The 68,420-nt window shown below is 59.1% G+C and overlaps 4 non-coding genes across 4 annotated transcripts; all 4 read right to left on the bottom strand.

The window, feature by feature from the left end:
- Positions 1 to 12,786: 12,786 nt before the first annotated feature.
- TRNAI-UAU (transfer RNA isoleucine (anticodon UAU)) lies at positions 12,787 to 12,880 on the bottom strand. The gene is made up of 2 exons: positions 12,843 to 12,880; positions 12,787 to 12,822 (listed from the first exon to the last, which is right to left on the bottom strand). It is a non-coding gene; the product is annotated as a tRNA-Ile (tRNA).
- A 16,144-nt stretch (positions 12,881 to 29,024) lies between these two features.
- Positions 29,025 to 29,117, bottom strand: TRNAY-AUA (transfer RNA tyrosine (anticodon AUA)). Its single transcript is given in 2 exon segments — positions 29,025 to 29,060; positions 29,080 to 29,117. It is a non-coding gene; the product is annotated as a tRNA-Tyr (tRNA).
- A 16,144-nt stretch (positions 29,118 to 45,261) lies between these two features.
- Positions 45,262 to 45,354, bottom strand: TRNAY-AUA (transfer RNA tyrosine (anticodon AUA)). Its single transcript is given in 2 exon segments — positions 45,262 to 45,297; positions 45,317 to 45,354. It is a non-coding gene; the product is annotated as a tRNA-Tyr (tRNA).
- A 16,141-nt stretch (positions 45,355 to 61,495) lies between these two features.
- Positions 61,496 to 61,589, bottom strand: TRNAI-UAU (transfer RNA isoleucine (anticodon UAU)). Its single transcript has 2 exons — positions 61,552 to 61,589; positions 61,496 to 61,531 (listed from the first exon to the last, which is right to left on the bottom strand). It is a non-coding gene; the product is annotated as a tRNA-Ile (tRNA).
- Positions 61,590 to 68,420: the final 6,831 nt, after the last annotated feature.

The raw sequence follows: 68,420 nt of genomic DNA, 5'->3' as shown, positions 1-68,420 counted from the left end.
AAATCAGGGGACGCCATACCCAGCCCCATGGCTCCCAAGATGGGCTTCCTCACACCTCGGACAGGTGCTGCCACTCCAGTTTTCCAGGCCGGGGCTGGGCCTGGCGCGCACTTACTCTTTGCGCAGCCGCGGCAGCCTCTCTGGCTTCCTCTTCTTCTCCTCAGCTCGGGGCAGGAAGGCAGCAGCGCTCTCCTCTTTCCCAAGCCACGGCACTGGTGAGTGTGGCTGAACCTCGGGCAGCGTTTCCTGATGCCGCCAAGCCTGCATTGGGGCCAGAGGACAAATTTGAGGCTGCTTCTGACCTCCCTCAGGCGCTCTCACCTCTCAGCCCTGGAGAAGCCAGCAACTGCGGGGCCTGTGCGTCCTCCCGCACACTTGCTCTGCTCTGGCCTCAGAAACCCCCATGCCAAGCACTGCCGCAGGCAGGGACCCTGGCCGGGATTCACCACCGTTGCTTGCTGGCTCCATTCTCTCTTGCTGACATCGCTCGTGACAGGGTGAATGAGGGCAAGGAATGACCGTTTTTCAGCGCTGCAACCGTGAAATCAAACGCTCCCGTGGGGTTCCACCAGTCAGACCCCAGCACGGAACCACTGAACGGGGTCGGTTGGAGGGGACCTCTGGAGAACTCTCGTCCAAGGCCCCGCTCCAAGCGGGGCCAGTTAGAGCAGGCTGCCCGGGCTGTGTCCACCTGAGGGTTGAATAACTCCAAGGGTAGAAGTCCCACAGCCTCTCTGGGCCCTGTTCCAAACTTTGACCACCCTCATGGTGGAAACACGCCTCCCAACAGCTAGCCGGAATCTGCCTTTTTGCAACTCTACGTCTTGTGCCTCTCACCCTGTCACTGTGCGCCTCTGAGAAGAGCTGGCTAAGTTACCTCTAGCCTTTCCCCCGGGTAGCTGCAGACAGCAAGGAGATGGACCCTTGAGCCTTCTCTTCTATGGGCTGAACAAACACAGTCCTCTCCACCTCTCCCTTGGACACCAGGTTCTCCAGCCCGCTGACCAGCTTGGGAGCCTCCGCTGGATTTGCTCCAGCATTCCAGAGCCTCTCTTGCATGGTCGAGCCCCACCCTGGACCTAGGGCTGGCTCCAGGTGAGGTCTCCCAAGGGCTGAAGAGAGAGGACTCGTGGCGTCCTTCACTCGGCTGGCTACACTCTTGCAAACACAGCCCCGCCTGTGGTTGGCCTTCTTCCCCGCAAGTTCAAGGGAGGGGGCGACCCAGCCATGCCCCCACCACAGCACATTGCTGCTCCTCCCCTTTGGCTTTTTGCAGCAGCTTCTCCCTGCCAGGCATGGGCAGGCAAGCTTGAAAGACCATGGCCACCTGGCCTGCTCTTTGGGGGGCAGCAGTACCACTCGGACTTGGAGACCTCCACGGCTCCGCTCCTCGGCTTACCTGTTCTGCCCTGTTTGGCTGCCTGCAAACAGGAATTGCAGTCCGAGGTCTGGCTTGACGAGGTTCTTGCTGCTTGCTGTCCTCGTCCACCTCAGAGGAGCTCTCCCAAACTGTTTGCAGCAGGCTGAAAACACACAAGCCGGGTGAGGTTATCGGAGTCCCGGATGAGACCATTCTCCATCTTGTGCTCACAAGCAGCGGCGTGCCAGCCTCTGCAGCACAAGACAGTGCTGCTGGAGCATTTGGTGTATTTGAGCCCTTGTGATCCCGTCAAGAGTGAGGGCCCTACAGGCCCTAAGGAAAGCTCTGGATGCCCAGGTGTGGGCCCTCTCTGGATGGCACGAGGAGAAAACCAGTGCCATTTGCCACGCCCGGAGCCTGCAGAGCCCGCTAGCCGCCTCCTGCTAGGGGCACTAAAGGCCGTGAGGTGGTCAGAAAGACTCTGTTTTGGGGTGAAATGGGAAAAGGGGAGGCTTCTAGTGAATTGAATCCAACCTAAAAACCAGGGAAAACGGACACCGCTCTCTGTTGGTGGGGGAGGATGGTCTGACTTTCACGTTCCTCTGGGAAGTGCTCTCATCTACGCTGCAACCAAATGAGGTCCCTTGAAATGTCTAGCAAAGCAGAACAGCTTTGCTGCAACTTCTCAGCTGCTGCAACACCTCTTGCATCGACATCGGTCGTTGTGACACGAGTTGACAACCTTTCAGAGTTCATACCGACGGCGTGTGCGACGGAAACAACTCCTTCCCAGAATGCCAAAAGCACACGGTCACCGGCATGCTTTGCTCCAAGAGCCTCACCTGGCAGCTGGCTTGTTTGCCCGGGTTTTCCATTCTTTCCCTCCCTTTGAGCTGGCCCCAGATAGCGTGGGCGGAGAAAGCCTTTCTCGAGAAAGGAGGCGCTCAGCAGGAGGACTCCCTGGAAGTAGGAAGGGCGGAGACTCTTCAGCAAGCATCTCTGTGAGCGTTTGAACAAGAAGGACAGGCAGCTGTGCTCCAGCTTTGGATCAAAGAGCCCGATTGCCTCGGAGCTCTGCTCCCGAGCAGGTCTTAGGCCCTTGCTGACACAGAATCCTGTCCAGCTCTTCACTTCTGCAGGGCACCCTTCTGCCCTGGAGTACTGTGGCTGTTCTCCTGCTTTCTCTAGCCCATAGGCTTAAAAAGCGGGGCTTGGCTGGGAGGTGCTGGTGACCTCATGGTACCCTCTCCTTTGGGGCGGCTGCGGGCTGGAGGGCATAGTTCCACACGAGAAGGGGAACAGATTCCTGCACATCTATAAGGCGCTCACATGCACAGACGTGCTCTTCTGGCGCATCCAGCCCAAAGACATGCTTAGGGAGATGCACAGCACAAGGCCTGCAATTACCAGCCTCCACAAGGAAGCCACGTTTTGGCACAGCTTCGCAGCCTGTCGCCACTCATCTCCACGTGGTCTTCCTCCCCACTTTCCAGCGCGCTGCTTCCCTGGGAAAGGTAGACCCCCTCCGCCACTGGCAGCTCAAGGCAGGATTTTGATCCCGCGCAGAGCGCGGAGGGATCTTCCTAAATTCCTAAATGCTGCTGCACAGACAGACTCCTGCAACTAAGGAGCAGCTTGCAAGACACACCAGGGCATGGAGTCCCAGGGCCAAGTGCCCCTCAGCAGTGGCAGCTGCTGCAGTTGGTGCTGCAGGACTGCCCAGAGAGCCCCTTCCAGGAGGAGTCCCCTGAGATCTGCCATGATGAGTAAACAGAGGCACAAGAGAAGCAGCCTACTCCGCCGGGCATCGCCTTTTCAGCTTGGCTCCAGCCCCGTGCTGCGGAGGCCAAAAGGAAAACAAACACACCTCTCTCACCAGTCAGCTGTGACATTACCTTTTCCCTCAGTCTGCTTGTTACGCGCTCTGTCCTTTGCCTCCCGGCCTTTGGCGGCCTTCCGAGACCCTCTGGAGGAAGAGGCTGGTCTCACAGGCGACATCTCAGTCTCCGTCCTGGAAACAAGAAAGGCACCAGAGAGAAGCTTGACACCAGAGGCTCGCAGAAACCTGCGACAGGCTTGCCGTCAATCTAGGAAGACCAAGTCATGCAAAGACTTGTTGGCCGCCCTTCAGATGTCACACTGACAGAGTGTACGGAAGAAGCAACCCCTTCGAAGAACTCCAAGAGCACAAGGGCACCCTCAGCCCTTTTCTCCAAGAGCCTCACCTGGCCGACGACTTGCTTCCTTTGCTCTTCCGCCCCTTCTGCTTTTTACGGCCGGCGCCAGATAACGCGGGTGGCACAGGCCTTTCTTGAGAGAGGAGGCACGCAACGGGAGCACTCCCTGGAAGTAGGAAAGGAGAAGGCTCTTCAGCAAGCGTCTTTGTGAGCACTTGGGACAGGCAGATGTGCTCCAGCATCGGATCAAACAGGCTGATCCCCTTGGAGCCACGCTCTCCAAGAGGTCTTGCTCCCTAGGATGTCCTTGGCACACGCCAGCAGCCTGTTGACAGTCATCTCCAGGCAATCTTTCTCCCCACATTCACGTGCCCGGGATCCGTCAGAGAGGTAGACCCCCCCTCCCTTCCCCTCCAGCATAGACACCTCGCCGCCAAACGTCCTAAAGTGAAAGAGGAGCTTGCGCTATCCACCAGGGCGCAGCACCCCGGGGCAAAACTGCCCTTCAGCGGCACCAGCTGCATTTGTTGCTGTTGGGCCACCCTGAGACCTCCTGCCATCCAGAGTCACTTGAGATTTGCTGCGAGGGGTAAATAGAGGCACAAAGAGGCAGTCTACTCTCCCAGGCACTGCATCTTGACCAGGGCTCCAACCACCTACTGCTGAGGACAAAGGGAACACACGCATGAACACACGCACGCATGCACACTCCCTTCTCTCTCACAAGTCAGCTGTGACATGACCTGTTCTGTCCATCTGCCCTTCTTCTTCAGTGCACTTCAGGGATCCCTGGGAGGGAGATTCCGCCTCTTGTTTTTCAGCCGGAAGCGTCAAATCAAATCTGGAAAGGAGAAGACGCCAGGCTGCAGAAAAGGCACCACGCTCCCTTTGCCGCTCGCATTCACAGTCCGTTGCCAGAGAGCTTTGAGAAGGCCTGCCAAGGCCATAGCTTTCCAAAGCAGAGTACGCAACATCCTTGAGAACTCTCATTCTGAGGAACCGGAGAGGCACAGGCCAGACCTCCGCGGCGTGTGCGCACACGAGAGGCCCCACCAGTCTGGGCCAGGGCTTCCCTATCCTAACGCGGAGAAAGTGTACTCCAGGCCTTCTTGCTGCCCCTGGAGACCATCTCGCCTCCCCTCCTCCTATTCACCAAGCAGGAGCTGAGACCTACTCCACAAACGTACTGTGGTAACATGAAGACACTGCCGGGACCCATGCGAAAAGCCACACTTCCTCTTCCTGAAACCACCAGGGGTCTCGTCCCTGGGGCCTGAAACAGAGACAGAGGTACGTGAGAGCGTTCCGGCGACATGACTGCCTTGCTCCTAAAGGCAGCAAATCTTTCTTGTGCTCAGGGCAGATGCTGCCACGGGGACACCCTGAAACAAAGTTTTCTCTCCAAATGCTAGCCCTCAACTAGGAAAGCAGAAGATGCACAGCTCAGAGCTGAGACTGAGGGACCTCACTGCCAGGTGTTTTGCAAGGGCAAGAGTCAAGACAGTCAACGAGGACGCGCCTTCTCTGTTAGTGGAGAAGTCAGGCACAGGAGAAGGCATTCGATTAGCCAGGGTCTCTGCGGGCCGGGTTTTGCCGGTTGGCTTGCTATGAGCCTTCCTGGAAAGAGAACACCTGGCTCGGACCTGGTGTTAGCCTCACAGGCTCTCCAAGGATTTGGGTGGTTGCATCCATAGCATGGAAGAGGAGCGAGAGAGACCCAGCCCTTGCTTTGCCTTTGCCCAGTGGGTAAGAACCGGGAGTGCCACACGAGAGAGCTGGGGAAGGGCATTGGGCTGGGATGAGGAGACAGGCTGGGACAGGGTGACCATCCCAAGCAGAGCGTGAATGCAGGCCTGGGGCAGAAAAGAGCCGTTCATGGCAGTGGGACGCCAGGGACACTGGGAAGGGCTGGTCAGTGCAGACGGCCCAGCACTCAACCATGGCTTTCTGCGAGGGGAAGCGCCACAGATACCTGCCTGCGTCGTAGACTCTTTCCCCAGAAACTGCCTACTTTTGAGCCCGTAAAAGCCTCGCCATTATCATTTCTAGCACAGAGAGTGGGATGCTGGGCCAGCCAGAGCCTTGGCCTAACGCGGGGCAGCTCGTCCTACGTTCGCCTCTGTCGCCCAGACCACTGCGTACGAGAGACGGACGCTAGAGAGAGTTGGCGTGGCTGGAGACCGTGGCTGCCCCGCTGGCCGGGAAGGTCCTGGCAGGCCAACAGAGATCAGTTCAGTCGTCCTTTGACAGGTGTCCAGAAGAAGTAGGCGTAGCACGGGGAAGTGCTCGACTTACCCCGAGCAGAGCTGCTAGCAGCTTTCCAGTGCCATCCACGGTGAGGAGGAAGTCATCGTAAAATCTCATGGTCACTTCCTGGTCTCGTACGGAGAGAATGCCAATGGCCTTGAAGACAAAGTCCACGGCCTGTCTTTTTGAGATGGCCCGAAAGAACGCCATCACGGTCTCCTGTATGCAGCACTGCACCGTTGTAAAAGGCATGTGGGCACACACGGATAGATCCTCGTACCTCAGAGGGACGATTCTTACGTCACCTAGACAGCAGCAAAGGAGGAACAAAGTCACCTCTGCAGCAGGGCAGCGGGCTCCAATCACAAGGTGACAACACTTTCTGGCAAGACAGCGCTGCCTCAGAGCAGGCTCTTGAATCCTCTGCTACAGCGCCTAGGAGCGGTTTATGGAGTCCCTTCCGGGAAGAGTCAGAGCAGCCTGCAAACTGAGGTGCTCAGGGGGCAGCAGTGATTTTGCCAGTGCAGGAATAAAAAAGGGAAACTAACCATTTGGTAGGACCACGTTACCGGAGGGCAGGACAAGTAGGGCAGACGGGTGCAGGTCCCATGAGAAAGTGCGTGGTGCCAGGCCATTGTGACTGTGCCCGCAGCCAGTGCCCTCTGGCTAAGCCTATGCCATGTCAGTAGACGCAAGGAAGAAGCAAAGTGCAAGGACGGCACAGCAGCCCACAGGGTTCTTCTACCCCCCCCGCACCCCCACCCCGACCCCCACCCCCACCCCCACCGCCTCGTAGTCAGCAAATGTCTCCGCTTTTGGGGCCAGCGTCCTATCCCTCCCACGCACCCGGCTGAAGGCATATTACCAGGAAAGGACACCCAGGGAGCCTTTCTGAGCAGTTGCTCCTGGCTGGCCTCTGCAGCTTGAACAAGCTGAAGTTGTTCTCAGGCCAGCTGGAGGCATTCAGTCATGTCTTCAGAGCAGTTTGCATGCGCCTCAAGCTCGGCGCAAGGGCAGGCAAAGGTTTTAACGTGTCTTCTTACCAGGAACATCTTCTTGAGCGCACCTGGCCTGGTATTCCTTGGCAACAACCTCCGATATACGGAACATGGGTCTCCGAACAATCGAAAGCTCACCGTTCACGGAGCACTCGTAGTGTTTAAGGACATAGAATATCCCCACTCCTAATACCTTGACACCCTGAGAGCAGCAGCGGGAGAGAAGGAACAAGCATAAGCAGCCTGGAGACGAAAAACGGACCGAGGGCTTGCCCGAGCGTGGGGATGCTGCCCTGGGCCCTGCCCACCCCTAGCATGCAAAGGGCAAGATGGGGCACTAGGGAAAGCACACACTCCAGACCTTTCTTCCCTCTTGCTCCTCTGCTCGCCCCCCAAATCTCTTTGGGAAAGCAACAGCAGAGCCAACATTCCTCCCCTACCTACAGTCGGAGGGGTTTCCAACGGCAGGGACCAACCCTGGAACAGGGGCCAGGCTTTGGTTTTTCCATGCTGGCACTGGAGAAGGGAGAAGGCCCAGAAAGTGCCCAGCACTCTCTTCTGCTTTATCGGGACTTCCGTTGTTACCGCCGGTGCCAGAGAAGCTGCTCTGTGGCACATTTGTCCAGGACAGTGTCCTGCGGGGGTGCTCTTTCTCTTTTCAGGGGAGGGAAGCAACGGCACGCCGTGGCACAGGGGTGTCAGGACAAGGCAAACCGTCAGCGTTTCAGGAGGGGAGGACCGAGCCACAAGACCCACCTTGTTCTCTGCCAAGTGCTCTAGAATGTATTCAGAGACGCTGTCCCAAATGGTAACAATCTCTGGAAAGCAAGGGAAAAATCCAAGTCAGCAAGCGCACAACCATTCAGCACCCTGCTCACCAAGGAGGTGACCGGTGCAGGTGAGACGAAACATACCGCCACCCCAATTCCGAACACGCAAGGCGCTCCACGTGGCGGGAGCTGCAGAGCTGAGCTGCGAGGACACCTCTGCCCACTTCTAAGCGAGGCTCCTGTCCTTTCAGGTGGGCATGCCTGAAAGGCATACCCGCCCGCTAGGGAAACGGGGACTAGCTTTCCACGCCAGTGAGAGGACGGTGCCGTGCCCACAGGAGTCGCCCAGGCTCAGGGCAGCCCCAGGTGTCTCCCCTGCAGGAGTCCCGGCTGCCAAACTCACCGCTGGGCCACCAAGGGACGTGCAGACTGGTCTCTCGTGGCACCCACTAGCCCTGTCCAGCCCTGCCCCACAGAGCCCAGCCTTTCCATAGCTCTTCTCCTAGCTGATATGCTCTACAGCAGTCAGGAAATACCTCCTGCAAGCCTTACCGTAGCGGCTGAGATTCCTGAGCGTTGGGAACACGTCTGGCCACAGGTTCTCCATCTTTGCGCCCCCTCACGCTCAATGAGGCCCTGTAGCAGGAGGGGGAGGAGGAAACTTCTCCTCCTCCTCCTTTGCACTTCCCCAGGCAGGCTCCAGCAGTGTTGCGTGGCCTGCCTTCGCCCTCTCGTTGCGCTGCAAAGCAGCTCCTCCAGAGAAGAGCGGTGGCGAGAGCAGCACCCGAAAGCTGGGCTTGCCCAGGCCTCGCAGGGAAGTGCAGGGAGGGGCCCCGTGGCGGGAGGGGAGCTGTGGCTGTGATGCGGCATGTCCCACTGTGACCCCAGCCCGCGTCACCAAGAGGCTGCCAGGCCTCCCGCGACACCCTCCCCCAGACCCTGCCAGGCTTTGCCCACCTCAGCCAAGGGCAGCTGCGCTGGCTGTTTTGGGGTGCTGCCCCCACCCCACGCCGTGGCGCAGCGAGAGCCATGGCGGGGGCGGGGAGGGGGAGCTCACCAGTGTGGTGGCCCCAGATGGGGACGCTGCGCTGCCATTGCTGGCCGCAGGGGCTGTGCTGAGCTCTGCCCTGAAGGAAGGAAGGAAGGGATAAAGGAAGGAAGGAATAAAGAGGAGCCTCGGCAAAGCAAGGGCTGGTGCTGGTTAGGTATACCACAGCCTCTCTGGGTTCTGGAGTCTGGAGTCTGCCTGGGCTCTGGAGTCTGGCTCCGTCTTCTTTACTCCCCCCATCGCGTATTTAGACACACCGACAAGAGCCCCTCTGGGCCTTTGCGTCTCCCGCCTAAACAATCCCAGCTCTCTCAGCCTCTGCTCGTGTGACGGATGCTTCAATCCCTCAAGCCTCTCGGAGGCCTTTTGCTGGACTCGCTCCGGCATGGCCATGTCTTTCTTGTACTGGGCCCAGCGCTTGTGGTACAGGTCTCTCGCTGGCACCTGCTGGACGGCTGCTTGACCTTCCCTCATCACGACTCTAGGTGGAACTAGAGCTCCAAGCGCCCTGTGCTCAGGAATGGCTGACAGAGCTCGCTGGAGCCTGTTAGAGCTTGCGAGAGGTCACAGCCTCCTTTGGCTCAAACTGCTGCACCTGTGTGCTGCCTCGGTGAGCTGTGCTCTCAGCAACGGCTACTTCCTTTCCCCCCGGGCACTGTCCAAGAGTCCGCCAGGACCGTCTCCAAACCGTGCCAAAGGCCGTGCGAATGCAAAATCGGGTCTGGGAGCGTTAAGCGCCACCCCTTGTGCACCAACATCTCGCTGCACTGAGGAACACCTGTGCCATGGCTGAGTGTGGGGGGCAGGTGGGCTTGTTTCCAGGGCTTCTTTCAAAGTGACCGGAGTTGTCCAGGACGTAACAGAACCAAGGGCTGGCTCAGGCTGTGACTATCAGCAGGGCCTAAGCACTGGTTGTTATTGCGAGTCCCCTGTGGCGTAGCAGCAGGACGCGACACCTGGGTGCTGTCAGGGCCCTGAGGGCCTCAGTGGCCCTGACCAGCAATGCTCCACACACCCTGCCCATGGGCCCAGGAGCCCATTTCAGCTCCTCCCTGGGCCTTCTGGCCCCGTCTGCACCAGGAAGCATGGGAAGGGTCTCTCATTGGCATGTGCAGAGCAAAGCTTCACTGCAGAGTCGCCTGCTCCTGCCTCTGTGGGACTGGGTAGTGCAGGGATCTTAGGACTGAAAGACAAGGCAGCTCCTGCGGCAGGTGAGTCACGTCCCGCAGACCCAGAGACCTTTTCTCTGTCACCCAGCGCCTCCCAGGAGCCCTAAGGAAAGGGTATTCTGCAAGGGGATTTGGCAGAAGACAGGGCTGCCCTGGAGCTGGCTGCACAGGCAAGCCCAGGATGGCTGTTGTTGCAACAGAGGAAACGCCCTGTTCCTCGTGCCTGCTCAGAGCTCCTGTGCGTCTGATAGGGTCCCCTTCCTTCCACGCTGCCCCCCAGGTGAAAGGCCTCGCTTGCTGTGGCAATAGGGTTAGCCCTAACCCTAAGCCTTTCCCTGGCTGGGAATCGAACCCAGGCCGCGGCAGTGAGAGTGCCGAATCCTGACCACTAGACCACCAGGGAGGAGAGGCCCAGCCTGCCTGTGCACCCACCGGTGGGCACCAGCCCTGCCCTGCAGGGGACCAACCCCTCCAACCACAGCCCCCCACAGCCGGTCAGGAAGACAAATTGCCGTGGCAGCCCGAGCCTTCCCAGGCAACTCTGCAGGCATTCCTCCTTCTTTCTGAGAACGAGGCCCTCAACCAGAGCCTCTGGGCAGCAGGCACCCTGCAGCGGGAAGGCCCAGGGAGTGCAAGGTGGCGGTCGGCGGGGAGGCTGGTCACTGCTGGACACAGGTTTGCACCTGGAAAGTCCCTGAGCAGAAAATCACAGCTGGGCACAAATCACAGCAGCCTGAGACAACAAAGCCCGACAGCACGGGCTTCAAACCCACCTCTCCAAGAAACCGGAGCCAAAATCCAGCTCCTTGCACCACTCACCTATACCCACCAGACTGCAACACTCCTGTCCTGGTGCATGGGTTGGGCTGGGGGAAGTCTGGATTGCCTCTCGCCAGGGGACCGATGCCCCTTCCGGCTGTCCTTGCAGCACAGTGCGAAACGTGAGCACGCTCTTGCTGCAGGTGGCAGCCAGCAGTGGGAGCGGGCTGCTTTCCGAGGGCAGGCAAGCAGGCTGCGAGGGACATAGCAAGGCCAGTGAGGCAGGGACCTCCCTGGCAGGGCACAGGCCCTCAGCACCCGAGCAAGAAGGGAGAGCTGGTTGAGTGTCAGGAACGAGGGCCAGGCACAGAGCAGTGGTTGCCAGCCAAGTCCAAAGTGCTGAGACGGGTCTGAGGCCAAGCTCTGGAGCCCGGTCAGCCAGGGAAGGGCAGGGTCAGCGAGGTGCATGGCGGCCAGGGCCGGGCATGGCTGCAACGTAGCTCAGGCGAGGAGCAGCTCCCTTCTGCTGAGCCACCTCCGCCACCCAGCGCAGCACTCCTGCAGCTGCAACCTCTCGCCAGGACCTCTCCCAGCAGCAGGAGCAGAGCAAGTGGGGAAAGGACCGTCGCTCTTTGTGGAGGTGCGCCCACAGGCTCACACTGCACCCCAGGGTGCGTGGTGGAGGGGACACTTGAGCAGAAAGAGCCAGGGCTGGGCACGGAGCAGTTCGTATCCCCTGTGCTATGCACCTGCCTTCCCCCCTACACCACCCTCTGTCCAGCTGGCTACGCGGGGCCGCTCTTTGCAGAGTTGTCCTTTCCTCATCGCCAGCCCCTGGACATGCCCCGTAACTGCCTTCAGTCCAGTTCTTTGCCATCCCCAAGAACTGAGACTTCTGAAAAGGTGAATCTAGAGCGTGAGTTTGCCTCCCCTCTCCCAGGGAGGCACATGAGGGCTTGCGCTGTTCGGGTGCTGCTCTGCAAGGACACAGACTCGCATTTTCTGACTTCTCCCTGCTAGCCTGCCGTCACCTGACAGCTCTGGCTGCTCCGCAGGAGGGCAGAAGGCAGGAGGGCAGGAGGCAGGAGGGACAAATGGCCCGAGGAGGAAAGGCAATCACATGGGCAGCTGTGATCGTATAGTGGTTAGTACTCTGCGTTGTGGCCGAATCCGAGTCACAGCAATGGTTTTGCAAAGCCCGCCGGGTGAAAAGGAGAGTTGGAAAAGACACGGGAGGCACCCGCAAGGGTAGGCCAAGGGGTTTGTTTCCAAAGATGCCATGGCCTAGGAAGCTCTTCTGTGCTCTCTGTTCCAAACATTCAGTGGGCTCGTGCCTAAAATGATTTCCTGGTTTCTAGTGATCGTGCAGTGTCTTCTGCTGGGGGGCTGCCGTGACAGCTACCCCTGCTTCTGGGAAAGCAGTCAAGCTTCTCCGTTCTCCAGGCCAAGCTTGAGAACTGAGAGACTCTGCCTGGAAAGTGCCCAGCTTTTCACCTTTCCTTTCCCTTGCCCTTGCTCTCCGTGTTGCAGTCAGGGCACTCTCAGCTCCACACACAAACTGCCCTGCAGCCCCAGCCCACCCGCAACTGCCATCCCACGCCATAGAGACCCCCAACACAAGTAGCTCTTCCCTGGGAGAAAGAAGTCGCTTTTTTTTTTTCTTCAGGGGGAGCGTGTGACTTTTCTGAGGTTATGCCACCATGCTGGAAGTCTTAAGTCCTGTTCCGGCCAAGCTGTAAGCTGGCTGTGGGAAAGAAACCCTCCCTGGAAAGGCAGAGCTGCCTTTCTCCCTTGCCTGCTGCAGAGTGAGAGGCGCTGTGAGGCAGCAGCTTTTGCCTGCAGCTCCACCGCAGTGCTCGCGTGTAGAGAGCCAGGAGTGCTTCCTCCTGGCCTGGCTGCAGGGGGAAAGGCTGGCTAGGAAGGCTCTGCCACAGTGAGGCTGGGCAGCTGGTGCTGGGAGAGTGTCCGCCTGGAGGGCAAATGCTGAAGAGCAAAGGAAAATGTTAGCATCTGCGCCCTGAGTGGGGTCTGGATCCTCTGCGGAAGAGAAGGGAGGAGAGCCCAGCTCTGCCTCCGGGGCCCCAAACTGAGTGCTATGCGGGCAGAGCCCAGGTCAAGCCTGGAACGGCCCCGAGCGCTTCTGGTGTTCCAAGGTGTCTGTATTGGCAGGTCCCGGGATGTCTGGCTTGAGACAGATGTCGCTGCTAGAAAGCTGCACCGCCCAAGGGAAGAGGAGGCAGTGCATGATCAAAAGCCCATGCTCCAGGTGAGGCTTGAACTCACACCCTCAGCATCCCTCCGCTTAGCACTGCTGTATAAGTACTGCGCGCTGGCCCATTGCGCCACTGGAGCACGCTTGGAGAGGCGGACTGGAGCCCACGAGCAACCATTGTTGCCTGCGATCACCATGGCTCTTCAGCATTAACCGGGCACCTCAAGTGCTTTCCTCTTTGTCTCGTCCAGCAAGGAGCAGCCATTGCGTGCCAGGCTTGCAACATTCACCAGGGCACGGAGTGCCAGGGCAAAGTGCCCCTCGGCAGGGTTTAGCTGGCTAGAGGCAGGAAAAGGGAGGCCACAGGCGACCCAGGGCTGGGACAGTGAGGTCGCTGCTGTGGCAGCCCTGTGAGGCCATTGAGTGCATCAGAAAGCCCCTGTAGTGAAGACAGCCGGGGGAGGGGGCGAGGGGAGGCAGAAGAAGGACACCCGACTGCCACAGGGACCGTGAGTAAGGGCAGACCCAGAGCAGCCAAAGCCATGCTGGGCCAATGGGAGTGGAGGCTGGAGAGGGGCTAAGGCAGCCAAGAAGGACACGGAGAGCAGCAGCAGGGAACACTGGTCCCAAACCACATCTCGTGGGGGAGCCAACGGGCTTCTGGCTTTGCGCTCTGCTCCCGAGGGCATCTGGGCTCTGGCCTAACCCCTGCCTGGCTGTCAGAGTCCAGTAGTCTCTGCAGCAGCATCTTGTAGCTATTCCACACAGGGAGGGTCAAGAGGGACCTCACGGAGCTCTCAGAGCGAGACGAGACAGAAGGGTCACCGCACCAGAAAAGCCAGCGGGCAGTCCCCCAAAGCAGCAGAACGTCGCCCTTCCAACTCCCCACTGAAAACCAGTTCTTCTCTTTTAAACTGACAAGCACTTTTCTGGAAATCAGGGTCAGCACCACTTCATGAGTTGCATGGCCAGGGAAAGCTGCCAACTAAGCGCACAGGCAGGGCAAAACAGTACTGGCTGAGTACTCAGCTTCTGGACCTCCTTGGCAATTTGTTGGTCCCTGCAGCAGCAAGGCGGTCCAAAGCCTTTGCCTCTTTACTACGCCGAATGTCTGCCAGTGAAGCAGGTGCTTAGTAAGAGGCAGCACTTGCAGGGAGAGTGCAGTGTTTGGAGCATCAGGCGTTACTGGGACAAGGAAGACGACCGAAGAAGAGGCTTCTCCCAGCAACAGACCGAAAGGACACGGCCATCACCCGCTCCTCTGGGAGGATCCACAAAGCCCCTTCCTGTGTTTGATGAAGGGCAGGGAGATGCTGTGTTCCCGGGTCAGAGGAGGTGCATGGACAGGCTTCAAGGAGCCCAGGATTTGAAAAAGGCTGACAGGGCAGTCAAGCAGCTGTGAGCTGCCTGTAGTTTACAAGAAGCTACTAGGTGCTGCTTTGAAAACCTAATTCAAGAAAGCGCTAAAAAAAACCAACCGCAGCCATGCGGCAAGAGAGGAGGAAGGTCTAAATGAGGCACGTCCACCTCCAGGCAGCAGGCAGGAGGTGGGTGGTGGGGACACTGTGCGCCCACCAGGACATGAGCACAGCCCTGGGGGGGCCGCCACAAGGAGCAGCCAAGGGCCGACGGAGGCCCAGGGACAAACATGGCCCATCCCAGGTTTGCCTGGCTGGAGAGCACTGCAGCTGCAGAGAAAAGCCAGGCATCTGCACTCCCAGGTTGCCGCACCGCTCTACCCCACAGCAGCTCCTCCTCTGCCCTTAGCCTTTCCCCATACAATCCGGAGAAGGGCTCCAGCTCCTATAGCACCCCTGGGGCTGTGGGCCCATCAGGTGTACGTGTGTCCTGGCCACCATGCTGTGTGAGGGGTGTGTCCGCTGTGCAGTGTCTCTGTGCGTGTGGAGAGCGTGAGCATGTGTGCGGATGCGTGTGCAGTGTCAGGGATGTGTTGGGCTGGTGCATGTGCACTCTGGCGGTGCAGTCCTGGCTGTGCGTGAGGGTCTTGGGGAGTGAGAGGTGTGAGCTCTGAGCGTGTCCTAGGGAGGGTAATGAAGGAAGAAAGGGGCGCGTGTGTGTGCGCGCGCGCTGTCCTTAGAATGAGTGAGGCAGTGGTTTGCTTGCACACCCGCTCTGTGGCACGCGTGTCTCTATGCTGCGGTCTGTGTACGGGCGTTATTCTGTTACGGCGCTACAAAAACTGTGGAGGAGCACATGGGGGGTTTAACAGCTCTTCTGTTCATCTGTCCTGCAGCACTGTCCTTTGTGAGGCACAGGCTGGTTACTCCAGCCGTGAACAAGTACACGCCACTTTTTTTTTCCTTTGGCCCTTGTAGGTGGATTTCAACATCCCCTTTGCTAAGAGCTCCATGGCCGCAATGGAGACAACGCTGACAGCAGCCGAGGGAGCTCCCACGCTGACAGGCCTCCACTTGGCCCTGGAGCTGCAGTGCCTTGGGATTGGTCGCTCTTCAGGCCCAGGCAGGCTTCCGCAGCTAGCAAGATGGCTCAGGACCACGCTTCCAGACTTTCCAGCAATGTTCACACGTCTTCTGCGCAGCCAGCAAGTCCTGGTATCTCTCCCTTTGATCCCGCAGAGCCATCTGCTGCCCAGTGCTAGGGCATTAAAAAGGAACCGTTTGGTTTTAGGCACAGGGAGAAGGGCACGGAAACGCTGCAGGCCTAGGGCAGGGCGGTTCTTCTGGGGTCTGCTTCTGCTGGCATCTCTATGCTTTCTGGAACGGGACAGGGGCCCTAGTGTCCAAGGCAAGGACATGACAAGGTGCCACGTGCCGGTAATCAGCCTGCGGAGGAGTCAGGCGGGGATGGGACTTTGCACCAAGCCGGCCTCGATCCCCACAGGGCAAGGTGTCCGGGTGTGGAGCCTTGGGGAGACAAGGATGGAGCGTGCGGTTTGAAAAGGGAGAGCCAAAACGCTGGAGGAATCCTTTCATCGTCGGCAGCCACAACTTTCTGGTCCCACAGGGAAAGCCCACCGCTGAGTGCCCAACCCCTGCCCCTGGGCTGGAAGGGTGCCTGCTCCCAGGCCACAGCCTGCAAAGCCTGTTGCTCTCCCACGAGGGGTGCCAGGGAAAGACCGGACCCCCTTCCCCTCCCCTCCCCTTGGGTGCTCCTGGATGTGGAGGGAAGGCCAGTGCAGGGGAAGGGGAAACAGCACCCCCAGCTGGAGAAATTTACCAGAGGAAGTGCTTCTCTTGGGAATTCCGCTGCCGATTCAGCTCTACCCTCTGCTTCCACTCTTCCCGACGCACTTGGTAAGTCTCCAAGAGTTGCAGGGTGTGGCTTGCTCGTACAGAAAGCTGCCTGCAAGAGCAGGGAAAGTTCCCTCTCCCCTTCTGGCTGAGGCCCTCCTGCCTCTCCCCTCGACCAGCCCCTGCACGCACGCTCCCGCTGGTGGTACCCACAGCCTTCAAGTGGCAATGCAGCTTGGGGCTGCCTGGCACCAGGGTCCAGCCCAGGTCATTGCCATGCCAGGAGAAATCAGGGGACGCCATACCCAGCCCCATGGCTCCCAAGATGGGCTTCCTCACACCTCGGACAGGTGCTGCCACTCCAGTTTTCCAGGCCGGGGCTGGGCCTGGCGCGCACTTACTCTTTGCGCAGCCGCGGCAGCCTCTCTGGCTTCCTCTTCTTCTCCTCAGCTCGGGGCAGGAAGGCAGCAGCGCTCTCCTCTTTCCCAAGCCACGGCACTGGTGAGTGTGGCTGAACCTCGGGCAGCGTTTCCTGATGCCGCCAAGCCTGCATTGGGGCCAGAGGACAAATTTGAGGCTGCTTCTGACCTCCCTCAGGCGCTCTCACCTCTCAGCCCTGGAGAAGCCAGCAACTGCGGGGCCTGTGCGTCCTCCCGCACACTTGCTCTGCTCTGGCCTCAGAAACCCCCATGCCAAGCACTGCCGCAGGCAGGGACCCTGGCCGGGATTCACCACCGTTGCTTGCTGGCTCCATTCTCTCTTGCTGACATCGCTCGTGACAGGGTGAATGAGGGCAAGGAATGACCGTTTTTCAGCGCTGCAACCGTGAAATCAAACGCTCCCGTGGGGTTCCACCAGTCAGACCCCAGCACGGAACCACTGAACGGGGTCGGTTGGAGGGGACCTCTGGAGAACTCTCGTCCAAGGCCCCGCTCCAAGCGGGGCCAGTTAGAGCAGGCTGCCCGGGCTGTGTCCACCTGAGGGTTGAATAACTCCAAGGGTAGAAGTCCCACAGCCTCTCTGGGCCCTGTTCCAAACTTTGACCACCCTCATGGTGGAAACACGCCTCCCAACAGCTAGCCGGAATCTGCCTTTTTGCAACTCTACGTCTTGTGCCTCTCACCCTGTCACTGTGCGCCTCTGAGAAGAGCTGGCTAAGTTACCTCTAGCCTTTCCCCCGGGTAGCTGCAGACAGCAAGGAGATGGACCCTTGAGCCTTCTCTTCTATGGGCTGAACAAACACAGTCCTCTCCACCTCTCCCTTGGACACCAGGTTCTCCAGCCCGCTGACCAGCTTGGGAGCCTCCGCTGGATTTGCTCCAGCATTCCAGAGCCTCTCTTGCATGGTCGAGCCCCACCCTGGACCTAGGGCTGGCTCCAGGTGAGGTCTCCCAAGGGCTGAAGAGAGAGGACTCGTGGCGTCCTTCACTCGGCTGGCTACACTCTTGCAAACACAGCCCCGCCTGTGGTTGGCCTTCTTCCCCGCAAGTTCAAGGGAGGGGGCGACCCAGCCATGCCCCCACCACAGCACATTGCTGCTCCTCCCCTTTGGCTTTTTGCAGCAGCTTCTCCCTGCCAGGCATGGGCAGGCAAGCTTGAAAGACCATGGCCACCTGGCCTGCTCTTTGGGGGGCAGCAGTACCACTCGGACTTGGAGACCTCCACGGCTCCGCTCCTCGGCTTACCTGTTCTGCCCTGTTTGGCTGCCTGCAAACAGGAATTGCAGTCCGAGGTCTGGCTTGACGAGGTTCTTGCTGCTTGCTGTCCTCGTCCACCTCAGAGGAGCTCTCCCGAACTGTTTGCAGCAGGCTGAAAACACACAAGCCGGGTGAGGTTATCGGAGTCCCGGATGAGACCGTTCTCCATCTTGTGCTCACAAGCAGCGGCGTGCCAGCCTCTGCAGCACAAGACAGTGCTGCTGGAGCATTTGGTGTATTTGAGCCCTTGTGATCCCGTCAAGAGTGAGGGCCCTACAGGCCCTAAGGAAAGCTCTGGATGCCCAGGTGTGGGCCCTCTCTGGATGGCACGAGGAGAAAACCAGTGCCATTTGCCACGCCCGGAGCCTGCAGAGCCCGCTAGCCGCCTCCTGCTAGGGGCACTAAAGGCCGTGAGGTGGTCAGAAAGACTCTGTTTTGGGGTGAAATGGGAAAAGGGGAGGCTTCTAGTGAATTGAATCCAACCTAAAAACCAGGGAAAACGGACACCGCTCTCTGTTGGTGGGGGAGGATGGTCTGACTTTCACGTTCCTCTGGGAAGTGCTCTCATCTACGCTGCAACCAAATGAGGTCCCTTGAAATGTCTAGCAAAGCAGAACAGCTTTGCTGCAACTTCTCAGCTGCTGCAACACCTCTTGCATCGACATCGGTCGTTGTGACACGAGTTGACAACCTTTCAGAGTTCATACCGACGGCGTGTGCGACGGAAACAACTCCTTCCCAGAATGCCAAAAGCACACGGTCACCGGCATGCTTTGCTCCAAGAGCCTCACCTGGCAGCTGGCTTGTTTGCCCGGGTTTTCCATTCTTTCCCTCCCTTTGAGCTGGCCCCAGATAGCGTGGGCGGAGAAAGCCTTTCTCGAGAAAGGAGGCGCTCAGCAGGAGGACTCCCTGGAAGTAGGAAGGGCGGAGACTCTTCAGCAAGCATCTCTGTGAGCGTTTGAACAAGAAGGACAGGCAGCTGTGCTCCAGCTTTGGATCAAAGAGCCCGATTGCCTCGGAGCTCTGCTCCCGAGCAGGTCTTAGGCCCTTGCTGACACAGAATCCTGTCCAGCTCTTCACTTCTGCAGGGCACCCTTCTGCCCTGGAGTACTGTGGCTGTTCTCCTGCTTTCTCTAGCCCATAGGCTTAAAAAGCGGGGCTTGGCTGGGAGGTGCTGGTGACCTCATGGTACCCTCTCCTTTGGGGCGGCTGCGGGCTGGAGGGCATAGTTCCACACGAGAAGGGGAACAGATTCCTGCACATCTCTAAGGCGCTCACATGCACAGACGTGCTCTTCTGGCGCATCCAGCCCAAAGACATGCTTAGGGAGATGCACAGCACAAGGCCTGCAATTACCAGCCTCCACAAGGAAGCCACGTTTTGGCACAGCTTCGCAGCCTGTCGCCACTCATCTCCACGTGGTCTTCCTCCCCACTTTCCAGCGCGCTGCTTCCCTGGGAAAGGTAGACCCCCTCCGCCACTGGCAGCTCAAGGCAGGATTTTGATCCCGCGCAGAGCGCGGAGGGATCTTCCTAAATTCCTAAATGCTGCTGCACAGACAGACTCCTGCAACTAAGGAGCAGCTTGCAAGACACACCAGGGCATGGAGTCCCAGGGCCAAGTGCCCCTCAGCAGTGGCAGCTGCTGCAGTTGGTGCTGCAGGACTGCCCAGAGAGCCCCTTCCAGGAGGAGTCCCCTGAGATCTGCCATGATGAGTAAACAGAGGCACAAGAGAAGCAGCCTACTCCGCCGGGCATCGCCTTTTCAGCTTGGCTCCAGCCCCGTGCTGCGGAGGCCAAAAGGAAAACAAACACACCTCTCTCACCAGTCAGCTGTGACATTACCTTTTCCCTCAGTCTGCTTGTTACGCGCTCTGTCCTTTGCCTCCCGGCCTTTGGCGGCCTTCCGAGACCCTCTGGAGGAAGAGGCTGGTCTCACAGGCGACATCTCAGTCTCCGTCCTGGAAACAAGAAAGGCACCAGAGAGAAGCTTGACACCAGAGGCTCGCAGAAACCTGCGACAGGCTTGCCGTCAATCTAGGAAGACCAAGTCATGCAAAGACTTGTTGGCCGCCCTTCAGATGTCACACTGACAGAGTGTACGGAAGAAGCAACCCCTTCGAAGAACTCCAAGAGCACAAGGGCACCCTCAGCCCTTTTCTCCAAGAGCCTCACCTGGCCGACGACTTGCTTCCTTTGCTCTTCCGCCCCTTCTGCTTTTTACGGCCGGCGCCAGATAACGCGGGTGGCACAGGCCTTTCTTGAGAGAGGAGGCACGCAACGGGAGCACTCCCTGGAAGTAGGAAAGGAGAAGGCTCTTCAGCAAGCGTCTTTGTGAGCACTTGGGACAGGCAGATGTGCTCCAGCATCGGATCAAACAGGCTGATCCCCTTGGAGCCACGCTCTCCAAGAGGTCTTGCTCCCTAGGATGTCCTTGGCACACGCCAGCAGCCTGTTGACAGTCATCTCCAGGCAATCTTTCTCCCCACATTCACGTGCCCGGGATCCGTCAGAGAGGTAGACCCCCCCTCCCTTCCCCTCCAGCATAGACACCTCGCCGCCAAACGTCCTAAAGTGAAAGAGGAGCTTGCGCTATCCACCAGGGCGCAGCACCCCGGGGCAAAACTGCCCTTCAGCGGCACCAGCTGCATTTGTTGCTGTTGGGCCACCCTGAGACCTCCTGCCATCCAGAGTCACTTGAGATTTGCTGCGAGGGGTAAATAGAGGCACAAAGAGGCAGTCTACTCTCCCAGGCACCGCATCTTGACCAGGGCTCCAACCACCTACTGCTGAGGACAAAGGGAACACACGCATGAACACACGCACGCATGCACACTCCCTTCTCTCTCACAAGTCAGCTGTGACATGACCTGTTCTGTCCATCTGCCCTTCTTCTTCAGTGCACTTCAGGGATCCCTGGGAGGGAGATTCCGCCTCTTGTTTTTCAGCCGGAAGCGTCAAATCAAATCTGGAAAGGAGAAGACGCCAGGCTGCAGAAAAGGCACCACGCTCCCTTTGCCGCTCGCATTCACAGTCCGTTGCCAGAGAGCTTTGAGAAGGCCTGCCAAGGCCATAGCTTTCCAAAGCAGAGTACGCAACATCCTTGAGAACTCTCATTCTGAGGAACCGGAGAGGCACAGGCCAGACCTCTGCGGCGTGTGCGCACACGAGAGGCCCCACCAGTCTGGGCCAGGGCTTCCCTATCCTAACGCGGAGAAAGTGTACTCCAGGCCTCCTTGCTGCCCCTGGAGACCATCTCGCCTCCCCTCCTCCTATTCACCAAGCAGGAGCTGAGACCTACTCCACAAACGTACTGTGGTAACATGAAGACACTGCCGGGACCCATGCGAAAAGCCACACTTCCTCTTCCTGAAACCACCAGGGGTCTCGTCCCTGGGGCCTGAAACAGAGACAGAGGTACGTGAGAGCGTTCCGGCGACATGACTGCCTTGCTCCTAAAGGCAGCAAATCTTTCTTGTGCTCAGGGCAGATGCTGCCACGGGGACACCCTGAAACAAAGTTTTCTCTCCAAATGCTAGCCCTCAACTAGGAAAGCAGAAGATGCACAGCTCAGAGCTGAGACTGAGGGACCTCACTGCCAGGTGTTTTGCAAGGGCAAGAGTCAAGACAGTCAACGAGGACGCGCCTTCTCTGTTAGTGGAGAAGTCAGGCACAGGAGAAGGCATTCGATTAGCCAGGGTCTCTGCGGGCCGGGTTTTGCCGGTTGGCTTGCTATGAGCCTTCCTGGAAAGAGAACACCTGGCTCGGACCTGGTGTTAGCCTCACAGGCTCTCCAAGGATTTGGGTGGTTGCATCCATAGCATGGAAGAGGAGCGAGAGAGACCCAGCCCTTGCTTTGCCTTTGCCCAGTGGGTAAGAACCGGGAGTGCCACACGAGAGAGCTGGGGAAGGGCATTGGGCTGGGATGAGGAGACAGGCTGGGACAGGGTGACCATCCCAAGCAGAGCGTGAATGCAGGCCTGGGGCAGAAAAGAGCCGTTCATGGCAGTGGGACGCCAGGGACACTGGGAAGGGCTGGTCAGTGCAGACGGCCCAGCACTCAACCATGGCTTTCTGCGAGGGGAAGCGCCACAGATACCTGCCTGCGTCGTAGACTCTTTCCCCAGAAACTGCCTACTTTTGAGCCCGTAAAAGCCTCGCCATTATCATTTCTAGCACAGAGAGTGGGATGCTGGGCCAGCCAGAGCCTTGGCCTAACGCGGGGCAGCTCGTCCTACGTTCGCCTCTGTCGCCCAGACCACTGCGTACGAGAGACGGACGCTAGAGAGAGTTGGCGTGGCTGGAGACCGTGGCTGCCCCGCTGGCCGGGAAGGTCCTGGCAGGCCAACAGAGATCAGTTCAGTCGTCCTTTGACAGGTGTCCAGAAGAAGTAGGCGTAGCACGGGGAAGTGCTCGACTTACCCCGAGCAGAGCTGCTAGCAGCTTTCCAGTGCCATCCACGGTGAGGAGGAAGTCATCGTAAAATCTCATGGTCACTTCCTGGTCTCGTACGGAGAGAATGCCAATGGCCTTGAAGACAAAATCCACGGCCTGTCTTTTTGAGATGGCCCGAAAGAACGCCATCACGGTCTCCTGTATGCAGCACTGCACCGTTGTAAAAGGCATGTGGGCACACACGGATAGATCCTCGTACCTCAGAGGGACGATTCTTACGTCACCTAGACAGCAGCAAAGGAGGAACAAAGTCACCTCTGCAGCAGGGCAGCGGGCTCCAATCACAAGGTGACAACACTTTCTGGCAAGACAGCGCTGCCTCAGAGCAGGCTCTTGAATCCTCTGCTACAGCGCCTAGGAGCGGTTTATGGAGTCCCTTCCGGGAAGAGTCAGAGCAGCCTGCAAACTGAGGTGCTCAGGGGGCAGCAGTGATTTTGCCAGTGCAGGAATAAAAAAGGGAAACTAACCATTTGGTAGGACCACGTTACCGGAGGGCAGGACAAGTAGGGCAGACGGGTGCAGGTCCCATGAGAAAGTGCGTGGTGCCAGGCCATTGTGACTGTGCCCGCAGCCAGTGCCCTCTGGCTAAGCCTATGCCATGTCAGTAGACGCAAGGAAGAAGCAAAGTGCAAGGACGGCACAGCAGCCCACAGGGTTCTTCTACCCCCCCCGCACCCCCACCCCGACCCCCACCCCCACCCCCACCGCCTCGTAGTCAGCAAATGTCTCCGCTTTTGGGGCCAGCGTCCTATCCCTCCCACGCACCCGGCTGAAGGCATATTACCAGGAAAGGACACCCAGGGAGCCTTTCTGAGCAGTTGCTCCTGGCTGGCCTCTGCAGCTTGAACAAGCTGAAGTTGTTCTCAGGCCAGCTGGAGGCATTCAGTCATGTCTTCAGAGCAGTTTGCATGCGCCTCAAGCTCGGCGCAAGGGCAGGCAAAGGTTTTAACGTGTCTTCTTACCAGGAACATCTTCTTGAGCGCACCTGGCCTGGTATTCCTTGGCAACAACCTCCGATATACGGAACATGGGTCTCCGAACAATCGAAAGCTCACCGTTCACGGAGCACTCGTAGTGTTTAAGGACATAGAATATCCCCACTCCTAATACCTTGACACCCTGAGAGCAGCAGCGGGAGAGAAGGAACAAGCATAAGCAGCCTGGAGACGAAAAACGGACCGAGGGCTTGCCCGAGCGTGGGGATGCTGCCCTGGGCCCTGCCCACCCCTAGCATGCAAAGGGCAAGATGGGGCACTAGGGAAAGCACACACTCCAGACCTTTCTTTCCTCTTGCTCCTCTGCTCGCCCCCCAAATCTCTTTGGGAAAGCAACAGCAGAGCCAACATTCCTCCCCTACCTACAGTCGGAGGGGTTTCCAACGGCAGGGACCAACCCTGGAACAGGGGCCAGGCTTTGGTTTTTCCATGCTGGCACTGGAGAAGGGAGAAGGCCCAGAAAGTGCCCAGCACTCTCTTCTGCTTTATCGGGACTTCCGTTGTTACCGCCGGTGCCAGAGAAGCTGCTCTGTGGCACATTTGTCCAGGACAGTGTCCTGCGGGGGTGCTCTTTCTCTTTTCAGGGGAGGGAAGCAACGGCACGCCGTGGCACAGGGGTGTCAGGACAAGGCAAACCGTCAGCGTTTCAGGAGGGGAGGACCGAGCCACAAGACCCACCTTGTTCTCTGCCAAGTGCTCTAGAATGTATTCAGAGACGCTGTCCCAAATGGTAACAATCTCTGGAAAGCAAGGGAAAAATCCAAGTCAGCAAGCGCACAACCATTCAGCACCCTGCTCACCAAGGAGGTGACCGGTGCAGGTGAGACGAAACATACCGCCACCCCAATTCCGAACACGCAAGGCGCTCCACGTGGCGGGAGCTGCAGAGCTGAGCTGCGAGGACACCTCTGCCCACTTCTAAGCGAGGCTCCTGTCCTTTCAGGTGGGCATGCCTGAAAGGCATACCCGCCCGCTAGGGAAACGGGGACTAGCTTTCCACGCCAGTGAGAGGACGGTGCCGTGCCCACAGGAGTCGCCCAGGCTCAGGGCAGCCCCAGGTGTCTCCCCTGCAGGAGTCCCGGCTGCCAAACTCACCGCTGGGCCACCAAGGGACGTGCAGACTGGTCTCTCGTGGCACCCACTAGCCCTGTCCAGCCCTGCCCCACAGAGCCCAGCCTTTCCATAGCTCTTCTCCTAGCTGATATGCTCTACAGCAGTCAGGAAATACCTCCTGCAAGCCTTACCGTAGCGGCTGAGATTCCTGAGCGTTGGGAACACGTCTGGCCACAGGTTCTCCATCTTTGCGCCCCCTCACGCTCAATGAGGCCCTGTAGCAGGAGGGGGAGGAGGAAACTTCTCCTCCTCCTCCTTTGCACTTCCCCAGGCAGGCTCCAGCAGTGTTGCGTGGCCTGCCTTCGCCCTCTCGTTGCGCTGCAAAGCAGCTCCTCCAGAGAAGAGCGGTGGCGAGAGCAGCACCCGAAAGCTGGGCTTGCCCAGGCCTCGCAGGGAAGTGCAGGGAGGGGCCCCGTGGCGGGAGGGGAGCTGTGGCTGTGATGCGGCATGTCCCACTGTGACCCCAGCCCGCGTCACCAAGAGGCTGCCAGGCCTCCCGCGACACCCTCCCCCAGACCCTGCCAGGCTTTGCCCACCTCAGCCAAGGGCAGCTGCGCTGGCTGTTTTGGGGTGCTGCCCCCACCCCACGCCGTGGCGCAGCGAGAGCCATGGCGGGGGCGGGGAGGGGGAGCTCACCAGTGTGGTGGCCCCAGATGGGGACGCTGCGCTGCCATTGCTGGCCGCAGGGGCTGTGCTGAGCTCTGCCCTGAAGGAAGGAAGGAAGGGATAAAGGAAGGAAGGAATAAAGAGGAGCCTCGGCAAAGCAAGGGCTGGTGCTGGTTAGGTATACCACAGCCTCTCTGGGTTCTGGAGTCTGGAGTCTGCCTGGGCTCTGGAGTCTGGCTCCGTCTTCTTTACTCCCCCCATCGCGTATTTAGACACACCGACAAGAGCCCCTCTGGGCCTTTGCGTCTCCCGCCTAAACAATCCCAGCTCTCTCAGCCTCTGCTCGTGTGACGGATGCTTCAATCCCTCAAGCCTCTCGGAGGCCTTTTGCTGGACTCGCTCCGGCATGGCCATGTCTTTCTTGTACTGGGCCCAGCGCTTGTGGTACAGGTCTCTCGCTGGCACCTGCTGGACGGCTGCTTGACCTTCCCTCATCACGACTCTAGGTGGAACTAGAGCTCCAAGCGCCCTGTGCTCAGGAATGGCTGACAGAGCTCGCTGGAGCCTGTTAGAGCTTGCGAGAGGTCACAGCCTCCTTTGGCTCAAACTGCTGCACCTGTGTGCTGCCTCGGTGAGCTGTGCTCTCAGCAACGGCTACTTCCTTTCCCCCCGGGCACTGTCCAAGAGTCCGCCAGGACCGTCTCCAAACCGTGCCAAAGGCCGTGCGAATGCAAAATCGGGTCTGGGAGCGTTAAGCGCCACCCCTTGTGCACCAACATCTCGCTGCACTGAGGAACACCTGTGCCATGGCTGAGTGTGGGGGGCAGGTGGGCTTGTTTCCAGGGCTTCTTTCAAAGTGACCGGAGTTGTCCAGGACGTAACAGAACCAAGGGCTGGCTCAGGCTGTGACTATCAGCAGGGCCTAAGCACTGGTTGTTATTGCAAGTCCCCTGTGGCGTAGCAGCAGGACGCGACACCTGGGTGCTGTCAGGGCCCTGAGGGCCTCAGTGGCCCTGACCAGCAATGCTCCACACACCCTGCCCATGGGCCCAGGAGCCCATTTCAGCTCCTCCCTGGGCCTTCTGGCCCCGTCTGCACCAGGAAGCATGGGAAGGGTCTCTCATTGGCATGTGCAGAGCAAAGCTTCACTGCAGAGTCGCCTGCTCCTGCCTCTGTGGGACTGGGTAGTGCAGGGATCTTAGGACTGAAAGACAAGGCAGCTCCTGCGGCAGGTGAGTCACGTCCCGCAGACCCAGAGACCTTTTCTCTGTCACCCAGCGCCTCCCAGGAGCCCTAAGGAAAGGGTATTCTGCAAGGGGATTTGGCAGAAGACAGGGCTGCCCTGGAGCTGGCTGCACAGGCAAGCCCAGGATGGCTGTTGTTGCAACAGAGGAAACGCCCTGTTCCTCGTGCCTGCTCAGAGCTCCTGTGCGTCTGATAGGGTCCCCTTCCTTCCACGCTGCCCCCCAGGTGAAAGGCCTCGCTTGCTGTGGCAATAGGGTTAGCCCTAACCCTAAGCCTTTCCCTGGCTGGGAATCGAACCCAGGCCGCGGCAGTGAGAGTGCCGAATCCTGACCACTAGACCACCAGGGAGGAGAGGCCCAGCCTGCCTGTGCACCCACCGGTGGGCACCAGCCCTGCCCTGCAGGGGACCAACCCCTCCAACCACAGCCCTCCACAGCCGGTCAGGAAGACAAATTGCCGTGGCAGCCCGAGCCTTCCCAGGCAACTCTGCAGGCATTCCTCCTTCTTTCTGAGAACGAGGCCCTCAACCAGAGCCTCTGGGCAGCAGGCACCCTGCAGCGGGAAGGCCCAGGGAGTGCAAGGTGGCGGTCGGCGGGGAGGCTGGTCACTGCTGGACACAGGTTTGCACCTGGAAAGTCCCTGAGCAGAAAATCACAGCTGGGCACAAATCACAGCAGCCTGAGACAACAAAGCCCGACAGCACGGGCTTCAAACCCACCTCTCCAAGAAACCGGAGCCAAAATCCAGCTCCTTGCACCACTCACCTATACCCACCAGACTGCAACACTCCTGTCCTGGTGCATGGGTTGGGCTGGGGGAAGTCTGGATTGCCTCTCGCCAGGGGACCGATGCCCCTTCCGGCTGTCCTTGCAGCACAGTGCGAAACGTGAGCACGCTCTTGCTGCAGGTGGCAGCCAGCAGTGGGAGCGGGCTGCTTTCCGAGGGCAGGCAAGCAGGCTGCGAGGGACATAGCAAGGCCAGTGAGGCAGGGACCTCCCTGGCAGGGCACAGGCCCTCAGCACCCGAGCAAGAAGGGAGAGCTGGTTGAGTGTCAGGAACGAGGGCCAGGCACAGAGCAGTGGTTGCCAGCCAAGTCCAAAGTGCTGAGACGGGTCTGAGGCCAAGCTCTGGAGCCCGGTCAGCCAGGGAAGGGCAGGGTCAGCGAGGTGCATGGCGGCCAGGGCCGGGCATGGCTGCAACGTAGCTCAGGCGAGGAGCAGCTCCCTTCTGCTGAGCCACCTCCGCCACCCAGCGCAGCACTCCTGCAGCTGCAACCTCTCGCCAGGACCTCTCCCAGCAGCAGGAGCAGAGCAAGTGGGGAAAGGACCGTCGCTCTTTGTGGAGGTGCGCCCACAGGCTCACACTGCACCCCAGGGTGCGTGGTGGAGGGGACACTTGAGCAGAAAGAGCCAGGGCTGGGCACGGAGCAGTTCGTATCCCCTGTGCTATGCACCTGCCTTCCCCCCTACACCACCCTCTGTCCAGCTGGCTACGCGGGGCCGCTCTTTGCAGAGTTGTCCTTTCCTCATCGCCAGCCCCTGGACATGCCCCGTAACTGCCTTCAGTCCAGTTCTTTGCCATCCCCAAGAACTGAGACTTCTGAAAAGGTGAATCTAGAGCGTGAGTTTGCCTCCCCTCTCCCAGGGAGGCACATGAGGGCTTGCGCTGTTCGGGTGCTGCTCTGCAAGGACACAGACTCGCATTTTCTGACTTCTCCCTGCTAGCCTGCCGTCACCTGACAGCTCTGGCTGCTCCGCAGGAGGGCAGAAGGCAGGAGGGCAGGAGGCAGGAGGGACAAATGGCCCGAGGAGGAAAGGCAATCACATGGGCAGCTGTGATCGTATAGTGGTTAGTACTCTGCGTTGTGGCCGAATCCGAGTCACAGCAATGGTTTTGCAAAGCCTGCCGGGTGAAAAGGAGAGTTGGAAAAGACACGGGAGGCACCCGCAAGGGTAGGCCAAGGGGTTTGTTTCCAAAGATGCCATGGCCTAGGAAGCTCTTCTGTGCTCTCTGTTCCAAACATTCAGTGGGCTCGTGCCTAAAATGATTTCCTGGTTTCTAGTGATCGTGCAGTGTCTTCTGCTGGGGGGCTGCCGTGACAGCTACCCCTGCTTCTGGGAAAGCAGTCAAGCTTCTCCGTTCTCCAGGCCAAGCTTGAGAACTGAGAGACTCTGCCTGGAAAGTGCCCAGCTTTTCACCTTTCCTTTCCCTTGCCCTTGCTCTCCGTGTTGCAGTCAGGGCACTCTCAGCTCCACACACAAACTGCCCTGCAGCCCCAGCCCACCCGCAACTGCCATCCCACGCCATAGAGACCCCCAACACAAGTAGCTCTTCCCTGGGAGAAAGAAGTCGCTTTTTTTTTTTCTTCAGGGGGAGCGTGTGACTTTTCTGAGGTTATGCCACCATGCTGGAAGTCTTAAGTCCTGTTCCGGCCAAGCTGTAAGCTGGCTGTGGGAAAGAAACCCTCCCTGGAAAGGCAGAGCTGCCTTTCTCCCTTGCCTGCTGCAGAGTGAGAGGCGCTGTGAGGCAGCAGCTTTTGCCTGCAGCTCCACCGCAGTGCTCGCGTGTAGAGAGCCAGGAGTGCTTCCTCCTGGCCTGGCTGCAGGGGGAAAGGCTGGCTAGGAAGGCTCTGCCACAGTGAGGCTGGGCAGCTGGTGCTGGGAGAGTGTCCGCCTGGAGGGCAAATGCTGAAGAGCAAAGGAAAATGTTAGCATCTGCGCCCTGAGTGGGGTCTGGATCCTCTGCGGAAGAGAAGGGAGGAGAGCCCAGCTCTGCCTCCGGGGCCCCAAACCGAGTGCTATGCGGGCAGAGCCCAGGTCAAGCCTGGAACGGCCCCGAGCGCTTCTGGTGTTCCAAGGTGTCTGTATTGGCAGGTCCCGGGATGTCTGGCTTGAGACAGATGTCGCTGCTAGAAAGCTGCACCGCCCAAGGGAAGAGGAGGCAGTGCATGATCAAAAGCCCATGCTCCAGGTGAGGCTTGAACTCACACCCTCAGCATCCCTCCGCTTAGCACTGCTGTATAGTACTGCGCGCTGGCCCATTGCGCCACTGGAGCACACTTGGAGAGGCGGACTGGAGCCCACGAGCAACCATTGTTGCCTGCGATCACCATGGCTCTTCAGCATTAACCGGGCACCTCAAGTGCTTTCCTCTTTGTCTCGTCCAGCAAGGAGCAGCCATTGCGTGCCAGGCTTGCAACATTCACCAGGGCACGGAGTGCCAGGGCAAAGTGCCCCTCGGCAGGGTTTAGCTGGCTAGAGGCAGGAAAAGGGAGGCCACAGGCGACCCAGGGCTGGGACAGTGAGGTCGCTGCTGTGGCAGCCCTGTGAGGCCATTGAGTGCATCAGAAAGCCCCTGTAGTGAAGACAGCCGGGGGAGGGGGCGAGGGGAGGCAGAAGAAGGACACCCGACTGCCACAGGGACCGTGAGTAAGGGCAGACCCAGAGCAGCCAAAGCCATGCTGGGCCAATGGGAGTGGAGGCTGGAGAGGGGCTAAGGCAGCCAAGAAGGACACGGAGAGCAGCAGCAGGGAACACTGGTCCCAAACCACATCTCGTGGGGGAGCCAACGGGCTTCTGGCTTTGCGCTCTGCTCCCGAGGGCATCTGGGCTCTGGCCTAACCCCTGCCTGGCTGTCAGAGTCCAGTAGTCTCTGCAGCAGCATCTTGTAGCTATTCCACACAGGGAGGGTCAAGAGGGACCTCGCGGAGCTCTCAGAGCGAGACGAGACAGAAGGGTCACCGCACCAGAAAAGCCAGCGGGCAGTCCCCCAAAGCAGCAGAACGTCGCCCTTCCAACTCCCCACTGAAAACCAGTTCTTCTCTTTTAAACTGACAAGCACTTTTCTGGAAATCAGGGTCAGCACCACTTCATGAGTTGCATGGCCAGGGAAAGCTGCCAACTAAGCGCACAGGCAGGGCAAAACAGTACTGGCTGAGTACTCAGCTTCTGGACCTCCTTGGCAATTTGTTGGTCCCTGCAGCAGCAAGGCGGTCCAAAGCCTTTGCCTCTTTACTACGCCGAATGTCTGCCAGTGAAGCAGGTGCTTAGTAAGAGGCAGCACTTGCAGGGAGAGTGCAGTGTTTGGAGCATCAGGCGTTACTGGGACAAGGAAGACGACCGAAGAAGAGGCTTCTCCCAGCAACAGACCGAAAGGACACGGCCATCACCCGCTCCTCTGGGAGGATCCACAAAGCCCCTTCCTGTGTTTGATGAAGGGCAGGGAGATGCTGTGTTCCCGGGTCAGAGGAGGCGCATGGACAGGCTTCAAGGAGCCCAGGATTTGAAAAAGGCTGACAGGGCAGTCAAGCAGCTGTGAGCTGCCTGTAGTTTACAAGAAGCTACTAGGTGCTGCTTTGAAAACCTAATTCAAGAAAGCGCTAAAAAAACCAACCGCAGCCATGCGGCAAGAGAGGAGGAAGGTCTAAATGAGGCACGTCCACCTCCAGGCAGCAGGCAGGAGGTGGGTGGTGGGGACACCGTGCGCCCACCAGGACATGAGCACAGCCCTGGGGGGGCCGCCACAAGGAGCAGCCAAGGGCCGACGGAGGCCCAGGGACAAACATGGCCCATCCCAGGTTTGCCTGGCTGGAGAGCACTGCAGCTGCAGAGAAAAGCCAGGCATCTGCACTCCCAGGTTGCCGCACCGCTCTACCCCACAGCAGCTCCTCCTCTGCCCTTAGCCTTTCCCCATACAATCCGGAGAAGGGCTCCAGCTCCTATAGCACCCCTGGGGCTGTGGGCCCATCAGGTGTACGTGTGTCCTGGCCACCATGCTGTGTGAGGGGTGTGTCCGCTGTGCAGTGTCTCTGTGCGTGTGGAGAGCGTGAGCATGTGTGCGGATGCGTGTGCAGTGTCAGGGATGTGTTGGGCTGGTGCATGTGCACTCTGGCGGTGCAGTCCTGGCTGTGCGTGAGGGTCTTGGGGAGTGAGAGGTGTGAGCTCTGAGCGTGTCCTAGGGAGGGTAATGAAGGAAGAAAGGGGCGCGTGTGTGTGCGCGCGCGCTGTCCTTAGAATGAGTGAGGCAGTGGTTTGCTTGCACACCCGCTCTGTGGCACGCGTGTCTCTATGCTGCGGTCTGTGTACGGGCGTTATTCTGTTACGGCGCTACAAAAACTGTGGAGGAGCACATGGGGGGTTTAACAGCTCTTCTGTTCATCTGTCCTGCAGCACTGTCCTTTGTGAGGCACAGGCTGGTTACTCCAGCCGTGAACAAGTACACGCCACTTTTTTTTTCCTTTGGCCCTTGTAGGTGGATTTCAACATCCCCTTTGCTAAGAGCTCCATGGCCGCAATGGAGACAACGCTGACAGCAGCCGAGGGAGCTCCCACGCTGACAGGCCTCCACTTGGCCCTGGAGCTGCAGTGCCTTGGGATTGGTCGCTCTTCAGGCCCAGGCAGGCTTCCGCAGCTAGCAAGATGGCTCAGGACCACGCTTCCAGACTTTCCAGCAATGTTCACACGTCTTCTGCGCAGCCAGCAAGTCCTGGTATCTCTCCCTTTGATCCCGCAGAGCCATCTGCTGCCCAGTGCTAGGGCATTAAAAAGGAACCGTTTGGTTTTAGGCACAGGGAGAAGGGCACGGAAACGCTGCAGGCCTAGGGCAGGGCGGTTCTTCTGGGGTCTGCTTCTGCTGGCATCTCTATGCTTTCTGGAACGGGACAGGGGCCCTAGTGTCCAAGGCAAGGACATGACAAGGTGCCACGTGCCGGTAATCAGCCTGCGGAGGAGTCAGGCGGGGATGGGACTTTGCACCAAGCCGGCCTCGATCCCCACAGGGCAAGGTGTCCGGGTGTGGAGCCTTGGGGAGACAAGGATGGAGCGTGCGGTTTGAAAAGGGAGAGCCAAAACGCTGGAGGAATCCTTTCATCGTCGGCAGCCACAACTTTCTGGTCCCACAGGGAAAGCCCACCGCTGAGTGCCCAACCCCTGCCCCTGGGCTGGAAGGGTGCCTGCTCCCAGGCCACAGCCTGCAAAGCCTGTTGCTCTCCCACGAGGGGTGCCAGGGAAAGACCGGACCCCCTTCCCCTCCCCTCCCCTTGGGTGCTCCTGGATGTGGAGGGAAGGCCAGTGCAGGGGAAGGGGAAACAGCACCCCCAGCTGGAGAAATTTACCAGAGGAAGTGCTTCTCTTGGGAATTCCGCTGCCGATTCAGCTCTACCCTCTGCTTCCACTCTTCCCGACGCACTTGGTAAGTCTCCAAGAGTTGCAGGGTGTGGCTTGCTCGTACAGAAAGCTGCCTGCAAGAGCAGGGAAAGTTCCCTCTCCCCTTCTGGCTGAGGCCCTCCTGCCTCTCCCCTCGACCAGCCCCTGCACGCACGCTCCCGCTGGTGGTACCCACAGCCTTCAAGTGGCAATGCAGCTTGGGGCTGCCTGGCACCAGGGTCCAGCCCAGGTCATTGCCATGCCAGGAGAAATCAGGGGACGCCATACCCAGCCCCATGGCTCCCAAGATGGGCTTCCTCACACCTCGGACAGGTGCTGCCACTCCAGTTTTCCAGGCCGGGGCTGGGCCTGGCGCGCACTTACTCTTTGCGCAGCCGCGGCAGCCTCTCTGGCTTCCTCTTCTTCTCCTCAGCTCGGGGCAGGAAGGCAGCAGCGCTCTCCTCTTTCCCAAGCCACGGCACTGGTGAGTGTGGCTGAACCTCGGGCAGCGTTTCCTGATGCCGCCAAGCCTGCATTGGGGCCAGAGGACAAATTTGAGGCTGCTTCTGACCTCCCTCAGGCGCTCTCACCTCTCAGCCCTGGAGAAGCCAGCAACTGCGGGGCCTGTGCGTCCTCCCGCACACTTGCTCTGCTCTGGCCTCAGAAACCCCCATGCCAAGCACTGCCGCAGGCAGGGACCCTGGCCGGGATTCACCACCGTTGCTTGCTGGCTCCATTCTCTCTTGCTGACATCGCTCGTGACAGGGTGAATGAGGGCAAGGAATGACCGTTTTTCAGCGCTGCAACCGTGAAATCAAACGCTCCCGTGGGGTTCCACCAGTCAGACCCCAGCACGGAACCACTGAACGGGGTCGGTTGGAGGGGACCTCTGGAGAACTCTCGTCCAAGGCCCCGCTCCAAGCGGGGCCAGTTAGAGCAGGCTGCCCGGGCTGTGTCCACCTGAGGGTTGAATAACTCCAAGGGTAGAAGTCCCACAGCCTCTCTGGGCCCTGTTCCAAACTTTGACCACCCTCATGGTGGAAACACGCCTCCCAACAGCTAGCCGGAATCTGCCTTTTTGCAACTCTACGTCTTGTGCCTCTCACCCTGTCACTGTGCGCCTCTGAGAAGAGCTGGCTAAGTTACCTCTAGCCTTTCCCCCGGGTAGCTGCAGACAGCAAGGAGATGGACCCTTGAGCCTTCTCTTCTATGGGCTGAACAAACACAGTCCTCTCCACCTCTCCCTTGGACACCAGGTTCTCCAGCCCGCTGACCAGCTTGGGAGCCTCCGCTGGATTTGCTCCAGCATTCCAGAGCCTCTCTTGCATGGTCGAGCCCCACCCTGGACCTAGGGCTGGCTCCAGGTGAGGTCTCCCAAGGGCTGAAGAGAGAGGACTCGTGGCGTCCTTCACTCGGCTGGCTACACTCTTGCAAACACAGCCCCGCCTGTGGTTGGCCTTCTTCCCCGCAAGTTCAAGGGAGGGGGCGACCCAGCCATGCCCCCACCACAGCACATTGCTGCTCCTCCCCTTTGGCTTTTTGCAGCAGCTTCTCCCTGCCAGGCATGGGCAGGCAAGCTTGAAAGACCATGGCCACCTGGCCTGCTCTTTGGGGGGCAGCAGTACCACTCGGACTTGGAGACCTCCACGGCTCCGCTCCTCGGCTTACCTGTTCTGCCCTGTTTGGCTGCCTGCAAACAGGAATTGCAGTCCGAGGTCTGGCTTGACGAGGTTCTTGCTGCTTGCTGTCCTCGTCCACCTCAGAGGAGCTCTCCCGAACTGTTTGCAGCAGGCTGAAAACACACAAGCCGGGTGAGGTTATCGGAGTCCCGGATGAGACCGTTCTCCATCTTGTGCTCACAAGCAGCGGCGTGCCAGCCTCTGCAGCACAAGACAGTGCTGCTGGAGCATTTGGTGTATTTGAGCCCTTGTGATCCCGTCAAGAGTGAGGGCCCTACAGGCCCTAAGGAAAGCTCTGGATGCCCAGGTGTGGGCCCTCTCTGGATGGCACGAGGAGAAAACCAGTGCCATTTGCCACGCCCGGAGCCTGCAGAGCCCGCTAGCCGCCTCCTGCTAGGGGCACTAAAGGCCGTGAGGTGGTCAGAAAGACTCTGTTTTGGGGTGAAATGGGAAAAGGGGAGGCTTCTAGTGAATTGAATCCAACCTAAAAACCAGGGAAAACGGACACCGCTCTCTGTTGGTGGGGGAGGATGGTCTGACTTTCACGTTCCTCTGGGAAGTGCTCTCATCTACGCTGCAACCAAATGAGGTCCCTTGAAATGTCTAGCAAAGCAGAACAGCTTTGCTGCAACTTCTCAGCTGCTGCAACACCTCTTGCATCGACATCGGTCGTTGTGACACGAGTTGACAACCTTTCAGAGTTCATACCGACGGCGTGTGCGACGGAAACAACTCCTTCCCAGAATGCCAAAAGCACACGGTCACCGGCATGCTTTGCTCCAAGAGCCTCACCTGGCAGCTGGCTTGTTTGCCCGGGTTTTCCATTCTTTCCCTCCCTTTGAGCTGGCCCCAGATAGCGTGGGCGGAGAAAGCCTTTCTCGAGAAAGGAGGCGCTCAGCAGGAGGACTCCCTGGAAGTAGGAAGGGCGGAGACTCTTCAGCAAGCATCTCTGTGAGCGTTTGAACAAGAAGGACAGGCAGCTGTGCTCCAGCTTTGGATCAAAGAGCCCGATTGCCTCGGAGCTCTGCTCCCGAGCAGGTCTTAGGCCCTTGCTGACACAGAATCCTGTCCAGCTCTTCACTTCTGCAGGGCACCCTTCTGCCCTGGAGTACTGTGGCTGTTCTCCTGCTTTCTCTAGCCCATAGGCTTAAAAAGCGGGGCTTGGCTGGGAGGTGCTGGTGACCTCATGGTACCCTCTCCTTTGGGGCAGCTGCAGGCTGGAGGGCATAGTTCCACACGAGAAGGGGAACAGATTCCTGCACATCTCTAAGGCGCTCACATGCACAGACGTGCTCTTCTGGCGCATCCAGCCCAAAGACATGCTTAGGGAGATGCACAGCACAAGGCCTGCAATTACCAGCCTCCACAAGGAAGCCACGTTTTGGCACAGCTTCGCAGCCTGTCGCCACTCATCTCCACGTGGTCTTCCTCCCCACTTTCCAGCGCGCTGCTTCCCTGGGAAAGGTAGACCCCCTCCGCCACTGGCAGCTCAAGGCAGGATTTTGATCCCGCGCAGAGCGCGGAGGGATCTTCCTAAATTCCTAAATGCTGCTGCACAGACAGACTCCTGCAACTAAGGAGCAGCTTGCAAGACACACCAGGGCATGGAGTCCCAGGGCCAAGTGCCCCTCAGCAGTGGCAGCTGCTGCAGTTGGTGCTGCAGGACTGCCCGGAGAGCCCCTTCCAGGAGGAGTCCCCTGAGATCTGCCGTGATGAGTAAACAGAGGCACAAGAGAAGCAGCCTACTCCGCCGGGCATCGCCTTTTCAGCTTGGCTCCAGCCCCGTGCTGCGGAGGCCAAAAGGAAAACAAACACACCTCTCTCACCAGTCAGCTGTGACATTACCTTTTCCCTCAGTCTGCTTGTTACGCGCTCTGTCCTTTGCCTCCCGGCCTTTGGCGGCCTTCCGAGACCCTCTGGAGGAAGAGGCTGGTCTCACAGGCGACATCTCAGTCTCCGTCCTGGAAACAAGAAAGGCACCAGAGAGAAGCTTGACACCAGAGGCTCGCAGAAACCTGCGACAGGCTTGCCGTCAATCTAGGAAGACCAAGTCATGCAAAGACTTGTTGGCCGCCCTTCAGATGTCACACTGACAGAGTGTACGGAAGAAGCAACCCCTTCGAAGAACTCCAAGAGCACAAGGGCACCCTCAGCCCTTTTCTCCAAGAGCCTCACCTGGCCGACGACTTGCTTCCTTTGCTCTTCCGCCCCTTCTGCTTTTTACGGCCGGCGCCAGATAACGCGGGTGGCACAGGCCTTTCTTGAGAGAGGAGGCACGCAACGGGAGCACTCCCTGGAAGTAGGAAAGGAGAAGGCTCTTCAGCAAGCGTCTTTGTGAGCACTTGGGACAGGCAGATGTGCTCCAGCATCGGATCAAACAGGCTGATCCCCTTGGAGCCACGCTCTCCAAGAGGTCTTGCTCCCTAGGACGTCCTTGGCACACGCTAGCAGCCTGTTGACAGTCATCTCCAGGCAATCTTTCTCCCCACATTCACGTGCCCGGGATCCGTCAGAGAGGTAGACCCCCCCTCCCTTCCCCTCCAGCATAGACACCTCGCCGCCAAACGTCCTAAAGTGAAAGAGGAGCTTGCGCTATCCACCAGGGCGCAGCGCCCCGGGGCAAAACTGCCCTTCAGCGGCACCAGCTGCATTTGTTGCTGTTGGGCCACCCTGAGACCTCCTGCCATCCAGAGTCACTTGAGATTTGCTGCGAGGGGTAAATAGAGGCACAAAGAGGCAGTCTACTCTCCCAGGCACCGCATCTTGACCAGGGCTCCAACCACCTACTGCTGAGGACAAAGGGAACACACGCATGAACACACGCACGCATGCACACTCCCTTCTCTCTCACAAGTCAGCTGTGACATGACCTGTTCTGTCCATCTGCCCTTCTTCTTCAGTGCACTTCAGGGATCCCTGGGAGGGAGATTCCGCCTCTTGTTTTTCAGCCGGAAGCGTCAAATCAAATCTGGAAAGGAGAAGACGCCAGGCTGCAGAAAAGGCACCACGCTCCCTTTGCCGCTCGCATTCACAGTCCGTTGCCAGAGAGCTTTGAGAAGGCCTGCCAAGGCCATAGCTTTCCAAAGCAGAGTACGCAACATCCTTGAGAACTCTCATTCTGAGGAACCGGAGAGGCACAGGCCAGACCTCTGCGGCGTGTGCGCACACGAGAGGCCCCACCAGTCTGGGCCAGGGCTTCCCTATCCTAACGCGGAGAAAGTGTACTCCAGGCCTCCTTGCTGCCCCTGGAGACCATCTCGCCTCCCCTCCTCCTATTCACCAAGCAGGAGCTGAGACCTACTCCACAAACGTACTGTGGTAACATGAAGACACTGCCGGGACCCATGCGAAAAGCCACACTTCCTCTTCCTGAAACCACCAGGGGTCTCGTCCCTGGGGCCTGAAACAGAGACAGAGGTACGTGAGAGCGTTCCGGCGACATGACTGCCTTGCTCCTAAAGGCAGCAAATCTTTCTTGTGCTCAGGGCAGATGCTGCCACGGGGACACCCTGAAACAAAGTTTTCTCTCCAAATGCTAGCCCTCAACTAGGAAAGCAGAAGATGCACAGCTCAGAGCTGAGACTGAGGGACCTCACTGCCAGGTGTTTTGCAAGGGCAAGAGTCAAGACAGTCAACGAGGACGCGCCTTCTCTGTTAGTGGAGAAGTCAGGCACAGGAGAAGGCATTCGATTAGCCAGGGTCTCTGCGGGCCGGGTTTTGCCGGTTGGCTTGCTATGAGCCTTCCTGGAAAGAGAACACCTGGCTCGGACCTGGTGTTAGCCTCACAGGCTCTCCAAGGATTTGGGTGGTTGCATCCATAGCATGGAAGAGGAGCGAGAGAGACCCAGCCCTTGCTTTGCCTTTGCCCAGTGGGTAAGAACCGGGAGTGCCACACGAGAGAGCTGGGGAAGGGCATTGGGCTGGGATGAGGAGACAGGCTGGGACAGGGTGACCATCCCAAGCAGAGCGTGAATGCAGGCCTGGGGCAGAAAAGAGCCGTTCATGGCAGTGGGACGCCAGGGACACTGGGAAGGGCTGGTCAGTGCAGACGGCCCAGCACTCAACCATGGCTTTCTGCGAGGGGAAGCGCCACAGATACCTGCCTGCGTCGTAGACTCTTTCCCCAGAAACTGCCTACTTTTGAGCCCGTAAAAGCCTCGCCATTATCATTTCTAGCACAGAGAGTGGGATGCTGGGCCAGCCAGAGCCTTGGCCTAACGCGGGGCAGCTCGTCCTACGTTCGCCTCTGTCGCCCAGACCACTGCGTACGAGAGACGGACGCTAGAGAGAGTTGGCGTGGCTGGAGACCGTGGCTGCCCCGCTGGCCGGGAAGGTCCTGGCAGGCCAACAGAGATCAGTTCAGTCGTCCTTTGACAGGTGTCCAGAAGAAGTAGGCGTAGCACGGGGAAGTGCTCGACTTACCCCGAGCAGAGCTGCTAGCAGCTTTCCAGTGCCATCCACGGTGAGGAGGAAGTCATCGTAAAATCTCATGGTCACTTCCTGGTCTCGTACGGAGAGAATGCCAATGGCCTTGAAGACAAAGTCCACGGCCTGTCTTTTTGAGATGGCCCGAAAGAACGCCATCACGGTCTCCTGTATGCAGCACTGCACCGTTGTAAAAGGCATGTGGGCACACACGGATAGATCCTCGTACCTCAGAGGGACGATTCTTACGTCACCTAGACAGCAGCAAAGGAGGAACAAAGTCACCTCTGCAGCAGGGCAGCGGGCTCCAATCACAAGGTGACAACACTTTCTGGCAAGACAGCGCTGCCTCAGAGCAGGCTCTTGAATCCTCTGCTACAGCGCCTAGGAGCGGTTTATGGAGTCCCTTCCGGGAAGAGTCAGAGCAGCCTGCAAACTGAGGTGCTCAGGGGGCAGCAGTGATTTTGCCAGTGCAGGAATAAAAAAGGGAAACTAACCATTTGGTAGGACCACGTTACCGGAGGGCAGGACAAGTAGGGCAGACGGGTGCAGGTCCCATGAGAAAGTGCGTGGTGCCAGGCCATTGTGACTGTGCCCGCAGCCAGTGCCCTCTGGCTAAGCCTATGCCATGTCAGTAGACGCAAGGAAGAAGCAAAGTGCAAGGACGGCACAGCAGCCCACAGGGTTCTTCTACCCCCCCCGCACCCCCACCCCGACCCCCACCCCCACCCCCACCGCCTCGTAGTCAGCAAATGTCTCCGCTTTTGGGGCCAGCGTCCTATCCCTCCCACGCACCCGGCTGAAGGCATATTACCAGGAAAGGACACCCAGGGAGCCTTTCTGAGCAGTTGCTCCTGGCTGGCCTCTGCAGCTTGAACAAGCTGAAGTTGTTCTCAGGCCAGCTGGAGGCATTCAGTCATGTCTTCAGAGCAGTTTGCATGCGCCTCAAGCTCGGCGCAAGGGCAGGCAAAGGTTTTAACGTGTCTTCTTACCAGGAACATCTTCTTGAGCGCACCTGGCCTGGTATTCCTTGGCAACAACCTCCGATATACGGAACATGGGTCTCCGAACAATCGAAAGCTCACCGTTCACGGAGCACTCGTAGTGTTTAAGGACATAGAATATCCCCACTCCTAATACCTTGACACCCTGAGAGCAGCAGCGGGAGAGAAGGAACAAGCATAAGCAGCCTGGAGACGAAAAACGGACCGAGGGCTTGCCCGAGCGTGGGGGATGCTGCCCTGGGCCCTGCCCACCCCTAGCATGCAAAGGGCAAGATGGGGCACTAGGGAAAGCACACACTCCAGACCTTTCTTCCCTCTTGCTCCTCTGCTCGCCCCCCAAATCTCTTTGGGAAAGCAACAGCAGAGCCAACATTCCTCCCCTACCTACAGTCGGAGGGGTTTCCAACGGCAGGGACCAACCCTGGAACAGGGGCCAGGCTTTGGTTTTTCCATGCTGGCACTGGAGAAGGGAGAAGGCCCAGAAAGTGCCCAGCACTCTCTTCTGCTTTATCGGGACTTCCGTTGTTACCGCCGGTGCCAGAGAAGCTGCTCTGTGGCACATTTGTCCAGGACAGTGTCCTGCGGGGGTGCTCTTTCTCTTTTCAGGGGAGGGAAGCAACGGCACGCCGTGGCACAGGGGTGTCAGGACAAGGCAAACCGTCAGCGTTTCAGGAGGGGAGGACCGAGCCACAAGACCCACCTTGTTCTCTGCCAAGTGCTCTAGAATGTATTCAGAGACGCTGTCCCAAATGGTAACAATCTCTGGAAAGCAAGGGAAAAATCCAAGTCAGCAAGCGCACAACCATTCAGCACCCTGCTCACCAAGGAGGTGACCGGTGCAGGTGAGACGAAACATACCGCCACCCCAATTCCGAACACGCAAGGCGCTCCACGTGGCGGGAGCTGCAGAGCTGAGCTGCGAGGACACCTCTGCCCACTTCTAAGCGAGGCTCCTGTCCTTTCAGGTGGGCATGCCTGAAAGGCATACCCGCCCGCTAGGGAAACGGGGACTAGCTTTCCACGCCAGTGAGAGGACGGTGCCGTGCCCACAGGAGTCGCCCAGGCTCAGGGCAGCCCCAGGTGTCTCCCCTGCAGGAGTCCCGGCTGCCAAACTCACCGCTGGGCCACCAAGGGACGTGCAGACTGGTCTCTCGTGGCACCCACTAGCCCTGTCCAGCCCTGCCCCACAGAGCCCAGCCTTTCCATAGCTCTTCTCCTAGCTGATATGCTCTACAGCAGTCAGGAAATACCTCCTGCAAGCCTTACCGTAGCGGCTGAGATTCCTGAGCGTTGGGAACACGTCTGGCCACAGGTTCTCCATCTTTGCGCCCCCTCACGCTCAATGAGGCCCTGTAGCAGGAGAGTGAGGAGGAAACTTCTCCTCCTCCTCCTTTGCACTTCCCCAGGCAGGCTCCAGCAGTGTTGCGTGGCCTGCCTTCGCCCTCTCGTTGCGCTGCAAAGCAGCTCCTCCAGAGAAGAGCGGTGGCGAGAGCAGCACCCGAAAGCTGGGCTTGCCCAGGCCTCGCAGGGAAGTGCAGGGAGGGGCCCCGTGGCGGGAGGGGAGCTGTGGCTGTGATGCGGCATGTCCCACTGTGACCCCAGCCCGCGTCACCAAGAGGCTGCCAGGCCTCCCGCGACACCCTCCCCCAGACCCTGCCAGGCTTTGCCCACCTCAGCCAAGGGCAGCTGCGCTGGCTGTTTTGGGGTGCTGCCCCCACCCCACGCCGTGGCGCAGCGAGAGCCATGGCGGGGGCGGGGAGGGGGAGCTCACCAGTGTGGTGGCCCCAGATGGGGACGCTGCGCTGCCATTGCTGGCCGCAGGGGCTGTGCTGAGCTCTGCCCTGAAGGAAGGAAGGAAGGGATAAAGGAAGGAAGGAATAAAGAGGAGCCTCGGCAAAGCAAGGGCTGGTGCTGGTTAGGTATACCACAGCCTCTCTGGGTTCTGGAGTCTGGAGTCTGCCTGGGCTCTGGAGTCTGGCTCCGTCTTCTTTACTCCCCCCATCGCGTATTTAGACACACCGACAAGAGCCCCTCTGGGCCTTTGCGTCTCCCGCCTAAACAATCCCAGCTCTCTCAGCCTCTGCTCGTGTGACGGATGCTTCAATCCCTCAAGCCTCTCGGAGGCCTTTTGCTGGACTCGCTCCGGCATGGCCATGTCTTTCTTGTACTGGGCCCAGCGCTTGTGGTACAGGTCTCTCGCTGGCACCTGCTGGACGGCTGCTTGACCTTCCCTCATCACGACTCTAGGTGGAACTAGAGCTCCAAGCGCCCTGTGCTCAGGAATGGCTGACAGAGCTCGCTGGAGCCTGTTAGAGCTTGCGAGAGGTCACAGCCTCCTTTGGCTCAAACTGCTGCACCTGTGTGCTGCCTCGGTGAGCTGTGCTCTCAGCAACGGCTACTTCCTTTCCCCCCGGGCACTGTCCAAGAGTCCGCCAGGACCGTCTCCAAACCGTGCCAAAGGCCGTGCGAATGCAAAATCGGGTCTGGGAGCGTTAAGCGCCACCCCTTGTGCACCAACATCTCGCTGCACTGAGGAACACCTGTGCCATGGCTGAGTGTGGGGGGCAGGTGGGCTTGTTTCCAGGGCTTCTTTCAAAGTGACCGGAGTTGTCCAGGACGTAACAGAACCAAGGGCTGGCTCAGGCTGTGACTATCAGCAGGGCCTAAGCACTGGTTGTTATTGCGAGTCCCCTGTGGCGTAGCAGCAGGACGCGACACCTGGGTGCTGTCAGGGCCCTGAGGGCCTCAGTGGCCCTGACCAGCAATGCTCCACACACCCTGCCCATGGGCCCAGGAGCCCATTTCAGCTCCTCCCTGGGCCTTCTGGCCCCGTCTGCACCAGGAAGCATGGGAAGGGTCTCTCATTGGCATGTGCAGAGCAAAGCTTCACTGCAGAGTCGCCTGCTCCTGCCTCTGTGGGACTGGGTAGTGCAGGGATCTTAGGACTGAAAGACAAGGCAGCTCCTGCGGCAGGTGAGTCACGTCCCGCAGACCCAGAGACCTTTTCTCTGTCACCCAGCGCCTCCCAGGAGCCCTAAGGAAAGGGTATTCTGCAAGGGGATTTGGCAGAAGACAGGGCTGCCCTGGAGCTGGCTGCACAGGCAAGCCCAGGATGGCTGTTGTTGCAACAGAGGAAACGCCCTGTTCCTCGTGCCTGCTCAGAGCTCCTGTGCGTCTGATAGGGTCCCCTTCCTTCCACGCTGCCCCCCAGGTGAAAGGCCTCGCTTGCTGTGGCAATAGGGTTAGCCCTAACCCTAAGCCTTTCCCTGGCTGGGAATCGAACCCAGGCCGCGGCAGTGAGAGTGCCGAATCCTGACCACTAGACCACCAGGGAGGAGAGGCCCAGCCTGCCTGTGCACCCACCGGTGGGCACCAGCCCTGCCCTGCAGGGGACCAACCCCTCCAACCACAGCCCTCCACAGCCGGTCAGGAAGACAAATTGCCGTGGCAGCCCGAGCCTTCCCAGGCAACTCTGCAGGCATTCCTCCTTCTTTCTGAGAACGAGGCCCTCAACCAGAGCCTCTGGGCAGCAGGCACCCTGCAGCGGGAAGGCCCAGGGAGTGCAAGGTGGCGGTCGGCGGGGAGGCTGGTCACTGCTGGACACAGGTTTGCACCTGGAAAGTCCCTGAGCAGAAAATCACAGCTGGGCACAAATCACAGCAGCCTGAGACAACAAAGCCCGACAGCACGGGCTTCAAACCCACCTCTCCAAGAAACCGGAGCCAAAATCCAGCTCCTTGCACCACTCACCTATACCCACCAGACTGCAACACTCCTGTCCTGGTGCATGGGTTGGGCTGGGGGAAGTCTGGATTGCCTCTCGCCAGGGGACCGATGCCCCTTCCGGCTGTCCTTGCAGCACAGTGCGAAACGTGAGCACGCTCTTGCTGCAGGTGGCAGCCAGCAGTGGGAGCGGGCTGCTTTCCGAGGGCAGGCAAGCAGGCTGCGAGGGACATAGCAAGGCCAGTGAGGCAGGGACCTCCCTGGCAGGGCACAGGCCCTCAGCACCCGAGCAAGAAGGGAGAGCTGGTTGAGTGTCAGGAACGAGGGCCAGGCACAGAGCAGTGGTTGCCAGCCAAGTCCAAAGTGCTGAGACGGGTCTGAGGCCAAGCTCTGGAGCCCGGTCAGCCAGGGAAGGGCAGGGTCAGCGAGGTGCATGGCGGCCAGGGCCGGGCATGGCTGCAACGTAGCTCAGGCGAGGAGCAGCTCCCTTCTGCTGAGCCACCTCCGCCACCCAGCGCAGCACTCCTGCAGCTGCAACCTCTCGCCAGGACCTCTCCCAGCAGCAGGAGCAGAGCAAGTGGGGAAAGGACCGTCGCTCTTTGTGGAGGTGCGCCCACAGGCTCACACTGCACCCCAGGGTGCGTGGTGGAGGGGACACTTGAGCAGAAAGAGCCAGGGCTGGGCACGGAGCAGTTCGTATCCCCTGTGCTATGCACCTGCCTTCCCCCCTACACCACCCTCTGTCCAGCTGGCTACGCGGGGCCGCTCTTTGCAGAGTTGTCCTTTCCTCATCGCCAGCCCCTGGACATGCCCCGTAACTGCCTTCAGTCCAGTTCTTTGCCATCCCCAAGAACTGAGACTTCTGAAAAGGTGAATCTAGAGCGTGAGTTTGCCTCCCCTCTCCCAGGGAGGCACATGAGGGCTTGCGCTGTTCGGGTGCTGCTCTGCAAGGACACAGACTCGCATTTTCTGACTTCTCCCTGCTAGCCTGCCGTCACCTGACAGCTCTGGCTGCTCCGCAGGAGGGCAGAAGGCAGGAGGGCAGGAGGCAGGAGGGACAAATGGCCCGAGGAGGAAAGGCAATCACATGGGCAGCTGTGATCGTATAGTGGTTAGTACTCTGCGTTGTGGCCGAATCCGAGTCACAGCAATGGTTTTGCAAAGCCCGCCGGGTGAAAAGGAGAGTTGGAAAAGACACGGGAGGCACCCGCAAGGGTAGGCCAAGGGGTTTGTTTCCAAAGATGCCATGGCCTAGGAAGCTCTTCTGTGCTCTCTGTTCCAAACATTCAGTGGGCTCGTGCCTAAAATGATTTCCTGGTTTCTAGTGATCGTGCAGTGTCTTCTGCTGGGGGGCTGCCGTGACAGCTACCCCTGCTTCTGGGAAAGCAGTCAAGCTTCTCCGTTCTCCAGGCCAAGCTTGAGAACTGAGAGACTCTGCCTGGAAAGTGCCCAGCTTTTCACCTTTCCTTTCCCTTGCCCTTGCTCTCCGTGTTGCAGTCAGGGCACTCTCAGCTCCACACACAAACTGCCCTGCAGCCCCAGCCCACCCGCAACTGCCATCCCACGCCATAGAGACCCCCAACACAAGTAGCTCTTCCCTGGGAGAAAGAAGTCGCTTTTTTTTTTTCTTCAGGGGGAGCGTGTGACTTTTCTGAGGTTATGCCACCATGCTGGAAGTCTTAAGTCCTGTTCCGGCCAAGCTGTAAGCTGGCTGTGGGAAAGAAACCCTCCCTGGAAAGGCAGAGCTGCCTTTCTCCCTTGCCTGCTGCAGAGTGAGAGGCGCTGTGAGGCAGCAGCTTTTGCCTGCAGCTCCACCGCAGTGCTCGCGTGTAGAGAGCCAGGAGTGCTTCCTCCTGGCCTGGCTGCAGGGGGAAAGGCTGGCTAGGAAGGCTCTGCCACAGTGAGGCTGGGCAGCTGGTGCTGGGAGAGTGTCCGCCTGGAGGGCAAATGCTGAAGAGCAAAGGAAAATGTTAGCATCTGCGCCCTGAGTGGGGTCTGGATCCTCTGCGGAAGAGAAGGGAGGAGAGCCCAGCTCTGCCTCCGGGGCCCCAAACCGAGTGCTATGCGGGCAGAGCCCAGGTCAAGCCTGGAACGGCCCCGAGCGCTTCTGGTGTTCCAAGGTGTCTGTATTGGCAGGTCCCGGGATGTCTGGCTTGAGACAGATGTCGCTGCTAGAAAGCTGCACCGCCCAAGGGAAGAGGAGGCAGTGCATGATCAAAAGCCCATGCTCCAGGTGAGGCTTGAACTCACACCCTCAGCATCCCTCCGCTTAGCACTGCTGTATAGTACTGCGCGCTGGCCCATTGCGCCACTGGAGCACACTTGGAGAGGCGGACTGGAGCCCACGAGCAACCATTGTTGCCTGCGATCACCATGGCTCTTCAGCATTAACCGGGCACCTCAAGTGCTTTCCTCTTTGTCTCGTCCAGCAAGGAGCAGCCATTGCGTGCCAGGCTTGCAACATTCACCAGGGCACGGAGTGCCAGGGCAAAGTGCCCCTCGGCAGGGTTTAGCTGGCTAGAGGCAGGAAAAGGGAGGCCACAGGCGACCCAGGGCTGGGACAGTGAGGTCGCTGCTGTGGCAGCCCTGTGAGGCCATTGAGTGCATCAGAAAGCCCCTGTAGTGAAGACAGCCGGGGGAGGGGGCGAGGGGAGGCAGAAGAAGGACACCCGACTGCCACAGGGACCGTGAGTAAGGGCAGACCCAGAGCAGCCAAAGCCATGCTGGGCCAATGGGAGTGGAGGCTGGAGAGGGGCTAAGGCAGCCAAGAAGGACACGGAGAGCAGCAGCAGGGAACACTGGTCCCAAACCACATCTCGTGGGGGAGCCAACGGGCTTCTGGCTTTGCGCTCTGCTCCCGAGGGCATCTGGGCTCTGGCCTAACCCCTGCCTGGCTGTCAGAGTCCAGTAGTCTCTGCAGCAGCATCTTGTAGCTATTCCACACAGGGAGGGTCAAGAGGGACCTCGCGGAGCTCTCAGAGCGAGACGAGACAGAAGGGTCACCGCACCAGAAAAGCCAGCGGGCAGTCCCCCAAAGCAGCAGAACGTCGCCCTTCCAACTCCCCACTGAAAACCAGTTCTTCTCTTTTAAACTGACAAGCACTTTTCTGGAAATCAGGGTCAGCACCACTTCATGAGTTGCATGGCCAGGGAAAGCTGCCAACTAAGCGCACAGGCAGGGCAAAACAGTACTGGCTGAGTACTCAGCTTCTGGACCTCCTTGGCAATTTGTTGGTCCCTGCAGCAGCAAGGCGGTCCAAAGCCTTTGCCTCTTTACTACGCCGAATGTCTGCCAGTGAAGCAGGTGCTTAGTAAGAGGCAGCACTTGCAGGGAGAGTGCAGTGTTTGGAGCATCAGGCGTTACTGGGACAAGGAAGACGACCGAAGAAGAGGCTTCTCCCAGCAACAGACCGAAAGGACACGGCCATCACCCGCTCCTCTGGGAGGATCCACAAAGCCCCTTCCTGTGTTTGATGAAGGGCAGGGAGATGCTGTGTTCCCGGGTCAGAGGAGGCGCATGGACAGGCTTCAAGGAGCCCAGGATTTGAAAAAGGCTGACAGGGCAGTCAAGCAGCTGTGAGCTGCCTGTAGTTTACAAGAAGCTACTAGGTGCTGCTTTGAAAACCTAATTCAAGAAAGCGCTAAAAAAACCAACCGCAGCCATGCGGCAAGAGAGGAGGAAGGTCTAAATGAGGCACGTCCACCTCCAGGCAGCAGGCAGGAGGTGGGTGGTGGGGACACCGTGCGCCCACCAGGACATGAGCACAGCCCTGGGGGGGCCGCCACAAGGAGCAGCCAAGGGCCGACGGAGGCCCAGGGACAAACATGGCCCATCCCAGGTTTGCCTGGCTGGAGAGCACTGCAGCTGCAGAGAAAAGCCAGGCATCTGCACTCCCAGGTTGCCGCACCGCTCTACCCCACAGCAGCTCCTCCTCTGCCCTTAGCCTTTCCCCATACAATCCGGAGAAGGGCTCCAGCTCCTATAGCACCCCTGGGGCTGTGGGCCCATCAGGTGTACGTGTGTCCTGGCCACCATGCTGTGTGAGGGGTGTGTCCGCTGTGCAGTGTCTCTGTGCGTGTGGAGAGCGTGAGCATGTGTGCGGATGCGTGTGCAGTGTCAGGGATGTGTTGGGCTGGTGCATGTGCACTCTGGCGGTGCAGTCCTGGCTGTGCGTGAGGGTCTTGGGGAGTGAGAGGTGTGAGCTCTGAGCGTGTCCTAGGGAGGGTAATGAAGGAAGAAAGGGGCGCGTGTGTGTGCGCGCGCGCTGTCCTTAGAATGAGTGAGGCAGTGGTTTGCTTGCACACCCGCTCTGTGGCACGCGTGTCTCTATGCTGCGGTCTGTGTACGGGCGTTATTCTGTTACGGCGCTACAAAAACTGTGGAGGAGCACATGGGGGGTTTAACAGCTCTTCTGTTCATCTGTCCTGCAGCACTGTCCTTTGTGAGGCACAGGCTGGTTACTCCAGCCGTGAACAAGTACACGCCACTTTTTTTTTCCTTTGGCCCTTGTAGGTGGATTTCAACATCCCCTTTGCTAAGAGCTCCATGGCCGCAATGGAGACAACGCTGACAGCAGCCGAGGGAGCTCCCACGCTGACAGGCCTCCACTTGGCCCTGGAGCTGCAGTGCCTTGGGATTGGTCGCTCTTCAGGCCCAGGCAGGCTTCCGCAGCTAGCAAGATGGCTCAGGACCACGCTTCCAGACTTTCCAGCAATGTTCACACGTCTTCTGCGCAGCCAGCAAGTCCTGGTATCTCTCCCTTTGATCCCGCAGAGCCATCTGCTGCCCAGTGCTAGGGCATTAAAAAGGAACCGTTTGGTTTTAGGCACAGGGAGAAGGGCACGGAAACGCTGCAGGCCTAGGGCAGGGCGGTTCTTCTGGGGTCTGCTTCTGCTGGCATCTCTATGCTTTCTGGAACGGGACAGGGGCCCTAGTGTCCAAGGCAAGGACATGACAAGGTGCCACGTGCCGGTAATCAGCCTGCGGAGGAGTCAGGCGGGGATGGGACTTTGCACCAAGCCGGCCTCGATCCCCACAGGGCAAGGTGTCCGGGTGTGGAGCCTTGGGGAGACAAGGATGGAGCGTGCGGTTTGAAAAGGGAGAGCCAAAACGCTGGAGGAATCCTTTCATCGTCGGCAGCCACAACTTTCTGGTCCCACAGGGAAAGCCCACCGCTGAGTGCCCAACCCCTGCCCCTGGGCTGGAAGGGTGCCTGCTCCCAGGCCACAGCCTGCAAAGCCTGTTGCTCTCCCACGAGGGGTGCCAGGGAAAGACCGGACCCCCTTCCCCTCCCCTCCCCTTGGGTGCTCCTGGATGTGGAGGGAAGGCCAGTGCAGGGGAAGGGGAAACAGCACCCCCAGCTGGAGAAATTTACCAGAGGAAGTGCTTCTCTTGGGAATTCCGCTGCCGATTCAGCTCTACCCTCTGCTTCCACTCTTCCCGACGCACTTGGTAAGTCTCCAAGAGTTGCAGGGTGTGGCTTGCTCGTACAGAAAGCTGCCTGCAAGAGCAGGGAAAGTTCCCTCTCCCCTTCTGGCTGAGGCCCTCCTGCCTCTCCCCTCGACCAGCCCCTGCACGCACGCTCCCGCTGGTGGTACCCACAGCCTTCAAGTGGCAATGCAGCTTGGGGCTGCCTGGCACCAGGGTCCAGCCCAGGTCATTGCCATGCCAGGAGAAATCAGGGGACGCCATACCCAGCCCCATGGCTCCCAAGATGGGCTTCCTCACACCTCGGACAGGTGCTGCCACTCCAGTTTTCCAGGCCGGGGCTGGGCCTGGCGCGCACTTACTCTTTGCGCAGCCGCGGCAGCCTCTCTGGCTTCCTCTTCTTCTCCTCAGCTCGGGGCAGGAAGGCAGCAGCGCTCTCCTCTTTCCCAAGCCACGGCACTGGTGAGTGTGGCTGAACCTCGGGCAGCGTTTCCTGATGCCGCCAAGCCTGCATTGGGGCCAGAGGACAAATTTGAGGCTGCTTCTGACCTCCCTCAGGCGCTCTCACCTCTCAGCCCTGGAGAAGCCAGCAACTGCGGGGCCTGTGCGTCCTCCCGCACACTTGCTCTGCTCTGGCCTCAGAAACCCCCATGCCAAGCACTGCCGCAGGCAGGGACCCTGGCCGGGATTCACCACCGTTGCTTGCTGGCTCCATTCTCTCTTGCTGACATCGCTCGTGACAGGGTGAATGAGGGCAAGGAATGACCGTTTTTCAGCGCTGCAACCGTGAAATCAAACGCTCCCGTGGGGTTCCACCAGTCAGACCCCAGCACGGAACCACTGAACGGGGTCGGTTGGAGGGGACCTCTGGAGAACTCTCGTCCAAGGCCCCGCTCCAAGCGGGGCCAGTTAGAGCAGGCTGCCCGGGCTGTGTCCACCTGAGGGTTGAATAACTCCAAGGGTAGAAGTCCCACAGCCTCTCTGGGCCCTGTTCCAAACTTTGACCACCCTCATGGTGGAAACACGCCTCCCAACAGCTAGCCGGAATCTGCCTTTTTGCAACTCTACGTCTTGTGCCTCTCACCCTGTCACTGTGCGCCTCTGAGAAGAGCTGGCTAAGTTACCTCTAGCCTTTCCCCCGGGTAGCTGCAGACAGCAAGGAGATGGACCCTTGAGCCTTCTCTTCTATGGGCTGAACAAACACAGTCCTCTCCACCTCTCCCTTGGACACCAGGTTCTCCAGCCCGCTGACCAGCTTGGGAGCCTCCGCTGGATTTGCTCCAGCATTCCAGAGCCTCTCTTGCATGGTCGAGCCCCACCCTGGACCTAGGGCTGGCTCCAGGTGAGGTCTCCCAAGGGCTGAAGAGAGAGGACTCGTGGCGTCCTTCACTCGGCTGGCTACACTCTTGCAAACACAGCCCCGCCTGTGGTTGGCCTTCTTCCCCGCAAGTTCAAGGGAGGGGGCGACCCAGCCATGCCCCCACCACAGCACATTGCTGCTCCTCCCCTTTGGCTTTTTGCAGCAGCTTCTCCCTGCCAGGCATGGGCAGGCAAGCTTGAAAGACCATGGCCACCTGGCCTGCTCTTTGGGGGGCAGCAGTACCACTCGGACTTGGAGACCTCCACGGCTCCGCTCCTCGGCTTACCTGTTCTGCCCTGTTTGGCTGCCTGCAAACAGGAATTGCAGTCCGAGGTCTGGCTTGACGAGGTTCTTGCTGCTTGCTGTCCTCGTCCACCTCAGAGGAGCTCTCCCGAACTGTTTGCAGCAGGCTGAAAACACACAAGCCGGGTGAGGTTATCGGAGTCCCGGATGAGACCGTTCTCCATCTTGTGCTCACAAGCAGCGGCGTGCCAGCCTCTGCAGCACAAGACAGTGCTGCTGGAGCATTTGGTGTATTTGAGCCCTTGTGATCCCGTCAAGAGTGAGGGCCCTACAGGCCCTAAGGAAAGCTCTGGATGCCCAGGTGTGGGCCCTCTCTGGATGGCACGAGGAGAAAACCAGTGCCATTTGCCACGCCCGGAGCCTGCAGAGCCCGCTAGCCGCCTCCTGCTAGGGGCACTAAAGGCCGTGAGGTGGTCAGAAAGACTCTGTTTTGGGGTGAAATGGGAAAAGGGGAGGCTTCTAGTGAATTGAATCCAACCTAAAAACCAGGGAAAACGGACACCGCTCTCTGTTGGTGGGGGAGGATGGTCTGACTTTCACGTTCCTCTGGGAAGTGCTCTCATCTACGCTGCAACCAAATGAGGTCCCTTGAAATGTCTAGCAAAGCAGAACAGCTTTGCTGCAACTTCTCAGCTGCTGCAACACCTCTTGCATCGACATCGGTCGTTGTGACACGAGTTGACAACCTTTCAGAGTTCATACCGACGGCGTGTGCGACGGAAACAACTCCTTCCCAGAATGCCAAAAGCACACGGTCACCGGCATGCTTTGCTCCAAGAGCCTCACCTGGCAGCTGGCTTGTTTGCCCGGGTTTTCCATTCTTTCCCTCCCTTTGAGCTGGCCCCAGATAGCGTGGGCGGAGAAAGCCTTTCTCGAGAAAGGAGGCGCTCAGCAGGAGGACTCCCTGGAAGTAGGAAGGGCGGAGACTCTTCAGCAAGCATCTCTGTGAGCGTTTGAACAAGAAGGACAGGCAGCTGTGCTCCAGCTTTGGATCAAAGAGCCCGATTGCCTCGGAGCTCTGCTCCCGAGCAGGTCTTAGGCCCTTGCTGACACAGAATCCTGTCCAGCTCTTCACTTCTGCAGGGCACCCTTCTGCCCTGGAGTACTGTGGCTGTTCTCCTGCTTTCTCTAGCCCATAGGCTTAAAAAGCGGGGCTTGGCTGGGAGGTGCTGGTGACCTCATGGTACCCTCTCCTTTGGGGCAGCTGCAGGCTGGAGGGCATAGTTCCACACGAGAAGGGGAACAGATTCCTGCACATCTCTAAGGCGCTCACATGCACAGACGTGCTCTTCTGGCGCATCCAGCCCAAAGACATGCTTAGGGAGATGCACAGCACAAGGCCTGCAATTACCAGCCTCCACAAGGAAGCCACGTTTTGGCACAGCTTCGCAGCCTGTCGCCACTCATCTCCACGTGGTCTTCCTCCCCACTTTCCAGCGCGCTGCTTCCCTGGGAAAGGTAGACCCCCTCCGCCACTGGCAGCTCAAGGCAGGATTTTGATCCCGCGCAGAGCGCGGAGGGATCTTCCTAAATTCCTAAATGCTGCTGCACAGACAGACTCCTGCAACTAAGGAGCAGCTTGCAAGACACACCAGGGCATGGAGTCCCAGGGCCAAGTGCCCCTCAGCAGTGGCAGCTGCTGCAGTTGGTGCTGCAGGACTGCCCGGAGAGCCCCTTCCAGGAGGAGTCCCCTGAGATCTGCCGTGATGAGTAAACAGAGGCACAAGAGAAGCAGCCTACTCCGCCGGGCATCGCCTTTTCAGCTTGGCTCCAGCCCCGTGCTGCGGAGGCCAAAAGGAAAACAAACACATCTCTCTCACCAGTCAGCTGTGACATTACCTTTTCCCTCAGTCTGCTTGTTACGCGCTCTGTCCTTTGCCTCCCGGCCTTTGGCGGCCTTCCGAGACCCTCTGGAGGAAGAGGCTGGTCTCACAGGCGACATCTCAGTCTCCGTCCTGGAAACAAGAAAGGCACCAGAGAGAAGCTTGACACCAGAGGCTCGCAGAAACCTGCGACAGGCTTGCCGTCAATCTAGGAAGACCAAGTCATGCAAAGACTTGTTGGCCGCCCTTCAGATGTCACACTGACAGAGTGTACGGAAGAAGCAACCCCTTCGAAGAACTCCAAGAGCACAAGGGCACCCTCAGCCCTTTTCTCCAAGAGCCTCACCTGGCCGACGACTTGCTTCCTTTGCTCTTCCGCCCCTTCTGCTTTTTACAGCCGGCGCCAGATAACGCGGGTGGCACAGGCCTTTCTTGAGAGAGGAGGCACGCAACGGGAGCACTCCCTGGAAGTAGGAAAGGAGAAGGCTCTTCAGCAAGCGTCTTTGTGAGCACTTGGGACAGGCAGATGTGCTCCAGCATCGGATCAAACAGGCTGATCCCCTTGGAGCCACGCTCTCCAAGAGGTCTTGCTCCCTAGGACGTCCTTGGCACACGCTAGCAGCCTGTTGACAGTCATCTCCAGGCAATCTTTCTCCCCACATTCACGTGCCCGGGATCCGTCAGAGAGGTAGACCCCCCCTCCCTTCCCCTCCAGCATAGACACCTCGCCGCCAAACGTCCTAAAGTGAAAGAGGAGCTTGCGCTATCCACCAGGGCGCAGCGCCCCGGGGCAAAACTGCCCTTCAGCGGCACCAGCTGCATTTGTTGCTGTTGGGCCACCCTGAGACCTCCTGCCATCCAGAGTCACTTGAGATTTGCTGCGAGGGGTAAATAGAGGCACAAAGAGGCAGTCTACTCTCCCAGGCACCGCATCTTGACCAGGGCTCCAACCACCTACTGCTGAGGACAAAGGGAACACACGCATGAACACACGCACGCATGCACACTCCCTTCTCTCTCACAAGTCAGCTGTGACATGACCTGTTCTGTCCATCTGCCCTTCTTCTTCAGTGCACTTCAGGGATCCCTGGGAGGGAGATTCCGCCTCTTGTTTTTCAGCCGGAAGCGTCAAATCAAATCTGGAAAGGAGAAGACGCCAGGCTGCAGAAAAGGCACCACGCTCCCTTTGCCGCTCGCATTCACAGTCCGTTGCCAGAGAGCTTTGAGAAGGCCTGCCAAGGCCATAGCTTTCCAAAGCAGAGTACGCAACATCCTTGAGAACTCTCATTCTGAGGAACCGGAGAGGCACAGGCCAGACCTCCGCGGCGTGTGCGCACACGAGAGGCCCCACCAGTCTGGGCCAGGGCTTCCCTATCCTAACGCGGAGAAAGTGTACTCCAGGCCTCCTTGCTGCCCCTGGAGACCATCTCGCCTCCCCTCCTCCTATTCACCAAGCAGGAGCTGAGACCTACTCCACAAACGTACTGTGGCAACACGAAGACACTGCCGGGACCCATGCGAAAAGCCACACTTCCTCTTCCTGAAACCACCAGGGGTCTCGTCCCTGGGGCCTGAAACAGAGACAGAGGTACGTGAGAGCGTTCCGGCGACATGACTGCCTTGCTCCTAAAGGCAGCAAATCTTTCTTGTGCTCAGGGCAGATGCTGCCACGGGGACACCCTGAAACAAAGTTTCCTCTCCAAATGCTAGCCCTCAACTAGGAAAGCAGAAGATGCACAGCTCAGAGCTGAGACTGAGGGACCTCACTGCCAGGTGTTTCGCAAGGGCAAGAGTCAAGACAGTCAACGAGGACGCGCCTTCTCTGTTAGTGGAGAAGTCAGGCACAGGAGAAGGCATTCGATTAGCCAGGGTCTCTGCGGGCCGGGTTTTGCCGGTTGGCTTGCTATGAGCCTTCCTGGAAAGAGAACACCTGGCTCGGACCTGGTGTTAGCCTCACAGGCTCTCCAAGGATTTGGGTGGTTGCATCCATAGCATGGAAGAGGAGCGAGAGAGACCCAGCCCTTGCTTTGCCTTTGCCCAGTGGGTAAGAACCGGGAGTGCCACACGAGAGAGCTGGGGAAGGGCATTGGGCTGGGATGAGGAGACAGGCTGGGACAGGGTGACCATCCCAAGCAGAGCGTGAATGCAGGCCTGGGGCAGAAAAGAGCCGTTCATGGCAGTGGGACGCCAGGGACACTGGGAAGGGCTGGTCAGTGCAGACGGCCCAGCACTCAACCATGGCTTTCTGCGAGGGGAAGCGCCACAGATACCTGCCTGCGTCGTAGACTCTTTCCCCAGAAACTGCCTACTTTTGAGCCCGTAAAAGCCTCGCCATTATCATTTCTAGCACAGAGAGTGGGATGCTGGGCCAGCCAGAGCCTTGGCCTAACGCGGGGCAGCTCGTCCTACGTTCGCCTCTGTCGCCCAGACCACTGCGTACGAGAGACGGACGCTAGAGAGAGTTGGTGTGGCTGGAGACCGTGGCTGCCCCGCTGGCCGGGAAGGTCCTGGCAGGCCAACAGAGATCAGTTCAGTCGTCCTTTGACAGGTGTCCAGAAGAAGTAGGCGTAGCACGGGGAAGTGCTCGACTTACCCCGAGCAGAGCTGCTAGCAGCTTTCCAGTGCCATCCACGGTGAGGAGGAAGTCATCGTAAAATCTCATGGTCACTTCCTGGTCTCGTACGGAGAGAATGCCAATGGCCTTGAAGACAAAGTCCACGGCCTGTCTTTTTGAGATGGCCCGAAAGAACGCCATCACGGTCTCCTGTATGCAGCACTGCACCGTTGTAAAAGGCATGTGGGCACACATGGATAGATCCTCGTACCTCAGAGGGACGATTCTTACGTCACCTAGACAGCAGCAAAGGAGGAACAAAGTCACCTCTGCAGCAGGGCAGCGGGCTCCAATCACAAGGTGACAACACTTTCTGGCAAGACAGCGCTGCCTCAGAGCAGGCTCTTGAATCCTCTGCTACAGCGCCTAGGAGCGGTTTATGGAGTCCCTTCCGGGAAGAGTCAGAGCAGCCTGCAAACTGAGGTGCTCAGGGGGCAGCAGTGATTTTGCCAGTGCAGGAATAAAAAAGGGAAACTAACCATTTGGTAGGACCACGTTACCGGAGGGCAGGACAAGTAGGGCAGACGGGTGCAGGTCCCATGAGAAAGTGCGTGGTGCCAGGCCATTGTGACTGTGCCCGCAGCCAGTGCCCTCTGGCTAAGCCTATGCCATGTCAGTAGACGCAAGGAAGAAGCAAAGTGCAAGGACGGCACAGCAGCCCACAGGGTTCTTCTACCCCCCCCGCACCCCCACCCCGACCCCCACCCCCACCCCCACCGCCTCGTAGTCAGCAAATGTCTCCGCTTTTGGGGCCAGCGTCCTATCCCTCCCACGCACCGGCTGAAGGCATATTACCAGGAAAGGACACCCAGGGAGCCTTTCTGAGCAGTTGCTCCTGGCTGGCCTCTGCAGCTTGAACAAGCTGAAGTTGTTCTCAGGCCAGCCGGAGGCATTCAGTCATGTCTTCAGAGCAGTTTGCATGCGCCTCAAGCTCGGCGCAAGGGCAGGCAAAGGTTTTAACGTGTCTTCTTACCAGGAACATCTTCTTGAGCGCACCTGGCCTGGTATTCCTTGGCAACAACCTCCGATATACGGAACATGGGTCTCCGAACAATCGAAAGCTCACCGTTCACGGAGCACTCGTAGTGTTTAAGGACATAGAATATCCCCACTCCTAATACCTTGACACCCTGAGAGCAGCAGCGGGAGAGAAGGAACAAGCATAAGCAGCCTGGAGACGAAAAACGGACCGAGGGCTTGCCCGAGCGTGGGGGATGCTGCCCTGGGCCCTGCCCACCCCTAGCATGCAAAGGGCAAGATGGGGCACTAGGGAAAGCACACACTCCAGACCTTTCTTCCCTCTTGCTCCTCTGCTCGCCCCCCAAATCTCTTTGGGAAAGCAACAGCAGAGCCAACATTCCTCCCCTACCTACAGTCGGAGGGGTTTCCAACGGCAGGGACCAACCCTGGAACAGGGGCCAGGCTTTGGTTTTTCCATGCTGGCACTGGAGAAGGGAGAAGGCCCAGAAAGTGCCCAGCACTCTCTTCTGCTTTATCGGGACTTCCGTTGTTACCGCCGGTGCCAGAGAAGCTGCTCTGTGGCACATTTGTCCAGGACAGTGTCCTGCGGGGGTGCTCTTTCTCTTTTCAGGGGAGGGAAGCAACGGCACGCCGTGGCACAGGGGTGTCAGGACAAGGCAAACCGTCAGCGTTTCAGGAGGGGAGGACCGAGCCACAAGACCCACCTTGTTCTCTGCCAAGTGCTCTAGAATGTATTCAGAGACGCTGTCCCAAATGGTAACAATCTCTGGAAAGCAAGGGAAAAATCCAAGTCAGCAAGCGCACAACCATTCAGCACCCTGCTCACCAAGGAGGTGACCGGTGCAGGTGAGACGAAACATACCGCCACCCCAATTCCGAACACGCAAGGCGCTCCACGTGGCGGGAGCTGCAGAGCTGAGCTGCGAGGACACCTCTGCCCACTTCTAAGCGAGGCTCCTGTCCTTTCAGGTGGGCATGCCTGAAAGGCATACCCGCCCGCTAGGGAAACGGGGACTAGCTTTCCACGCCAGTGAGAGGACGGTGCCGTGCCCACAGGAGTCGCCCAGGCTCAGGGCAGCCCCAGGTGTCTCCCCTGCAGGAGTCCCGGCTGCCAAACTCACCGCTGGGCCACCAAGGGACGTGCAGACTGGTCTCTCGTGGCACCCACTAGCCCTGTCCAGCCCTGCCCCACAGAGCCCAGCCTTTCCATAGCTCTTCTCCTAGCTGATATGCTCTACAGCAGTCAGGAAATACCTCCTGCAAGCCTTACCGTAGCGGCTGAGATTCCTGAGCGTTGGGAACACGTCTGGCCACAGGTTCTCCATCTTTGCGCCCCCTCACGCTCAATGAGGCCCTGTAGCAGGAGGGGGAGGAGGAAACTTCTCCTCCTCCTCCTTTGCACTTCCCCAGGCAGGCTCCAGCAGTGTTGCGTGGCCTGCCTTCGCCCTCTCGTTGCGCTGCAAAGCAGCTCCTCCAGAGAAGAGCGGTGGCGAGAGCAGCACCCGAAAGCTGGGCTTGCCCAGGCCTCGCAGGGAAGTGCAGGGAGGGGCCCCGTGGCGGGAGGGGAGCTGTGGCTGTGATGCGGCATGTCCCACTGTGACCCCAGCCCGCGTCACCAAGAGGCTGCCAGGCCTCCCGCGACACCCTCCCCCAGACCCTGCCAGGCTTTGCCCACCTCAGCCAAGGGCAGCTGCGCTGGCTGTTTTGGGGTGCTGCCCCCACCCCACGCCGTGGCGCAGCGAGAGCCATGGCGGGGGCGGGGAGGGGGAGCTCACCAGTGTGGTGGCCCCAGATGGGGACGCTGCGCTGCCATTGCTGGCCGCAGGGGCTGTGCTGAGCTCTGCCCTGAAGGAAGGAAGGAAGGGATAAAGGAAGGAAGGAATAAAGAGGAGCCTCGGCAAAGCAAGGGCTGGTGCTGGTTAGGTATACCACAGCCTCTCTGGGTTCTGGAGTCTGGAGTCTGCCTGGGCTCTGGAGTCTGGCTCCGTCTTCTTTACTCCCCCCATCGCGTATTTAGACACACCGACAAGAGCCCCTCTGGGCCTTTGCGTCTCCCGCCTAAACAATCCCAGCTCTCTCAGCCTCTGCTCGTGTGACGGATGCTTCAATCCCTCAAGCCTCTCGGAGGCCTTTTGCTGGACTCGCTCCGGCATGGCCATGTCTTTCTTGTACTGGGCCCAGCGCTTGTGGTACAGGTCTCTCGCTGGCACCTGCTGGACGGCTGTTTGACCTTCCCTCATCACGACTCTAGGTGGAACTAGAGCTCCAAGCGCCCTGTGCTCAGGAATGGCTGACAGAGCTCGCTGGAGCCTGTTAGAGCTTGCGAGAGGTCACAGCCTCCTTTGGCTCAAACTGCTGCACCTGTGTGCTGCCTCGGTGAGCTGTGCTCTCAGCAACGGCTACTTCCTTTCCCCCCGGGCACTGTCCAAGAGTCCGCCAGGACCGTCTCCAAACCGTGCCAAAGGCCGTGCGAATGCAAAATCGGGTCTGGGAGCGTTAAGCGCCACCCCTTGTGCACCAACATCTCGCTGCACTGAGGAACACCTGTGCCATGGCTGAGTGTGGGGGGCAGGTGGGCTTGTTTCCAGGGCTTCTTTCAAAGTGACCGGAGTTGTCCAGGACGTAACAGAACCAAGGGCTGGCTCAGGCTGTGACTATCAGCAGGGCCTAAGCACTGGTTGTTATTGCGAGTCCCCTGTGGCGTAGCAGCAGGACGCGACACCTGGGTGCTGTCAGGGCCCTGAGGGCCTCAGTGGCCCTGACCAGCAATGCTCCACACACCCTGCCCATGGGCCCAGGAGCCCATTTCAGCTCCTCCCTGGGCCTTCTGGCCCCGTCTGCACCAGGAAGCATGGGAAGGGTCTCTCATTGGCATGTGCAGAGCAAAGCTTCACTGCAGAGTCGCCTGCTCCTGCCTCTGTGGGACTGGGTAGTGCAGGGATCTTAGGACTGAAAGACAAGGCAGCTCCTGCGGCAGGTGAGTCACGTCCCGCAGACCCAGAGACCTTTTCTCTGTCACCCAGCGCCTCCCAGGAGCCCTAAGGAAAGGGTATTCTGCAAGGGGATTTGGCAGAAGACAGGGCTGCCCTGGAGCTGGCTGCACAGGCAAGCCCAGGATGGCTGTTGTTGCAACAGAGGAAACGCCCTGTTCCTCGTGCCTGCTCAGAGCTCCTGTGCGTCTGATAGGGTCCCCTTCCTTCCACGCTGCCCCCCAGGTGAAAGGCCTCGCTTGCTGTGGCAATAGGGTTAGCCCTAACCCTAAGCCTTTCCCTGGCTGGGAATCGAACCCAGGCCGCGGCAGTGAGAGTGCCGAATCCTGACCACTAGACCACCAGGGAGGAGATGCCCAGCCTGCCTGTGCACCCACCGGTGGGCACCAGCCCTGCCCTGCAGGGGACCAACCCCTCCAACCACAGCCCCCCACAGCCGGTCAGGAAGACAAATTGCCGTGGCAGCCCGAGCCTTCCCAGGCAACTCTGCAGGCATTCCTCCTTCTTTCTGAGAACGAGGCCCTCAACCAGAGCCTCTGGGCAGCAGGCACCCTGCAGCGGGAAGGCCCAGGGAGTGCAAGGTGGCGGTCGGCGGGGAGGCTGGTCACTGCTGGACACAGGTTTGCACCTGGAAAGTCCCTGAGCAGAAAATCACAGCTGGGCACAAATCACAGCAGCCTGAGACAACAAAGCCCGACAGCACGGGCTTCAAACCCACCTCTCCAAGAAACCGGAGCCAAAATCCAGCTCCTTGCACCACTCACCTATACCCACCAGACTGCAACACTCCTGTCCTGGTGCATGGGTTGGGCTGGGGGAAGTCTGGATTGCCTCTCGCCAGGGGACCGATGCCCCTTCCGGCTGTCCTTGCAGCACAGTGCGAAACGTGAGCACGCTCTTGCTGCAGGTGGCAGCCAGCAGTGGGAGCGGGCTGCTTTCCGAGGGCAGGCAAGCAGGCTGCGAGGGACATAGCAAGGCCAGTGAGGCAGGGACCTCCCTGGCAGGGCACAGGCCCTCAGCACCCGAGCAAGAAGGGAGAGCTGGTTGAGTGTCAGGAACGAGGGCCAGGCACAGAGCAGTGGTTGCCAGCCAAGTCCAAAGTGCTGAGACGGGTCTGAGGCCAAGCTCTGGAGCCCAGTCAGCCAGGGAAGGGCAGGGTCAGCGAGGTGCATGGCGGCCAGGGCCGGGCATGGCTGCAACGTAGCTCAGGCGAGGAGCAGCTCCCTTCTGCTGAGCCACCTCCGCCACCCAGCGCAGCACTCCTGCAGCTGCAACCTCTCGCCAGGACCTCTCCCAGCAGCAGGAGCAGAGCAAGTGGGGAAAGGACCGTCGCTCTTTGTGGAGGTGCGCCCACAGGCTCACACTGCACCCCAGGGTGCGTGGTGGAGGGGACACTTGAGCAGAAAGAGCCAGGGCTGGGCACGGAGCAGTTCGTATCCCCTGTGATATGCACCTGCCTTCCCCCCTACACCACCCTCTGTCCAGCTGGCTACGCGGGGCCGCTCTTTGCAGAGTTGTCCTTTCCTCATCGCCAGCCCCTGGACATGCCCCGTAACTGCCTTCAGTCCAGTTCTTTGCCATCCCCAAGAACTGAGACTTCTGAAAAGGTGAATCTAGAGCGTGAGTTTGCCTCCCCTCTCCCAGGGAGGCACATGAGGGCTTGCGCTGTTCGGGTGCTGCTCTGCAAGGACACAGACTCGCATTTTCTGACTTCTCCCTGCTAGCCTGCCGTCACCTGACAGCTCTGGCTGCTCCGCAGGAGGGCAGAAGGCAGGAGGGACAAATGGCCCGAGGAGGAAAGGCAATCACATGGGCAGCTGTGATCGTATAGTGGTTAGTACTCTGCGTTGTGGCCGCAGCAACCTCAGTTCGAATCCGAGTCACAGCAATGGTTTTGCAAAGCCCGCCGGGTGAAAAGGAGAGTTGGAAAAGACACGGGAGGCACCCGCAAGGGTAGGCCAAGGGGTTTGTTTCCAAAGATGCCATGGCCTAGGCAGCTCTTCCTAGGAAGTTCGAAACATTCAGTGGGCTCATGCCTAAAATGATTTCCTGGTTTCTAGTGATCGTGCAGTGTCTTCTGCTGGGGGGCTGCCGTGACAGCTACCCCTGCTTCTGGGAAAGCAGTCAAGCTTCTCCGTTCTCCAGGCCAAGCTTGAGAACTGAGAGAGTCTGCCTGGAAAGTGCCCAGCTTTTCACCTTTCCTTTCCCTTGCCCTTGCTCTCCGTGTTGCAGTCAGGGCACTCTCAGCTCCACACACAAACTGCCCTGCAGCCCCAGCCCACCCGCAACTGCCATCCCACGCCATAGAGACCCCCAACACAAGTAGCTCTTCCCTGGGAGAAAGAAGTCGCTTTTTTTTTTTCTTCAGGGGGAGCGTGTGACTTTTCTGAGGTTATGCCACCATGCTGGAAGTCTTAAGTCCTGTTCCGGCCAAGCTGTAAGCTGGCTGTGGGAAAGAAACCCTCCCTGGAAAGGCAGAGCTGCCTTTCTCCCTTGCCTGCTGCAGAGTGAGAGGCGCTGTGAGGCAGCAGCTTTTGCCTGCAGCTCCACCGCAGTGCTCGCGTGTAGAGAGCCAGGAGTGCTTCCTCCTGGCCTGGCTGCAGGGGGAAAGGCTGGCTAGGAAGGCTCTGCCACAGTGAGGCTGGGCAGCTGGTGCTGGGAGAGTGTCCGCCTGGAGGGCAAATGCTGAAGAGCAAAGGAAAATGTTAGCATCTGCACCCTGAGTGGGGTCTGGATCCTCTGCGGAAGAGAAGGGAGGAGAGCCCAGCTCTGCCTCCGGGGCCCCAAACCGAGTGCTATGCGGGCAGAGCCCAGGTCAAGCCTGGAACGGCCCCGAGCGCTTCTGGTGTTCCAAGGTGTCTGTATTGGCAGGTCCCGGGATGTCTGGCTTGAGACAGATGTCGCTGCTAGAAAGCTGCACCGCCCAAGGGAAGAGGAGGCAGTGCATGATCAAAAGCCCATGCTCCAGGTGAGGCTTGAACTCACACCCTCAGCATCCCTCCGCTTAGCACTGCTGTATAAGTACTGCGCGCTGGCCCATTGCGCCACTGGAGCACGCTTGGAGAGGCGGACTGGAGCCCACGAGCAACCATTGTTGCCTGCGATCACCATGGCTCTTCAGCATTAACCGGGCACCTCAAGTGCTTTCCTCTTTGTCTCGTCCAGCAAGGAGCAGCCATTGCGTGCCAGGCTTGCAACATTCACCAGGGCACGGAGTGCCAGGGCAAAGTGCCCCTCGGCAGGGTTTAGCTGGCTAGAGGCAGGAAAAGGGAGGCCACAGGCGACCCAGGGCTGGGACAGTGAGGTCGCTGCTGTGGCAGCCCTGTGAGGCCATTGAGTGCATCAGAAAGCCCCTGTAGTGAAGGCAGCCGGGGGAGGGGGCGAGGGGAGGCAGAAGAAGGACACCCGACTGCCACAGGGACCGTGAGTAAGGGCAGACCCAGAGCAGCCAAAGCCATGCTGGGCCAATGGGAGTGGAGGCTGGAGAGGGGCTAAGGCAGCCAAGAAGGACACGGAGAGCAGCAGCAGGGAACACTGGTCCCAAACCACATCTCGTGGGGGAGCCAACGGGCTTCTGGCTTTGCGCTCTGCTCCCGAGGGCATCTGGGCTCTGGCCTAACCCCTGCCTGGCTGTCAGAGTCCAGTAGTCTCTGCAGCAGCATCTTGTAGCTATTCCACACAGGGAGGGTCAAGAGGGACCTCACGGAGCTCTCAGAGCGAGACGAGACAGAAGGGTCACCGCACCAGAAAAGCCAGCGGGCAGTCCCCCAAAGCAGCAGAACGTCGCCCTTCCAACTCCCCACTGAAAACCAGTTCTTCTCTTTTAAACTGACAAGCACTTTTCTGGAAATCAGGGTCAGCACCACTTCATGAGTTGCATGGCCAGGGAAAGCTGCCAACTAAGCGCACAGGCAGGGCAAAACAGTACTGGCTGAGTACTCAGCTTCTGGACCTCCCTGGCAATTTGTTGGTCCCTGCAGCAGCAAGGCGGTCCAAAGCCTTTGCCTCTTTACTACGCCGAATGTCTGCCAGTGAAGCAGGTGCTTAGTAAGAGGCAGCACTTGCAGGGAGAGTGCAGTGTTTGGAGCATCAGGCGTTACTGGGACAAGGAAGACGACCGAAGAAGAGGCTTCTCCCAGCAACAGACCGAAAGGACACGGCCATCACCCGCTCCTCTGGGAGGATCCACAAAGCCCCTTCCTGTGTTTGATGAAGGGCAGGGAGATGCTGTGTTCCCGGGTCAGAGGAGGCGCATGGACAGGCTTCAAGGAGCCCAGGATTTGAAAAAGGCTGACAGGGCAGTCAAGCAGCTGTGAGCTGCCTGTAGTTTACAAGAAGCTACTAGGTGCTGCTTTGAAAACCTAATTCAAGAAAGCGCTAAAAAAACCAACCGCAGCCATGCGGCAAGAGAGGAGGAAGGTCTAAATGAGGCACGTCCACCTCCAGGCAGCAGGCAGGAGGTGGCTGGTGGGGACACCGTGCGCCCACCAGGACATGAGCACAGCCCTGGGGGGCCGCCACAAGGAGCAGCCAAGGGCCGACGGAGGCCCAGGGACAAACATGGCCCATCCCAGGTTTGCCTGGCTGGAGAGCACTGCAGCTGCAGAGAAAAGCCAGGCATCTGCACTCCCAGGTTGCCGCACCGCTCTACCCCACAGCAGCTCCTCCTCTGCCCTCAGCCTTTCCCCATACAATCCGGAGAAGGGCTGCAGCTCCTATAGCACCCCTGGGGCTGTGGGCCCATCAGGTGTACGTGTGTCCTGGCCACCATGCTGTGTGAGGGGTGTGTCCGCTGTGCAGTGTCTCTGTGCGTGTGGAGAGCGTGAGCATGTGTGCGGATGCGTGTGCAGTGTCAGGGATGTGTTGGGCTGGTGCATGTGCACTCTGGCGGTGCAGTCCTGGCTGTGCGTGAGGGTCTTGGGGAGTGAGAGGTGTGAGCTCTGAGCGTGTCCTAGGGAGGGTAATGAAGGAAGAAAGGGGCGCGTGTGTGTGTGCGCGCGCGCTGTCCTTAGAATGAGTGAGGCAGTGGTTTGCTTGCACACCCGCTCTGTGGCACGCGTGTCTCTATGCTGCGGTCTGTGTACGGGCGTTATTCTGTTACGGCGCTACAAAAACTGTGGAGGAGCACATGGGGGGTTTAACAGCTCTTCTGTTCATCTGTCCTGCAGCACTGTCCTTTGTGAGGCACAGGCTGGTTACTCCAGCCGTGAACAAGTACACGCCACTTTTTTTTTCCTTTGGCCCTTGTAGGTGGATTTCAACATCCCCTTTGCTAAGAGCTCCATGGCCGCAATGGAGACAACGCTGACAGCAGCCGAGGGAGCTCCCACGCTGACAGGCCTCCACTTGGCCCTGGAGCTGCAGTGCCTTGGGATTGGTCGCTCTTCAGGCCCAGGCAGGCTTCCGCAGCTAGCAAGATGGCTCAGGACCACGCTTCCAGACTTTCCAGCAATGTTCACACGTCTTCTGCGCAGCCAGCAAGTCCTGGTATCTCTCCCTTTGATCCCGCAGAGCCATCTGCTGCCCAGTGCTAGGGCATTAAAAAGGAACCGTTTGGTTTTAGGCACAGGGAGAAGGGCACGGAAACGCTGCAGGCCTAGGGCAGGGCGGTTCTTCTGGGGTCTGCTTCTGCTGGCATCTCTATGCTTTCTGGAACGGGACAGGGGCCCTAGTGTCCAAGGCAAGGACATGACAAGGTGCCACGTGCCGGTAATCAGCCTGCGGAGGAGTCAGGCGGGGATGGGACTTTGCACCAAGCCGGCCTCGATCCCCACAGGGCAAGGTGTCCGGGTGTGGAGCCTTGGGGAGACAAGGATGGAGCGTGCGGTTTGAAAAGGGAGAGCCAAAACGCTGGAGGAATCCTTTCATCGTCGGCAGCCACAACTTTCTGGTCCCACAGGGAAAGCCCACCGCTGAGTGCCCAACCCCTGCCCCTGGGCTGGAAGGGTGCCTGCTCCCAGGCCACAGCCTGCAAAGCCTGTTGCTCTCCCACGAGGGGTGCCAGGGAAAGACCGGACCCCCTTCCCCTCCCCTCCCCTTGGGTGCTCCTGGGTGTGGAGGGAAGGCCAGTGCAGGGGAAGGGGAAACAGCACCCCCAGCTGGAGAAATTTACCAGAGGAAGTGCTTCTCTTGGGAATTCCGCTGCCGATTCAGCTCTACCCTCTGCTTCCACTCTTCCCAACGCACTTGGTAAGTCTCCAAGAGTTGCAGGGTGTGGCTTGCTCGTACAGAAAGCTGCCTGCAAGAGCAGGGAAAGTTCCCTCTCCCCTTCTGGCTGAGGCCCTCCTGCCTCTCCCCTCGACCAGCCCCTGCACGCACGCTCCCGCTGGTGGTACCCACAGCCTTCAAGTGGCAATGCAGCTTGGGGCTGCCTGGCACCAGGGTCCAGCCCAGGTCATTGCCATGCCAGGAGAAATCAGGGGACGCCATACCCAGCCCCATGGCTCCCAAGATGGGCTTCCTCACACCTCGGACAGGTGCTGCCACTCCAGTTTTCCAGGCCGGGGCTGGGCCTGGCGCGCACTTACTCTTTGCGCAGCCGCGGCAGCCTCTCTGGCTTCCTCTTCTTCTCCTCAGCTCGGGGCAGGAAGGCAGCAGCGCTCTCCTCTTTCCCAAGCCACGGCACTGGTGAGTGTGGCTGAACCTCGGGCAGCGTTTCCTGATGCCGCCAAGCCTGCATTGGGGCCAGAGGACAAATTTGAGGCTGCTTCTGACCTCCCTCAGGCGCTCTCACCTCTCAGCCCTGGAGAAGCCAGCAACTGCGGGGCCTGTGCGTCCTCCCGCACACTTGCTCTGCTCTGGCCTCAGAAACCCCCATGCCAAGCACTGCCGCAGGCAGGGACCCTGGCCGGGATTCACCACCGTTGCTTGCTGGCTCCATTCTCTCTTGCTGACATCGCTCGTGACAGGGTGAATGAGGGCAAGGAATGACCATTTTTCAGCGCTGCAACCGTGAAATCAAACGCTCCCGTGGGGTTCCACCAGTCAGACCCCAGCACGGAACCACTGAACGGGGTCGGTTGGAGGGGACCTCTGGAGAACTCTCGTCCAAGGCCCCGCTCCAAGCGGGGCCAGTTAGAGCAGGCTGCCCGGGCTGTGTCCACCTGAGGGTTGAATAACTCCAAGGGTAGAAGTCCCACAGCCTCTCTGGGCCCTGTTCCAAACTTTGACCACCCTCATGGTGGAAACGCGCCTCCCAACAGCTAGCCGGAATCTGCCTTTTTGCAACTCTACGTCTTGTGCCTCTCACCCTGTCACTGTGCGCCTCTGAGAAGAGCTGGCTAAGTTACCTCTAGCCTTTCCCCCGGGTAGCTGCAGACAGCAAGGAGATGGACCCTTGAGCCTTCTCTTCTATGGGCTGAACAAACACAGTCCTCTCCACCTCTCCCTTGGACACCAGGTTCTCCAGCCCGCTGACCAGCTTGGGAGCCTCCGCTGGATTTGCTCCAGCATTCCAGAGCCTCTCTTGCATGGTCGAGCCCCACCCTGGACCTAGGGCTGGCTCCAGGTGAGGTCTCCCAAGGGCTGAAGAGAGAGGACTCGTGGCGTCCTTCACTCGGCTGGCTACACTCTTGCAAACACAGCCCCGCCTGTGGTTGGCCTTCTTCCCCGCAAGTTCAAGGGAGGGGGCGACCCAGCCATGCCCCCACCACAGCACATTGCTGCTCCTCCCCTTTGGCTTTTTGCAGCAGCTTCTCCCTGCCAGGCATGGGCAGGCAAGCTTGAAAGACCATGGCCACCTGGCCTGCTCTTTGGGGGGCAGCAGTACCACTCGGACTTGGAGACCTCCACGGCTCCGCTCCTCGGCTTACCTGTTCTGCCCTGTTTGGCTGCCTGCAAACAGGAATTGCAGTCCGAGGTCTGGCTTGACGAGGTTCTTGCTGCTTGCTGTCCTCGTCCACCTCAGAGGAGCTCTCCCGAACTGTTTGCAGCAGGCTGAAAACACACAAGCCGGGTGAGGTTATCGGAGTCCCGGATGAGACCGTTCTCCATCTTGTGCTCACAAGCAGCGGCGTGCCAGCCTCTGCAGCACAAGACGGTGCTGCTGGAGCATTTGGTGTATTTGAGCCCTTGTGATCCCGTCAAGAGTGAGGGCCCTACAGGCCCTAAGGAAAGCTCTGGATGCCCAGGTGTGGGCCCTCTCTGGATGGCACGAGGAGAAAACCAGTGCCATTTGCCACGCCCGGAGCCTGCAGAGCCCGCTAGCCACCTCCTGCTAGGGGCACTAAAGGCCGTGAGGTGGTCAGAAAGACTCTGTTTTGGGGTGAAATGGGAAAAGGGGAGGCTTCTAGTGAATTGAATCCAACCTAAAAACCAGGGAAAACGGACACCGCTCTCTGTTGGTGGGGGAGGATGGTCTGACTTTCACGTTCCTCTGGGAAGTGCTCTCATCTACGCTGCAACCAAATGAGGTCCCTTGAAATGTCTAGCAAAGCAGAACAGCTTTGCTGCAACTTCTCAGCTGCTGCAACACCTCTTGCATCGACATCGGTCGTTGTGACACGAGTTGACAACCTTTCAGAGTTCATACCGACGGCGTGTGCGACGGAAACAACTCCTTCCCAGAATGCCAAAAGCACACGGTCACCGGCATGCTTTGCTCCAAGAGCCTCACCTGGCAGCTGGCTTGTTTGCCCGGGTTTTCCATTCTTTCCCTCCCTTTGAGCTGGCCCCAGATAGCGTGGGCGGAGAAAGCCTTTCTCGAGAAAGGAGGCGCTCAGCAGGAGGACTCCCTGGAAGTAGGAAGGGCGGAGACTCTTCAGCAAGCATCTCTGTGAGCGTTTGAACAAGAAGGACAGGCAGCTGTGCTCCAGCTTTGGATCAAAGAGCCCGATTGCCTCGGAGCTCTGCTCCCGAGCAGGTCTTAGGCCCTTGCTGACACAGAATCCTGTCCAGCTCTTCACTTCTGCAGGGCACCCTTCTGCCCTGGAGTACTGTGGCTGTTCTCCTGCTTTCTCTAGCCCATAGGCTTAAAAAGCGGGGCTTGGCTGGGAGGTGCTGGTGACCTCATGGTACCCTCTCCTTTGGGGCGGCTGCGGGCTGGAGGGCATAGTTCCACACAAGAAGGGGAACAGATTCCTGCACATCTATAAGGCGCTCACATGCACAGACGTGCTCTTCTGGCGCATCCAGCCCAAAGACATGCTTAGGGAGATGCACAGCACAAGGCCTGCAATTACCAGCCTCCACAAGGAAGCCACGTTTTGGCACAGCTTCGCAGCCTGTCGCCACTCATCTCCACGTGGTCTTCCTCCCCACTTTCCAGCGCGCTGCTTCCCTGGGAAAGCTAGACCCCCTCCGCCACTGGCAGCTCAAGGCAGGATTTTGATCCCGCGCAGAGCGCGGAGGGATCTTCCTAAATTCCTAAATGCTGCTGCACAGACAGACTCCTGCAACTAAGGAGCAGCTTGCAAGACACACCAGGGCATGGAGTCCCAGGGCCAAGTGCCCCTCAGCAGTGGCAGCTGCTGCAGTTGGTGCTGCAGGACTGCCCGGAGAGCCCCTTCCAGGAGGAGTCCCCTGAGATCTGCCGTGATGAGTAAACAGAGGCACAAGAGAAGCAGCCTACTCCGCCGGGCATCGCCTTTTCAGCTTGGCTCCAGCCCCGTGCTGCGGAGGCCAAAAGGAAAACAAACACACCTCTCACACCAGTCAGCTGTGACATTACCTTTTCCCTCAGTCTGCTTGTTACGCGCTCTGTCCTTTGCCTCCCGGCCTTTGGCGGCCTTCCGAGACCCTCTGGAGGAAGAGGCTGGTCTCACAGGCGACATCTCAGTCTCCGTCCTGGAAACAAGAAAGGCACCAGAGAGAAGCTTGACACCAGAGGCTCGCAGAAACCTGCGACAGGCTTGCCGTCAATCTAGGAAGACCAAGTCATGCAAAGAC

The sequence above is a fragment of the Struthio camelus genome, chromosome 10, assembly GCF_040807025.1.
Source record: "Struthio camelus isolate bStrCam1 chromosome 10, bStrCam1.hap1, whole genome shotgun sequence".
Taxonomy (NCBI): domain Eukaryota; kingdom Metazoa; phylum Chordata; class Aves; order Struthioniformes; family Struthionidae; genus Struthio; species Struthio camelus.
Note: the sequence above shows the minus strand (reverse complement) of the source record. Positions and strands in the feature narration are given on the sequence as shown.